The sequence below is a fragment of the Centruroides vittatus genome, unplaced genomic scaffold (genome assembly GCF_030686945.1).
Source record: "Centruroides vittatus isolate TY-2023 unplaced genomic scaffold, ASM3068694v2 contig_1284, whole genome shotgun sequence".
In the NCBI taxonomy this organism is placed as follows: Eukaryota; Metazoa; Arthropoda; class Arachnida; order Scorpiones; family Buthidae; genus Centruroides; species Centruroides vittatus.
Genome location: NW_027120818.1, coordinates 1 through 67852, shown reverse-complemented (window position 1 = coordinate 67852; position 67852 = coordinate 1). Strand labels below are relative to the sequence as shown.

Here is a 67852-nt window from a genome sequence, read left to right as displayed (position 1 = left end):
AAGTTGAAAGTTGTTGAATGGCGTGTTTATTCAATTTGTATATCTAAACAGATAAACGATACCTTTCTATGGTAGATCGCTTATATGTTGCGATATGCCAAAGAAAAATACTGTACCTCTAGTACAATATAATATAATAGAATAATGCAATATTTTCATATTTATCGAAATCACAGATTTGTTTTTACAACAGATTAAAAATTGGTTTTACGATTTTTCTATTGAATGAACAATGGCTATACTCTTGTTATAAATTATCTACGCCTTTTGATAAGTAAGTACGAAGTACAAGTTTTTTTTTATTCAGAAATTGATTGTACTAATCTGAATGTTAACGGTCAAATTGTACTAAGAGGAGACAATCACGACATCAATTCTGCTTCTCCAAATGTTCTCTAATATCAGAAATTCTTGTAATAAGTGATATTAACCAAGTAAGTTTTATTTATGGTTTTCTGCTGATTATAAATATATGTATAATTTTTTATAAGATAAATTTAATTATAAAATTTTTATATATTTTTAGACACACTAACGTTGATCATTTGCAAATTAATAAAATTATTTTGTAATTAACTAAAGGCCTATTCCAATAACTTTTAGGCTATTGTTTGTGGTTCGGATATAATGTATATTTTAAGTTATTTTCCTAAAAAATAACTTGAGAATAAACGTAGATGTTAATCTTAGTTATAACTTAATAGTCTCATCTAATCCAAGTAAAGCACAGGCAATGACAGATAACATTATTCTTTATTGAAAAGAATGCAATTTCTTTTGAAATACATTTAAACTATCCTGATGAAAGATTCGGGATATTTTACAAGAACCAAGTTTATAAATATCCTGTATATTTACGTTTATATTCAATCTATATATTAAAAAAATATTATAAAATTAATCTTATATTTATTATTTCTATATTAAACTTTGATTTATTTAATTAATACTGTTATTTTATTATTATAGTAATTATTTTTAAAAAATTTAATATATACTATTTCCAAAGTTCTGATTTCAGTTTTTGGTTTCGATTTTGGTTTTGATTGATAAAATCTTATCTACTGTGATAAATTTTAGTGTTTATTTGCTGCGAGTTTAAATGTTCAACGTGAGATAATTTTTAAATATTTACTCTTACAATCGATTTTCGTTTCAACATTTCCGATTGGGCTTTTTCAAATATTTTTGCCAAACAGCATAATATACATAAAAAAGTAAGTAATTTATTCATTTTACGTATTACTTTACCGTAAACATATTTACTTTGTTATAAAAGAAAGATAATAAATTTGTTATGCGTCGCGCCTGTTCTGTTTTTGTCACATGTAGTGTTGTGATTCCATGACGCCCATATTGCCAAGAACACACATGCGTAAAATTCTGTGGTAGAAAACTGAATTAGAAATCAGCTTTCAGTTTAGTTTGTTTTACGCTTTTATGTTAGAACATACATACGTAAAAATTCTGGTTAAAAAGGAAACGTTACTGCCTCTCACAATGCTACATTTTATTAACTTTTTTTTCTCATATATCTATCCCTTCGTACCTTTCATTTTTTTTTCGTTGCCTCTGCCATAATATAGAAAGTTTAAATTAATACAGTCGTATTCTGAATTCAAATAATGAACGTGTGATCTAAATAATAGGTTTATATATCGATTCCACTAGACCTATTTTTTATTTGAAATTTTATACCTATAGCCATCCATAAACGTTGTTTAAATACAATGTTCTTATACATGACACTTATGTGGTTTAACGGGTTCAACAAACGCTTCTATTTTATTTATTTTTTGTTTCTTCGAGACCGTTACAATTATAGGGTTAACCCTCATTGCTGCCATTGTTAGAATAAAAAGCCACGTGTATACTTTGACGTCACAGAAAAGACTTCTCTATATTGGAAGAGTTTTGGCGTAAAAATTTTACGGCGTAAAAAGTAGAAACATGCTCTACTGTTTTTTCAGTTCTATTTCAGCCAAAATTTCAGAAAAATTTTTATATTTTCTGCTTTATGATAGATTTTACGCCGAATTTTTCGCATGTGTGATTCTGGCCTATGTCCTATCTTGTCAAGCTGTTGTCATTTTTGCAGTGTCTCACCAGTGCCTTATAAGCAACTTAATGTATATTCAGCTGGGCTGTGACCCACACTGTGTATGTAAATTTTTATTTTGGTCGGTAACAGACTCTGGTGGCTAGCTCAGATGACTCACTTCCGACTTTCTTATCTACATTTTCTCCCCTTTCCCCTACTTTCTCTATCTTATCTCCCCATCCTCTTAATCATTTACTTCAAATGCTAAGCTCAAGGTACGGCCTCCTAATTCTTTACTTGTATTGTTTTGTTATAAACACAGACTGCTTAAAATGTTTTTCTGACAGACAATAACTCGAAAATGACCAATTTCTTTTTTCTGAAACTTTTGTAAAAAGTAATCTTACAGTTTTGTCTTTCTCCGATAATTAAATTACTCAAATGCTTTCTTAAAATTTTCTTTTAAATAATGAACGTTTATTAAACCTTTATGTGTGAAGTGTTGTAGGAAACAGAAAACTTCTGCAGTTGCTATCTATGATAAAAGAAATAGTTCGTGAAGTTTAACATGTTTTCTTCACTGATCTTTTATGGGATGCATAATTTTCAGTTAGTCCGGTGGATCGATTGAAATTCACCCAGTGTTTTTACAGGGTATGTCCAGTATAGATATTTTAAACGATTATCAATAGTAGAAGTTTGAACTTTCACGTAACGAAAGGATTGGATTCGGTTGATGGTAGAACGTAATCGGCGATCTTCCAAGAAAGATACAATCCCGTAATGGCTATTAGCGCAATATGATTTTTATATACACAATGAATCTAAGCTTCTAACAACAAAACAACTTTATTGTAATTTATAAAAATGCTCATGAGCTTGACATGGACGACTCGCACATTTCGTGGTAGAATGCCAAAAAAGCGTCATTTCGCTAGAGATGATTCGCCGCCCTCCCATAGCCAAATTAGACACAACATAGCCTCCCATAGCCACGACATCTATGAGAGGATTCAGCAACGATTTGCTTAACTTTCTCGATAACATTTGGAAGCATCATCTGTTATCATATTTTATTTTAAAACTTTTTATATTTTGAACTATTATGAAATAGCAAAAAGGAATGGGCTTATTAAAGCGTTGTAAATGCTTGTAACAAGTGAAATTGTCATTAAGTCCACTCTATTGAAAATACACACGTTATTCGGATTATTTTAAAATAAGTACTTTATAATATTCACCGAGTTCGATATAAAATTCATAAATTCTTCTATAAGATACATTTATGGATAAATTTACTGCTAAATAAATAACAGTTACATTACAAAAACGAATATTTTATTACCTTACGGTGTACAGTACAATATTTATGTATAGTAAATTGAATTTGATTAACGTTGTCAAATATTTATTTTTTTAGAAAAATGTCTGTGAGAAAAGATAGAAATGATTTTCGGTATGACTTGACTGCTAGAAAATCGGGTGAAAGAACACGTCAATTTTATAATGAGTTACTGCCATCTGTACCCAGAACGTGTAGAAATAACACTTCGCCAAATTACAGCCAAACTATGCCTACCTTATCCACTACAAATATATCAATCTGCTCTCTTCATCAGAAACCAAGCTCTCCAATAACAGATAAAATAAGTACTACACTACCTTCTGGAATAACAACAAATAAAACTAACCGTCATACTTTACCAACTGTTGCCATTCTTCCTACCTACCCACATAGATCTAGTTTATCAAAAGTTGACAAACGAAGTGCAGCTAAAAAAATTAATGTCACTGAGAAACAACTAATAAAAATGTTATGCAAGAATTTCTACACCTACGATTTACTGGACGATGAAGAGTTTCAGGAATTTTTACGACTATTGCAACCTAAATATACACTCCCATCTCGAGAAATCTTAACAAACGATTTGATTCCGAGACTTTACAATGAGACGAAGGGAACGATTATGAACGAACTCAGCAATACTACAGCAGTTTGCTTAACGTTAGAACGATGTTCCGCTGCTATTTATGCTATAACGGTACATTACATAAGCCCTAGTCTGCGATTACGTTCTAATACATTGGAGTGTTTCGAAATCGAGAAAGAACATACTTCAAATGATATCGCAAATAAGCTTATGCATATTGTGAATGATTGGCAAATCAGTTCAAAAATTATACGTGTTGTTAATGATTGTGATAATAGCATTGAAAACGCTATTCATCAATGTAAGTGGAAGAGTATACCATGCTATGCACATTTACTTAAATTAGTGGTCCAGAGCGGTATGAAAGATATCGAGAACATCGTGGAAAAATTCAGGAATATTGTAAAATCCCTAAAACAAGACGGTGATGTCGGAGCAAAATTTATGTTTAATCAAAAAGATATAAATTTCAATGGATTAGTTTTAGACGAAGATGTTTCTATTAGATGGAATTCGACTTTAGACATGTTAAACGGAATTCTTAACAATCAAGAGCTGATCATTTCTACTCTAAAGACTTCGTCAACAATGAATTTTAATATCCATTATCTTCACTGGAATGTAATTGATCACGCAAGAAACTTATTATCAAGTTTCGAGGAAGCAAGAAAAGATATTATTGACGATAATACTATTAATATATCTAAAGTTTCCATTTTGTCACAAATATTAATAAATCGTGTAAAAAGATATTTAGAAATACCTCATTTACCTGAAGAAATTGCAAACATGGGGAAAAGACTATTAGAGAATTTACATAAAAGATTTGGAGCAGTAGAAAAAGAGAAATTAATTGCCCAAGCAATAATCTTAGATCCACGATTTAAGAAACTAGGATTCGTAAACGAGAAGGATTTTAAAAATGCGTGTGAATCTTTAACTGATGTATATGAAGATAGAATTGAAAATACTAGCATCGCAGTATCAAATGTTTTCGAAGGATGTAAAAGCAATTCATCTGGATTGCTTTGGAGCGAATTTGATGAATCTACCAGTAAAGTACGTATTTACTTTTAATTTTCTTTAGACATGAATAAATTTAATCCATAAAAATTTATTTTTTACAGTCCAGAATTAAGTATGAACGATATACTACAATCAATACAGAATTGCAACGTTATTTAGCAGAACCTCTACTTTCAAGGGAATTAGATCCTCTGAAGTGGTGGAAAGAAAAGAAATCAGTTTATCCGAATTTATATGAAGTTATGCTGAAGAGGTTGTGCATAAGAGCGTCATGCGCTTCTCATAGTGGATTATTTTTAAATGCTGGGATCATGTGTAATGAAAAAGCGTGCAAGTTAAATTCTTCAGAATTATCAAAGATTCTATTCCTAAATAGTAATCTATTGTAGATGTTTTACTTTTCATAATGTTATTTTTTTGGTACGAAATTGTTGGCAGAAATTATTGTAAAGTTATTCTGACTTATAATTTCCAGAAAAGAAAAACTCAACATATAACTGATAAGGGAAGTTGGGAGATATAACTGATTGGGAGAAGTTCACACCCAATTCGAAATTTTATGAAAATAATTATAAAAGTCTAAAATGAACTTAAATTGTTTTCCCACATTCTTCTTTTCCTGTAATTTAAGTTAATCGCTTTTGTAAAATAAATAGGCTTTTGTTTAGTAAAATTATCTTTGTAATCAAATATTACAATTACCTGAAGCTACTTATAACAATATTACGAATATATCAATAGAAAACTCACTATTGTTAATGATTTATTGTTATTAAATTATTTTTGATAATTTAAGGGGATGTAATATTATGTAATATATATCAAATTAACAGTCTATATTAAAGATTTCAATGAATAGTTTCGGTTTTACTAATTATGGATAAAGAATTAGTAATAACACATTGAAATATCATAGAAACACTTTATTAACGAGAATTGGCGTAATTCTTTTCATTATGTAAACTACAGTGTGTGAAATGATAAGACTGCATAAAAAGACTGAACATAAAAATGGATATGCCAGAAACAGTAATTTCGTGAAATTTCGTATGTATATTTATTGCTTTATAAAATAAAAATATACAGGTAACCTTCGCATAACACGGGAGATACGTTGCAAAAAATTGCCGTGTTATGCGAATCCGTGTTATAGGAAACAAAGAACTAGTGCGAAAAGGGGAACTAGGTTCCAATAATTAATAAACACGCTGTTAAATCCTTCTTTAAATCGGATTTATTATTCACAAGTCGAAAGGTCCAATGCCAGGCATCGGGGCATACAAAATTACAAATAAAAATAACAATATACTGAATATTATACTGTAAAAATATAAAATAATTTATATTGATAATTTAAATTAATTTAAATACTTGCTAAAGGCGCCCCTAGTGGCCATTTTTGACATACATTAATAGAATCCGGTTTTTCAGCTTTACATAGTAGATTTTTTTCATGGGTAAAATACTTATTTATTATTTGAGTAAATATTTTACCATAGGACTATTCATCCTATGTGATGATCTCAACTTGAGCATCATCAACTGGTAACGGTTGTTATTACATTTCATGTTGTAGGAGTGTTTTACTTAATTCCCGAACTATGTTAGAGTGAACCCGTGCTATAGAAGTGCCGTGTTATACGGGGGGTTACCTGTATAAGCAATAGTACAAAATTTACTGGGTTTCACTGATTTACTGATTTACTGATGTGATAAATTTAACTGTGTTGAATTTTGACTTGGGTACTGCCTTAAAATCGAAAAGTTGTGTTTTTTCGTAACAGTTACTCGATAAGGTTGAACATTCCTAGCAAGAACAATTATTTCAATTAAACAATCTCAAAAACGGAATTCAAACAACATTATATATTGTAAGCTTTGAGCCGAAACTGTGAAAATTTAACTGGCAGCTGTTGGCACATTTTACCTTATTTACAGAAATACACGTGACTTTCTGTAAGAAAAACCGAAAATTTAATTAGTATCTGTAGCATTTTTAACCCATTTTGCTCATATTGGCATTGAAACATATTCGTTTTCAGCAAAAAAAAAAAAGAAAAAAAAAAAAGAGGGAGTTGGAAAAATTCGCATTTGCACACTTTTGTGTACTCTTGAATTACGTGTATTAAATCATATTAATTTAATTTCCTTTAAAAATATTGTAATTTAACATAAGAAAGTAAAGAATCTAAAAAATTTAATGAAAAACATTGTTAAAAGATATTTTTATTTAATCACAAAAAACGTTCACATTAGAATTTCAATAAGAGAAATCTCATCACCGTTACCACGAAGTCTTTCACATTAAAAATTTAAATACAGCTTTACTTAATTTCCAAAACAAAATTCACATTTATTCAAAGATACGTTATGCATAACATAATAAAATATAATGGAATATTGAAAAATACCTTTATAATAAAAATTGTTTCACTGTAACAAGTCACGAGTATCCAATTATTCACGAAAACTCAACAATTGATATGATATTGTACAGGGTGGGAAAGAACATCACTTAACACTTCTGCTAAAGAATATAGATTCTATCCAAAGAAGTGTGCATTGAGCACATCATGTAACATGCGTAAATGTTCGAGATAAAATCTTTTAGTAATCAATTTTTTGTGTAATTCGACCCTGAATTTTGCATCACATGACTTTCTTTGCCATTTACGGTTGTGGAGTTGAATTTAATACAACCGCCATCAAAATTTAAAATAAGTGAGCAAAAGAATTGTAACTGAACTATCGTTAAGAATTACAGTGAATGATTATTATGTTTCAATCCATAGTTATAGAAACTAAGCCAGAAGTTAAATCTTTTTGATGTGGATCGATAACGATACGCGCTACTAGAGAATTAAACTGATCTTCGGATATTATATATTTAATATCAGCACCAACTTTTCTTTCACTGTGTAAGACAACGGCTTTTTCATGTCTAAGAGAGAATTCTTCCTTCATTTCTTCTGTTACATCTTCCTCTACCCTTCTGAAGGTGTCAATATTTCTGTCGCTTATAATGGAATATTCTGCATTACGATTGTGAATGATGCCATAAAAATAAAAGCCGAGTTTATCCCAACTGTAACTATTTATTAAATTTCTTAAAAATTGCACAGGTTGCTGTATATTTATATATGTATCGGAACGACAAGAGGCTGTGTCGTTAGAAAATCTCTTATCAAGTAGTAGACGTACTACGAGACGATGCGAATAATTCAGGTTGTTATGAAATTTAATCAATTCTTTCTTAATATCTTCGTAGTATTCAAAATTGTCAGGAATGCCAAAGTAAATTTGATTGCCTTTAAAGATATTGGATAACTTGAGAAATTCGTTTAAGCAATCGTAATAAAGAACTAATCTGGCTTTTTCAAGAAATATTTCTTTATTCCTTACGTTTTTAAGTTCATTGTAAGAACAGTACCAGGTTACGGGATGGAAGAGGTTTGTTTGTAGAAAGTCTACGAGGCTGCCTGCAAACGGTTCATCTCCAAACAAACCAAAAATAAAAAACAAAATACCACCTACTTTAGGAATTGCGACAGTATTTATGGAATGAAAAATGTATAAAGCCATTACAAATTCTACGAACAATCTGTGAATAAATTCAAAATATGGCTCATTATTTTCTTTTGATCTTTTTGCAAATACGTCGAGACCAACGATAAATTGGTATTCCTCTTCATCATGAAAGATAATTCTCAAATCTTCGTTTGTCATTCTTTGTGTTTCCAAGCTGGTGGCCAAATTTGGTTGCTAGAATTCTTTCTTGTAGTAAAGTTCTCCTAATTTAATAACAAAATCTTCTCCTTCAAAAAACTTTCCAGTATTCAGATTTCGAACGTTGCCTTTATTTTCCTTGTATCGTTTTATCAAAAGACGAAATATTAAGACAAACAAATCGGCTCTGGATTTTATATAGCGGTCGTATCTACTTGCGGGAAGGCAGCATAACATATGCAACATCAATGGGCATTTTGCTAATTCGAAGTAAAAGCTATCGTTATTTATCAGACTAAGTAGATACTCTCTTTTATCTTTGTTTCTTCTAACAATAACATTAATGTATTTTTCTTTCTGTTCGGGAGAGAATCCTTCGATGCAATATCCATATTCAAATTCCTTCCTTATTTCATCAGTAACGTGCGGACGGCTAGTAACAACAATTGTCATTTTCTCAGAAAGTTCGAAAGAGTCGTTTGTTATGAATTCTTTAACACATTTTTTATGGCGAAATTCGTCAAATCCATCCAAAATGACCAAAAAATTCCATTTGGCTTTTCTTAGTTTCGTCTGAAAATTGTCGTCTTCATTCTTGTCGATGCATTCCAGTACGGCATCAATAACGTTTCTCTCTCCTAATTTACGTAATTCAATTACAGCTAAAGCATCGAAATATCTTAAGTAACTTCGACGATCCTCATCGCTCCCCCAGTCGTATGCGATTTTTTTACAAATGGTCGTTTTCCCGTATCCCGGATCTCCTGTAATCAATACTGTTCGGTGCTTTTTCGATCTCTTGGCGAAAACTTCTTCGATTTGTATAAGTTCGCCCGTTTTTCGTTCTATCATATCTGTTTTTTGGAGTTTAACGTCCACAAAACATTCTTTTATTGGAAAGTCGTTATGTCCCTCGTTCCAGAGAAAGGAACTCATATATGCGTAATTGGTCTTGTATCTGTTCATTAGCTTTTCTTTGCATATCTCTAACTTGACTGAAATGAAATTAATACAAAAAATAATTTAGAGTTTAACAGTAGAAACAAATGCAGAGAGAGAGAAATAGAGAGAATGTGACTTTTCATATTTTAAATAAATACTTTAGTAATATACAAGTTATTCGATAAGTTTGATCCCACAAGATTTAAATACATGTTTGATCTTTTATGGGTGAAGCGTGGCACTAATTAAAGATCGAAATCATTTTACTTTGATGGAAGGCTACATCTAGACTACATGTGATTATTGGAAAGTTAGCGTATGACTTATTTACAGTAGCTTTTCAGCAAATTCACAGTGACTGGGGGCACCTCAACAATATAATTTGATTACCTTTTTAATCAGAGCCGTACCTCAACTGTAATAGAATAAACACAATCCTGACTCTTAGTTTTTTTGCTTCTACATCCTTACTTGATTCATTTCAATTTTTTGGGTTTTTTGTCTACATTGGACTTTGTCTTCAGCAGGTTCACATTAATATTCTATAACAAATTTTTAAAATTCTATAACTTATTTGGAAATTAACAAAATTATATTCGACAATGAATTTTAAAAGGAATTAAATTACTTACACTTACTTTATTGTCTATTATTAATATATGAATATAGACATAAACCATCTATGAAGAGAATTTCACCAATCATGGAATAGCATCGTTTATAGAGGAAGTAACATGTGAAAAAGTATTTAAAGGGAAAGTCAAAGGAATAAAGTTTATCGTTAAAGATAATAAAGATATGTTGAATATGTGATAAAGACATTTAAACAGTTTTTTAAGAAAACCTTTAAATTTTACACATGTTTTTGTCCTTTATATTCGTGCAAGTTTCTTTAAAGGATAACATTAGGTTAACTGTACGTCTGTGTTGGTATATTAACAATAGACAATAAAGTACCTGTAAGTATTTTAATTCGATGGCTATAATTTTGTTATTTTTAAAATAAATATTTTTAAAAATTTGTGATAGACTATTACTGTGAGCCTGAAGAAGAGCCTTCAGGTAAGAAACACGAAAAAGAGTGTACAGGTAAAAATAAATGAATTTAGTTTTGATTATTCGGAATAAGTTCTCTATTTGCTAAACGTAAATTTTACTAATGTAATAAGTCTTTTTAGTAAACAAAGTCCAACGTCGACAAAGATATAAAAAGGAAATCATCATAACTCTTTCGCAGCTAGACTTATGTACGAAATCTAGCTTCCAGTAACGAAAAAAATTTATGCTTTGATAACTAAGGTTCTGAAATTTTCAGTACATAGGTTGATACGAATTTATGTAGTTTTCTTACTAAACCACTTTCTCGATTATGCAATGTATAAGTCGTTGAATCTGAACGTTTTAAACTAACGTTAATCTATCATTCGATTTGAATTAATTTATCATTCGAATGAACTCATACATAATTTCCTTCTTGAAATTCCGAGTGCGGTAAAAAGTTTGTGTGCAGCTTTTGCCAAATAGTTTTTATGTACTGTAAACGTTAGTAAAATCTGGAAAAAGATGAATTGTTTAAGTTCTTATTTTCATTCAAGTAAGAAAAGAAAGAGTTTACGAAGTTGCTTTTTCTCTGTTCATGTTTAAACTTCAATGTTTCCAAGTGTTTCGAAAAACATATAAATTTAATAAGCAATTCTTAACATACTCGAAAGATGTCACATGGTCCTCTTATGTTTTACTCACAATAACATGTATTTTTCGTTCAGTATTGTATAATATAATCAATATAATACGCAATTATTACCTTTTTCAGTGTTATCAACAACTACAGTTTCACGCGTATCTCCCATTCTTATATCCGTACATTCCTTCATTGTGATATTGAAGGTAGACATGATGATGATAACTTCTAAATCAGGTTTTAATCTGAAATGATACGTAAAATAATAAATTTTGTATAAATTTGTTCATATTGTAATCGAATCTTCGCAATAGAAGTTAACAGAAAAATTTAATCATTGCCCTTAACTAGAATAGAAAATAAAACTACGTAATCAAAAGACCTATTTCTTTTTGATGCTGAAGATTTCTCTTATAGATTTATATAAGAAAATTTATATTTTATACAAGTATCAAATATATTTATTTTGCTTTTCACCAATATTAAAAAATAGTATCCGCTCATGTGAAATTTTCGTAAATCGCATGTATACAGTACATGTGTGAAAAATTAACAAATTCTATTTGCACAAATCATTGTAAATGTACTGATTGTTGTGCAGAGAATTAACATATTTATTAACTTGTGCATGTTACGGCTGTTTTAATTACTCTTATCACAGTTTAATTCGGTATTGTATCATCTTCACAATGATCAAACACAGTGAGTGAAAGAACGGTATTATTGTCAACAAATTCAGATCGCATGGAATTATGAAATTATAAATAATTCAGATAATTTAGAATCAGTTTGGTCCCTTAGACGCCAGATAAAGTAACATTTACTCTATATATTAATTTGATAATACAGTCAAACCTGTTTTATGCGGTGGATAAGGACCGCATTAAAAAAAACGCATAAAAAAATCGCACGAAACTTCACGAGTGGCTATAAAAAATAGTTTTCGCAACACAATTAAAATTTTTTTATGCGGTCAATAGGGACCGCATAAAAGAAGTCTCACATAGAAAATAACTCAAAACCGTACGAAATAGAATTTATTGACAACAGATGTCAGCACTTGACTGCATCGTCTCGTCTATCGTCTGTTTTACATATTTTTGTCAACGTGTATATAAGTCAACGTGAAACATGACGAATTGCACGAGACTAGTCGCCAACTATACCGCACAAATAAAAAATCGCACAGAAAAAGACCGCATAAAGACAGGTTTGACTGTATATATATATATATATATATTAATTATATTGAAAATAATCAATTTATTTCTTCAGGGTGGGGCATAAGTAACGCCCTTTTTAATTTATATTAGTTTCTACTGCAAATTTACTTCCAACAGGACAGGCGTCACCCTATTACGGGTTAAAAGTCCAGAAATGGTTAAATCAAAATTTTGAGGAGAAATGGATAGGACGACGAGGAACTATTGAGTGGCAATCACGATCACCAGACGTAAACAACCGGACTTTTTTGGTGGGGTGCATTGAAGGATCAGGTTTTCAGCCTCAAAGTAAAATAATTCCGGAATTAAAACAAGTAATTACACAGAAATTTTCTGTAATTACCATGGAAATTTGTCAAAAAGTTTGTAGAAGTGTTGATAAAAGAGTTCAGCGTTGTATTGAGTATGAAGGGAAACATTTTAAGCATGTCCATAAATATTAAATCGTTGTATTTTTGTTTCTGTATTTATGTAGTTTTTGTTCAATAAAATTTAAAATTGTTTAAAATTTCAAAAGGGTGTTACTTATGTCCCATCCTGTGTATTATTTTACAAATATATTAATTCACATACACAGAGATACCAGAAGGTTGGTGGGACATTTCCCGAATTACAGAGTTGCTTTCTTCAAGCCCTCAGTAAGGCAGTCAGATATTGCAACGCAAGTCATCGAGTTAGCGATAGTTTCTTCCATAGATATTGTAGTGCTGACCAAAATTTACTGGGTAGTTTGACTGGATCATAGATTTCTTTTCCTTTCACAACTGCTGAAGGGTTCATATTGAAGGATTGTAGGGGCCAAATGAAGGTAGTAACATATGCAGTGTTTATAGGTATCTCCTTACGATAGATCATCAACTTTTACTAATAGAGTATCTAGCAATTACGAGTAGAAACAGGTGATCGGTGAGAATATTCTTGTATTACAGACTCACCATCTGGCGCATTAAAAGAATGAGAGAACCAGTAGTCCACGTTATCACAGCTCATACCATCATAGAGCACCTTCAGCTAAAGCAGTACCTTGCAGACACGAAGGCTCCATGGCTTTGTGAAACCTACGTTACATTCTAAAGATCTCAAAAATCGAAAATCTTGATTCATCGAACTATGCTACTTCATGACAATTCTGATATTTTCTGCACATGTAGATATTTTTAACGTTCTGGACATTTTTGTTAGTAATTAAGACGTACATCGACGTCCCTTCGCATCAGCGGGTTTTAAACTGCTTTGGACAAAACCTCAGAAGCATATCACCATATGTGTTTTCGTGTCAATCCGAACCAGAAAATCTTATGAAGCGATGCCTAGTTTTCTTTTTCTAGGAAATACCTTGTTACCAACTATGACAGCTGACGTGAAGTCCGTTGATGAATTGCAAGTGTTGCTCCCAATCGCTGTTTTAAAGTGAAGTAACATTACACCGTGACATCACACATTACACATCACGTACGTGGGACACCGTATAAATGAGAAAACCAAAATTATGCACGATCTCTGATACTATTCAGTACACACATAATGGACTGATGACTGTAATAATATTCTCTGCTTGGTCACAAATATATATCAGTTACGAACACAGTAAGCGAATACTATTTGGACTGCTATTCCCATGACTGCTATTCACTGTGTACGTATGTGTTGTGTTTATAAATACATGCATATATATATATATATAAACGTAATATATCATATAATAAAATATTCAAACAATAACATCCCAGATGTAAAAAGTTACGCCAAGTAAAAGTTTATGACAATTTAGACAACGATCAAATTTTTTTTGCAGTTTTTCTTTGGTAAAGACAAGCTTTATTTGGCGTAAATTTCAGCTTTTGTAATATTGAAAAATACTTTTAATAAAATTCATTCGTTACTATGCAATTTTCTTTTTATATGTATAAAATTAAGCCGTAAAACTGAATAAGCTCTATGAGAAAACTCTCGTAAGCTTTGAACTAGCGTCCCGGAAGTTTGGCCGGCACCTCACTAATAATGAAAAAGGCTTCAGTTTAAAATATGAGCTTCTTACACCCAGTAGTTTTTTCTCTACGAGCGTCTGCATTGCCAGATGAAAAAGAAAGAAAATACAATCTTTTTGGCAATTTTTGCGCTTTTCGATTGCTTATATTTCGGCAACCTGATTATAGAAAATCCTAAAATTTTGCACACTATTTAGGAAAATAATTTTATACGATATATTAAAAGTTACTTCGGATGATCGGGAGACAGAGAAATCGACCCCTGAATACCGGCAACTCTGTTTTCTCTATGTATAGTCAGTCGGTGACTTTATTGGAAGGGAGTCACTTCCGTGATCCTGATAACTTAATGTGTCTTATAATAATTATAAATAAAGGTTTGAATATTTTTTAAAACAGTTTAGTTCATCTTTATGTGTAAATAATAAGTTTAAATAGATTATTATTATTTAAACTTATAACGTCTTCTAGTAGTTTATCAATTAACAGGACTTATTATACAGGGTTTACGGATGCAGAAATAAAGTCGTACAGATCAGAAATTAAGTCTTCATCCATAAATTCAGTATATTAAGTCCTGTTAATTGATAAAGTACTAGTAGACGACATAAGTTTAAATTAAGATAAAGGAAACGAAGGCATAATAATTAAAAATTATCATTATTATTATTATTATTGAATTTTATAAATTGAATGAACGAAAATAAAAAATAAACATAACAGCAGTGGAATCCCTGATACATATATAATTGTTGACAATCCATTGACAACTATGCAGTTTATATTATTCTCCTGTGGCGAAGAGTAATAGCGGATGGTACCTGGTCCAAAGAAACCAGGTACCATCCTCTATTTTCTTTGCCAAATTTTTCTTGCTACGTTGCGGAAAAAATTTGGCAAAGAAAAACATAAAAAATTAAAATATAATGTATTTACAAAAATTCATTAAAAATTTGAATACGACAAAGTAATAATTTTATCCAAGAAAAACTTAATCAAATATTAAATTACTGCAGTTTAGTTCACATGCTTAGGATCTGCTCATGACGATATACGTTGTAGAGTATGATTAAAAAAAACCAGGTAAGTATACTATAAAGTTAACTACGAATCAGTTGTGAACATTAGGAAGCTGTCCTAAGGTGCCTTAAATCCCCATCTTTAGTTCTAATCAATTAAAAAGAAAAGATGCTATATATCAATATATACGGTAAATCAATACCAAAAAATATATAACTCCAATTATCCACATTTATGTTCCTATATCTAAAACTATACGTAATAGTTGTGATCTCACAGGAACAGTAAAATCTTTGAAAACAACGCCGACGTAAATACATACCATTGGCGTATGATTCAATCATGATGCAACAACGCATGCAGCACAGTTTTCTAATAGTTTTCGAATTATTTTTCCTATCCTAGATTCATCCATTCTTTCCTAATTCTTTAAAACTTTTTAAACATGGTTCGTAAAGTAAATAAAATGTAAAAAGTAAAACAGTTTTGCTTTACAAAGATAACTTCAACGATATTGTACAAGTGCTTCTAACATGTAACACTAATATGGAAAAATAGATAAAAAAAATTTAAAAAAACATAATTTAATTCATATTAAATATATAAAGTTAGAAGGTGTTTGTAAAATATTTAGTCTCTTTTAATATGGATATAATAATTAAACTACGATTACTGTCTGATGATGATTACGTAGAAAAAATTAGTAACAAAGCAACAATTAATAAACAGTTAGCTGCTATATTACCAAAATCTCTGTCCCATCAGACGATGTAGTGATCTTTTTGTAATAATAACAAGATAAAATACTTAAAAATGAAAGTAATATCTAACTTGACAATCAACAAAGACTTCAATAGGCTAAATCTGTCATGAGCTAAACAAAGGAGTGGAAAAAAGTTGCAATTTCTGATAAAAAAAGCAATTTAGATAAGTTAATCAGATAGTTATAGATATTATTTGCATAATATAAAAGAGAAGCCAAAGTTGAAACGTCAGTTAGGTGGTGGCAGTGTAATGGTTTGGGATGCTTTTGAATTCAATGGGAAAACTGATATTGTCATTGTCGATAAAAATATGAATTCTTCAATATATCAGGATATGTTCACACATAATTTAATTGCTTTAATTCGTGCAAGTAATTGAGTATTTTCACGAAATAATTAATAAAAACATTATAAAAAGTATTAGCTTTTCTTTCTAGAAGTTTAGATCTAGTCAAACAGAAAATATATAAAAAATAATAACAAAAATAATATATGGTCAAAACAAGCGTTGTGATCAAGTAAACCAGTTATAGTTACTAATTAAGGATGCTTGAGAGAAACAAGTGCAAAAGTCTATTCAAATTACGCCTGATATAGTGTTTAATGTTATTCAAATGAAAGAAGGTCCAACTAAATATTCAATGATATTAATTTTGCCGAAATTATGTGAGCTTATAATTGTGAAGATCGGAATCTTTATATTGTAAACTATAACGTCTTTATATAATTTTATAATTTTTTAATATCATCTTTATACAATCTTAATTAAAATATTTAACTACATTTTATACAAAAACGGAACGAAGTAGACCAAAAAAAGTTAGTCAATGGGAAATCAACTGATAAAACTTTTTGATAAGATCGGTTTAAACTCGATTCCCACGAGTTGAGTACCTCGTTAAGATAAGTAAAATTTCTGTCCCACGACTATGTCACCTATCACTTTATTGGTCCACGAAGATTATCTCTTCTGACAAAATCAAGGAAAGGCCTGCAAAACACCTCTCCATATAAAAAGGGTGTACGATCAGTAAGACAAAAGAAGTTGTCACTTGACTGTGTGTGTGTCCTTGCTTGGACTTACCCATGGTCGTCAAGCTCCTCCTCCACTGTTCATTCTCCTCGAACTAGCGTACAATTGAATTGAAATCTAAGACAATTGGATTAATCTACATTTAGCCTGAAATCTAGAATCGAAGATATTATATCATCTATCAGACGTTCGTCGATACGATCAGCATATATCCTAAGGTATTTATCCTACCTGCGAATATCTGTAAGCTCTCTCTCTAATCTGCGTAGAATTTACGCTCGCGATCGTGAGTCATGTATCTTATCAATCTCTCTGTAAAGTAACCGTTTTGTATCTAATTAGATAAATGGGAAAATAAACGGGTATATTTATATATATAAAAATCTCCGAGTGCGTTCCTTCTGTCATCCTCTCCACTTGCTTCATATTGGGTCTAATCCATACGTAACCGCTCGCGCAATTTATCAATCTAAGGATACAGTGGTGTCATCCTGACGTGGTATCAAAGAGATACCGGCCCTACAATCACATAATTATGTTACATTTAAAAACCCATTTAATTTCAAAAACAGTTTAAAATTCTTTTAACTATATCATCAGACATTAACGACAATGATTTTTAACATTTTATGTTGTGTTCATTATTATGTATCTAAAATTTCGAAAGTTTATTACCAATTGATGTTGAGTAATTAAAACTAAAATGTTGTCTTAGTAATTCTGTTACAAGATGAAGAACGAAAGTTGTACTAAGTGAAAACTTTCAGTTTTCATATCAATTTTTCCATTAATTTTACAAGTTTTAAATATTTTACATAACATATTTATAAATAAATCAATTAATTACATTGTCTTTGTAAGTGATGCTCTAATAGAAACCATAACATAGGTACACTCTGGAATCTGCTACCCAATTACAAAATTGTGAGATAATGATACAATTTGCTGAAATTAAGATTAAAATGGAGATGCGCCGGTGTACGAATATTACTGGCTTAAAAATACTCGATGAAATAATAAATACTCGGTATATGAAATTTTACATTACTGTACATTACTACTCGGATATATCACTGAGGCCCTAAAATTAAATTATTTAATAAAGAGCAACAAAGCGATTGTCCTAAAAACAACTGTTGTATAGCACATTGCATACTATTTAGACTTCTCACCTGTAATTGCATAAGTTTTTATATTATAATCGTATAATAGAGTGGAACCAGCAATAACGGCTAACTTTAAACGGCCCACAATTTTTCACGAACCTTACGTTCTAAAATACGTACACACTAACCAGCAAACAGCGACATTTTTAATGTTGCCAGCATTGGCCGTTGTTCGCGCATTTGACTGTATCTTGTATAAATATCAGATTAAGAACTTAGGAAAAATTTTAGAAGGTATTCAACATCATTGACTATTCTATGATAAAAAAAACACAACACTAGAAGTTTTAATATAAAAAAGTATAATCGATTTTTATAACAACTGCGTGTAAAATTCCTCCTAATATACAGTAAAATCTGTCTAAAACGGAAACCTGCCGAACCGGAAAAGTGTCTTTGGCAGGAAGATGTCCAATTTCACTGTTCATATCTATTTATATATTTCTAATATAAAATTACAATATTTAAAGCTGTAACAATATACTTAAAAGATATAATATATATATATATATACAGTGAAATGAAAGGTTAACAATGAAATCTTTGATTATAGTTACTTTCAATTTTAAAGCACAGAGTTTATTCGAAACAATTGACTAATACAAATTGTATCGAAAAAACCATGTACTTATAAATTGATTACATTTTATTATATATATATATATTTTATTTTAGAATCTTATTCATATATATATTAAAATGTAATCAAATTGAAAGTACATGGTTCTTTCGATACAATTTGTATTAATCAATTGTTTCGAAGAAACTCTGTGCTTTAAAATTAAAAGTAACTATAATCAAAGATTTCATTGTTGACCTTTCATTTTACTCTACCATTTACTGTATAAATAATATGCAAGTTTCGTACATCTGTATATATTTCAAATCATTACTTAAATATTACACTAACAGACTGGTTTACAAGACAGATAAGTTGACTAGACGTAATTACTAGAAAATCTGAAATTTATTAAATAGTAACTTTAATAACTTGCATCATATTACAAAAACCATAAATAACTGAAGTTATAAAAAACACTGAGATATAAAATTTTAAAAATATTTTAAGATTTATTAAAAGTACAAGTACAAGAATCAACTAAAATGGTTTAACATTACCATTCCTTCACTAACGTAACACTAAATTCTATTTTTTTTTTTAATCGTGTCACTCGTACTCGTATAAATATTATTACATAAATAGAATTTCGTATTACAATTAAATAAATAGAATGATAATGTACCAACCTTTTAATTTCTATGACTTTTCTTAAGTGAATAAACTTCCTTTTGATTTAACCAACGTAACATCCAGACACGATATCACGTGCTTAAATTAATCATACATCCGTTACGTAGAACTGCTTCGTATCACTTTTTCATAACGTCATCTTTTCGACACTTGCGCAGGTAATGAACATTGCGCAACATCGTGAAATAAATAGTTTGTTTCAATTTCTCTGATAACCATTGCATTGTTAAAGAGACTAATTAACTAATTTTCATTTAAATAAAAAAAATAATCTTAAAACAATTAAATGTAACTAAACAGTTCAATTTTATTATATATGAATTATATACTAAAAATAAGAAATCACTAGAAATGTAATATAAACAATATTGGTTATTAATAAAAGAAAATATTACACAAAATGTAAAGTATATTTTATTGGTTTGTAAAAAAATATTCTTAAAAAATTTACAGTAAAATTACTTAAATTACAGTACATAGTTCCTTTTAAACAAGGAAAAAACATCACTTGTTTAGAAGGAACTCTGTACTTTAAAATTGAAATTAACTATAAACAAATATTTGATTGTTAATCACTCATATCACTCTACGATTTGCTGTATAAAAAATATGTATGTTTCGTATGTCTGTATGTATATTATATACTTCAAATAATTTATTAATTATGTAGTACATTAATCTTCCCTCTGTAACAGAACATTAAATTCGATTTCTTTTTCTAATCGTGTCACTCGTATTCGTGTAATTATAATTACATAAATAGAATTTCGTGTTACAATTAAATGAATAGAATGATAATGTATCAACCTTTCAATTTCGAAGATTTTTCTTAAGTCAGTAAACGTCCTTTAACAAACGTAACGTCCAGACAAGCTATCACGTGCTTAAATTTATCATACATCTGTTACGTAGAACTCTTTCGTAGGACTTTTTCATGTTATCTTTTCGACCGTTGCACGTGTAATGAACATTGCACAATATCCTGAAATAAATATGAACACTTTTTTCGAACTTTGTTCAAATTTTTCCGATAACCAGTACTTTGTTAAAACAATTAATCAACTAATTATCATTTAAATCAACTACCAATTTTAAATGCAATTAAATGTAAACAAACACTTCAATTTCTTTATCTAATAGTGATTAGTTAATTAATGTACAATTTCCTAAAAATGAAACCGAAACTGAAAGTAGATAAGATATTTTCCGGAACATTTTACAGACTTTTTCTATTCTAAAAAATTTAATACTCAAATTCAGGTGTTAAACGGTACAATTGGTAATTTAAAATCCTCATCTGTTACCAAATGAACACGGAACACAAGAAATTTAAATTTCTTTTGTTCCGTGCTATACTTATAAAATTTTTGGACAGGACCGACCAGAAGCTAACTTATTTCAGAACGTAAGGAACAATTTAAATAAACGAGATTGATTAGACCGGATAACACATGGGCCTGTATCTCCAGGAAAGACTTTCTATGGGTGTTTGGCACGCGAGGAAACCATGTCACGAGGCTATCACGTTAGTCGAAATGTACTTTTTAGTAACTTAATTTTGGTTTTAAACTGTCGAAAAAAAATCTGTAAACTTCTTCTAAAAATATCTTATCTACATTTAGTTCCGTTTTATTTTTAAAAATTGCTAAATTAATTAATCATTATTAAATAATGAAATTCAAGTGCTTAGTTACATTAAATCGCTGGTGCGAACTGGCGACCGTCTGTGTTTAATTTTTTCTATTCTACTTGGTCACTAGTCGCAGCAGTAATAAGAAACATGTATTAATTAGAACGGCCTTTTATTCGACTTTAATTACGTGCGTGGGGAACAGGTGTCAACATTAAGTAGTTCTTTAGCTATAAATTGCAGTAACGCGTCCTTTGAATCTAAACTTAAAAAACCTTACGTATTAAACTTAGTGTATATTAAATGTGTTATATGTGGAACGTAACTAATTATTCGGAAGCCTGTCGACTTACTCACAGCTCCCCACTCAATTTAAAGACCTCATAAATCCATCCTCGACATAGAGAACGGGCTTTCCCAACCCGCGCCAATTAGGTGGTCATCAGGGATTGCCACTGAGCCCCAGGCTGCTCACACTATTCTCGTAATCATTAACGACACATATAATTTTTAAAGTGATTTGCCAATCGATCATAATATCCATAAAAGTCTCTGTTGTATTATTTGAAATACGTTATCTGCTGATTTCGAAGGATTGCAATGTATTAGTACGTAACTGCAGACTTGAGCTTATGTAGTGTACTATTATAGCATAAATATTAACTGAGCATCGTTGTAATGTTAAGCAAACTATTGCAGTGTGGCTCAGTTCGTTCATAATCTTTTTTTTCGTCTCATTGTAAATTCTTGGAATCAAATCGTTTGTTAAGATTTCTCCAGATGGGAGTGTATATTTAGTATGCAATAGTCATAAAAATTCTTAAAATTTTCGATCGTCTAGTAAATCGTAAAAGTAGAACTGCTTGCATAACATTTTTATTAGTTGTTTCTCAATGCATTAATTTTTTTTACTAGCTGCACTTCGTTTGTGAACTTTTGAGAAAGTAGATTATTAGGGTAAACAGGAAAAATGTCAACTCTTGATAACGTAGGATGGTTAGATTTATTTGATGTTATTCCAGAAGGGAGTGTACTACTTATTATTGTATCTGTTGTTAGAGAGCTTGGTTTCTGATGTGAAGAGCAGATTGATTTAATTAGAGTGGATAAGGTAGGCATGGTTTAGATGTAATTTTACAATGTGTTATTTTTACACGGACAGGGTACAGATGGCAGTAACACATTATAAAATTAACGTGTTCTTGCACCCTATATTCCAGTAGTCAAATCATACCAAAACTCATATCTATCTTTTCTCTCAGACATTTTCCTAAAAAAATAAAAATTTGACAATATTAATCAAATTCAATTTACTATACAAAAATGTGTATTGTACACCGTAAGGTAATAAGATATGTTTTGGCAATGTAATTGTTATTTATTTAGCAGTAAATTCATCCGTAAATATATCTTATATATAAAAGAAATTCATCAATTATATATCGAACTCAATTTATATTATTTTGTACTCACTGTAAAATAACACGAATAATGTGTGTATTTCCAGTAGGGTCAGACTCAATTAATTACGAATTATTTATAAAAACTTATAATATATTAAATAATTGGAAAAATGAAATTATAATGTTATATGTACTTTTTAAATATTTTTGAAAACAAATCGCGCAGAAACACGATTCCCGCCGTTTTCTTCATTTAAAACGAGCAACGGTCGACGCCATAGAAACTCGGATCGAAAACGAGCAGTAGATTTGATTGCATGATCGCTGATTGGCTGCCAATCATCGGACCACTGCCGGACCTCCGAGAGAGAAAAGAAGCACTAATTGGTCAACTAATCACGCTGTTCAATCCATATAAAAGGTTAAAGTTTAGGCTGGAAACATTCAGTTTAAGCTTGGCTTAGAACTTCATGTCGAAAGTTGAATTGATTAACGAAACTCCGATCAGAATGTTGTTTAATTAACGTTAAGCTTGAAGCAAGGTTACTTTCATCTCGCTGCTTCTTCAAAGAACGCCGGAATATGCTACACCTAGTTACTATTCAAGGATTGTGTCGTAAAATGTCTCCTCGATGGATCTGTTCAAGATTAATGGACTATTTGCACTCTTACTTATCAATATTTTGTGTGTGTGGAAACCTATATTGTAAATATCTTGAACGTTGTAAATTTATAACTCTCGTGAAACATCGTAAGTTAATTAAATTTAAACAGAATTTGAAATTGACTATGTTTCAGGACTTTGACTGTTATCTAAATAAAAGTATGTTTTCAACGGCATTCAAAAAATGTATATTATATATTCCAGATTTTTTTTTCATCTTAGCATTCTTGCACTAGCACAATCAAGTGTGACGTCTGGGTTCAGATGAAAAACCGTCAAGTCTGCATTGATGGCATATTGCGCGGTATCAGCCGCATATTCTTCCGCATATAATCTTCTGCACGTTTGTCAGCTGTTAATGCTATTAGGGAAAGAAATGTTAAAAACTCTATCCGAGGCCAATCATCAGACATGGCAAAAGCAGTGTGTGTTTTTCTCACATTTTTGCCTCAATCGGATCGATGCCAAATTTTAGAGAAATCGTGCTATTGGCGATGTAATCGAAGAAAGCGACACGAAGCGTACTTAAAACCATGCGCATCTCTATTCTATGGAGATTTAGCTTCGGCCACTTTCGCAGATGGCCAACATTCGGTTCCATACAGTGCGACAGGTTATACCACAGTTCAATAGATTATCGAGTTTAGGCGCATCGGCATAATTTTGTCATAGAGAACATTGGTGATTTCCCAACACTACAGCCATGTTACATTTACTGTTGCACAGACCTTGTTGTAGATGCCACTGTCATTATGTAGGATTAAGCAGAGGTAGCGAAAAGCGCAGTATGCGTTTTATTTAGGTTATCACTGTTAAACTGGATCTTTCTCTTGAAATCATTTTTAAATATTTGGTCTTTTCGGTGTTAAGTCGCAGGGTGAAGCAGCTCAGACATATGCTCTGGGCCTGAACCTGACATTGTAGCTCCTCTCGGGTAGTAACTGGAAGCATGACGTCAGCATAAAGCAGCGTTAAAAGCATGTTGCCCTGCAAGTCCATGATGACAAAATTAACAGCAGCAAAGACAGTGAGGATCCCTGATGAGTACCAATGCTCACCAGGGAGTTGTCGAACGTTTAGCCGAGTATCTCACTCAGCTGCTGATATTCATGTACAGCATTGTGACGCAGCTGACAAGATCCTTAGCCACACTGTGATCTTGGAGTGTGTACTAAATCAGCTAGTTCAATACTCGGCCTTTTCCAAGTCGAGGAACATGGCGTATACAGGTTTATTTTTCTACCAGGTTTTTTCATTAACCTGCAGGCTGCAAAGATCGTGTCAGTAGTACTACAGCCTCTCACAAAACTATACTGGCCAACACTGATCTGGATAATGTCATGCAGATGTAGGTCGAAGTTCTGCTCAAAGATTTTCATGTGAGAGAGCAGGCTTATTCGTTGAAGAATTCTACTGGGTCAAACAATCAGATGGAATGAACTTTGCATCGATGGCACTATCAGTGAAATCATGTTTCTCTGACAGCATGTAGTTGATGTGACTGCGGCTGTCTCTACAAGTATAGGTGATCAAAGACTCATGCACTTCTTGATATAAATGTTGCAGACAACAAAATTGTTAGCTTCTGCTCAGTCGTGAATTTGACAGTCAGCATTGTATCGTATGTCATAGCAATCATACCCATTCTTGGCCTACCGAACGTGGCTGTTCAATTTACCACAGACCTTAATAACGACATGTGTAAAAAGCTACTTTTTAATAAAAGGCATGTACATGTATTTGTTATTTTATCATTTTAGTAAGTTATATTAATTACATATCTAATTAAATTATATTCAGGTAATACATATTTTATAAAAATATATTTTTATTGCTTGATAAAACTTTTATTATGATTATTCTGTGGTTTTCCAATTTCGTTACGAAAAATAATTTGTTACCTTTAATCCAAATGTTAAAATACAAATTATTAAAATTAGAGGATTCGTCTCTTCACCAAGCAATACCCAATTATACCAATATAACATAAACCTTTCTTCTGAGAGCCAATGCATTAAACATTCTTTTATAAATACACTTTTCATTTGATATCTTTCTATTGATTAATTTATGTGGAATAATTAACCATGTCCTTTACTTACAAAAACTTGCATACTTAATATATTCAGAATGCATCACAAAACTTTTTAATACGGGTTAAGTGATAAACATTCAAAATGTTACTTGTTAACTAATTACCATTATGAAACATAATTTTAGCTCGAGACTATAGTTGCAATCCTGGTTGATGTGGAAATCTGCAAGCAAATTCTGTATTAAAGAGTCTTATCTAAAAGGTCCCTATTAATTCTTGCACCCATGAAAAACATGTAACATCTGCTATAACTTCATAACCTTAATATTTGTTATCATTACTTTTTGCCCGAGGAACGCCGGGCTAATCTACTAGTTTTAACCCCTTTCTGTCCTCGCAAATTTTAAAAAAATCATAATTAATAATTAAATTATAATTAAAAATAATCAAAACAAAAAAACGAAAGAAATGTGTTAATTTTGAAGAAAAAGCTTCGAAGTACAATTTCCATTTTTCGCCTTACCGCCAAACTTGACACCAATGAGTCATTGTTTACACAGCTAGATGACCTTGAAAACAGCTGGTGTCGTCTTTCGCGGGACATTCTCATGAAACTATCGGCAAAAGAAAGATAAAAAGTAGGGTGAATACTAAATGGCGGAATATTTCAAATTTTTTTTTTTAAATTACGATTTAAATTGAAATTTTCGACCCCCCGCGACTTAATTAAACGTAATTACAAAAAAATCTATTAATTAAGAAAATTAAAAAACTATTGGATGCTGTTTTTTACATCAGAAAATAGCTTTAAATAACTTTACCGAAGTAAAATCGGCGCGCTAGAACTTTAGAAAAATGAATAAAGTTCCATTAAAAAATCCCATAAAAAAACAATTAAGCGTTAATCGCGCATCATTAAGGGTTAATTAAAATCGCAATAAAATGTTTTCGCCGGGTAAAAATTTTAAAAAAAATTTGGGGACTGAAAAAACATCCGAAAATTCAAAAAAAAATTTTTTACCCCCGGTTTTTTTTCCGAGGGTCTAAAAGACCCTTTTCTGTGTAACGCTATGTAAACCGCTCGAACTGAGCTTTACATGTATGTAAGAGAAATCCCTAAAACTCCTACTATTTTAATCTACTTCAGGTGAAATTTTTTGTTGCTCTTTATGACACAACAGATAATATAAACACTTTTATTTCAAAAATATTAGCAACAATTCTTTAATTTTTTCAAACCTTTACTCTTTTCAATTTTCAATTTTCTCCACTTTCTCAGGAAAAGTATTCCATAACGTTTAAATAGAAAATTTCTAGTATATATATATGCAGACTGTCCCAAAAGTGTCAACACACTGACATAAATCAAGCCCACCAACAGATTAATAAATAAAACCATTGAACATTGGTGATTTGAAGATTTTGGACAATGGGCAGGTCAGCACACATTGTTCTGGGTTTTCTTCATGTTTCTAACACCAAAAAAAATATCCAATTTCCACACAGTAATTCTTGTGATAAGTTTTCACATTGGCAGATCACCAATGTGTTCCTTTTTTTTCTACATCAAATCTTTGCATTAAGATTTTATGTAAGTGGATTGATGAAAAAAGTGAAAGAAACACATCCGTGATCATACAATCTTAATGCAAAGATTCTAATATCTCTCGGGGTGCCTGGTGGGGTCTGAGAGGCCTGACTCATTTTCAAAACTTCATAAGTATTTTAATATTTGCGTTAGCGACTTAAGGTTATTAGTAGCTTCAGCTCTCTTCATGCACTTGCGATCACCACAAAATTTTTAGTTTATCGCGCGATATCCTGCGAACAAGGCGTGTTTTAATAAGTGCCGGGCCTCACATACTCCACCAGGCACTACGTGTTGCAAAAGTGTAAGTAATATTTTTTGTGTAAAATTCGTAATTTTTGTGTTTGCTAGATTTATAGCATGTTTACGTTGTCAGTAGATAAACGTTTAAGCAGCTACTGAGCGTCTGTAAAAAATGATCCAGATTTATTTGCATGGGACATGCGAAATTCCTATGGGAAAAATGCCTGATTTTTCAATTTCAAATTTTAACTGAAGAAGCTTAATTTTTATGCTTTAACAGATAATTATATTAAGTGCCATTAAAAATGAACCCAAAATATTTAAATTACTATGAAATTACATCATGATTTGTACAGAAACAAAGTTAATATTTTTGTCACAACAAAAAACTTAATGTTTTTTATTATGTAGTCGTGTGAATAAATATTTCACATAAATCAATGATTGTTTTATTCTAAATATGTCTTAATAAACGTATTATATATACATATTTTCATAATATTAAAATTATCTCTACAAACCATATAATGTAGTGTTTTAATTTGGGGTCTCTGAGACCCCACCAGGCGCTCGGCAAAACTTTCTTCACCAGGCACCCCGAGGAATATGGAAAAATTTTAATATCTCAGGAATAAGAATATACTTCATTTTTTATGCATGAAAACTTAAAACGCTCTGTGTGAGTTGAATATACTGTATATTACAATACGGTATACTTAGAAAAGTATATTTTACAGAACTTATATATACAAAGCTTTTATGTTCAAATTTTATTTTATAATGCTCTATAAATAAGACATAATTTAATATTTCTTTAGTAATTTTATCTAACGTTTATAACTATAACAGCCAGATAGATTGTCACCAAATGATATTCTTGAACTACCGGATTTCATAATTGATTGAAAAACTATCATTTAAAACATTTGATTTATTATAAACATCTTTTAACAATATAAAATTACATATTTATTATTTAGTTGAAAATTTAAAAAGCAACTATACAAAATATATCAAACATATATTAACAAAATTTTAAAAATTTTAATATAAAAACAACAGATAACTTTTTTAAAATATAAATGAGTAATAAATAAATAACAAATAAACTTTTTTTAATAAAAACGAATAAAATATAAATAGCAAAAAACTTTTTTCAATATAAAACTAATAAATAACAAATAGGCTTTTTTAATAAAACAAATAAAATAAAAATAGCAAAAAGAGTATTTTTAATATAGAAAAACGAATAAATAACAAATAGACTTACTTAAATATAAACAAATAAAATATAAATAAGAGAGAAACTTTTTTAAAATATAATAAAAAGGAATAAATAGCAAAAAACTTTTATGAATATAAAAAATAAATAAATAACAAATAGACCTTTTTTAATATGAATGAAAAAAATATGAATAGCAAAAAGACTATTTTGAATATAAAAAAAGGAAGAAATAACAAATAGACTTTTTTAATATAAACAAATAAAATATAAATGATAGAAAAACTTCTTATGAATATAAAAGAACGAATAAAAAACAAATAGACTTTTTTAAATGAATGAATAAAATATAAATAGCAAAAAACTCTTTTGAATATAATAATACAAATAAATAGCAAAAAACTTTTATGAATATAAAAAACTAATAAATAACAAATAGGCCTTTTTTAATAAAAGAAATAAAATATAAATAGCAAAAAACTTTTATGAATATAAAAAACTAATAAATAACATATAGGCCTTTTTTTAATAAAACAAATAAAATATAAAAAAACTATTCTGAATATAAAAAACGAATAAATAACAAATAGACTGTTTTAATATAAACAAATAAAATATAAATAAGAGAAAAACTTTTTTTTTTAATATCAATAAATAAACAAATATATAACAAGTAAACTTTATATTAATACCAATGAATAACAAATAAGTTACAAATAAACTGTTTTTTGAATATGAATAATTAACTAATTACCATCATTTTAGATATTATTAAATAATAAATACACAAGAACTGAACTTCTTTTTGAACAAGATGTAATAATAAACAAAAGCTGAACTTGTTTTGAATAAGAATCAATAATAAATAAAGAAAAACTGAACTGTTTTTGAAATAAAAATTATAAAAAAATAAAGAGAAAATACTTGTTTAAAAAATCTAAATGAAGTATATATAAATAGGAAATATATAATAACACAAGTATGTATGTACGAATAGATATAAACTCTGAAATTCTTCTGTATTCTGTTAAAATAAAAAAACATTGATTAAAATTTTCACTAAAATGTTCAATTATTTAAATAATTTTCAAACCAATAACTTTATTTCTATTCTAAGGTAAAAATTTTTTTGAATTATTGATTGAATTATATTACGATAGAGAACTTGTGTATCTACTATGAAAGTAATCAAGCTTATGCTTCTAAATTTCTGATTTCAGATTGTTTTCATGCAATTACATATTCGGCATTCTGCAATTTAAATTCTTATGAGCCCCTCTTCGTTTTTGGTTTTGGAAGAGCCCCATAACGGTTCCATGTTTATGATGTTGAAAATGTAGAAAGGCATTGACTCTGAGCAATTAAACGATATTGTGACTTGTGATTTATAATGTATCGAATTATATTACTGTCAGTTCATATTCATATCACGTAATATTACTGAATAATATTTCTATACATCCATTTATTGTAGTGCTTTTACAGTTTCGCAAGACTACAACTCTACAGGATTTTGTATTAAAGGGGAACATCAAAACACATCCATAAATTATATCAGTTTACCGACTACTTCATTGGAATTGTGTTACTTAAACACTGCTTGAGAATTTTACTATCTACATCTGGATAAAACCACCGAAGACTAATCATTATGGCAAACAACAAAGTATATTTTCAAGTAATTAACCAGAAAAATGCCTTTTTTGTTGTTTGCCATAATGATAAGTTATAAAACCACCGAAAACTAGTAGTTGGTTGTGTATTCGAATCGAATGTATACACAAATTAATTTATATATAGAAATTTAATATTTTGGGGTGGTATCTGCGACATTATCGAAGTTAAAAGTATGTTAACATTACTGTTTTGTTTCTTAGCAATTTGTTGAACGGCCTGTGTGTGCCTAGCGAACAAACATATTCATTTATATATACATGTAAATTAAAGATACTTACCAAAAGAAAAATTTGAAAAATTTTCTTAATTTAGAGAATTTTTTTTGCTTTGTGCATAGTCCGTTGATTGATTGACATGCACATTGGATGTCGTATCCTCTATTATCCTATTGTATCAGAATGAAAAATATAAGTAAAATGAAAACTATTGATAACATATAGTTATCATTATTAATTAAAAAATAAAACGGTAAAATAGAACTAAAGGTTTTAATGGAAGAAGATATCAATTTTTGTCCGTGAGTGAAAGTGTAATGTATAAACTGTACGACACAATCGATGTTCTTCATACATTGTCTTTCATACAATGATATTCGGTACATGAAAAAGTTAAGTTACATTAACTTTATGTATTTCAATGAAAACACGTAACAAGGTCTAATACTATTTTAATGCTCAACTGCTGTTTTGATTTAGACACGTAACACCTTTATCCATGTTAACGGTGTTAAAAGTAGTGTAAAACCTTACTATCATACAATGGCGTTTAACACATTTTACAAGTTGGACATTATTCGTTAATATAATATGCTGTTTACAAGAAAAAAGCTTGTACAGCTTGTTTAAACACAAAAGACGTAATACAACTACAGAACGTACTAATTCACTTAACTTGCAGAACCGAATGAAAATGCTAGTTTGCAGTTCTAAAAGATTCTATCTCAGACAAATCTAGTTTTACAATTTGCAAACTCATGTAATTGCCTGTGATCAGGAAAATGTTATATTCTTTACGTGGAGCAAGAAATACTAAAAAAACAAAGAATGGAAAGTCTATGAAAAGTGCTATGTATCCTACAATCAAAGATACAGATCTTTTCATGATAGAGATGCATGCGACTGACAGAACAAGAATTTTTAGATTACTTGTCTTCTACAGTATCTGTTAGCAAATGATTATTTCAAAACTACAGATCATAGATTCACTGAAGGTAGGTCACAGCTATCTATATTCCGATAAATAGAAAGTGTTTGATGAAAACATGAAAATCCATCAAATTTAATAAATACTAAATACTTAAATGAATCAAATGTAATATTGTGTCAAATAAATCTTTAGATCTTCTTCTTCAATTTTAACAGAAACAAGTTATAAATTGAAAAAGGATAATGATTGTCGAAATCGAATTTATCATCAATGAAGACTTGCGCATTATCATTTCAGTATAAAAGAAATAGTAAAATTTAATTATGATTAAATTTTTCATTTTATTATTTTTTTTTACTACATAAAATATTCACAATAAAATGTTATTCTTACTGTAAAAATATAAATAAAACTGTTTATTTAATGTTAGTGAATATATGAATATTAAATATCAATTTTAATAATAAATAATATCTTTTCATTTGCCTATAATGTATTAAAATTATTTTATTTCCATAATGTAAATACAATATGCAACGTGATATAAAGATACGTATTAAGTAAATATAAAAATCTTACCTATCGGAATCGTCTTTAATAACTTCAATTTCAAGAATCTCATCACAGGATGCAAGATTATTTTTGAATTTATCACGACAAAAGTAAACATCTTTTTCAACCACCTGTTTCGAATCGTTGTCACTGAAACAATCTTCTGCTAGATCACGAACAATGTCCAAATAACCTGCTTTTTGGAAACTTGGAAACTGAAGAAATAATCCCAATCATCATCATCTGTTTGTGATTTTATACTAAGAGCAGGAGGATCAAATTGTTCTTCACACAATAACTCTAAATTTCTAGAAACAATAACAGAAAATCACATAAAGTACGTATTAATTACGTATATACGTAAGATTTTATTATTTAATCCTACCTGTTCAGACAATTGTCGACAGCTTGCAGCTCCACTTTCTGAGCGCGCGATACATGATGATTTTCGCACTCATCGCAACGAAAGTAAATGTGTTTTTTTATCAACCTGTTGCGACTCAGAATGGCTGTAGCCGAAATAATCTTCAGAAAGATCGATAACAATTTCCATATAATTTGTTTTTCCATAACCTTCTAAATTCCAACCGGAGAAATCATCTTAATCATCATATTCTGTTGAGAAATTCGTGCTGAGATAGGGAGGATCAAATCGTTCTTCAGACATAATTAACTCTAAATCTCCATCCACATGGATATTTGCATTTTTCTTAAACTTATCCATTCTCAAATATGCAAACAAAAACAACTTGTGAATTGTTTGGATCTTAGCATCAAGCGAATATTTTTCACAGATTTATTTTTATTATTATTTACTTTATCTATTGAAATAAAATATATTCGATTCCAAATCAGTTCAAAATAATGAAATTTATCTTAAAATTAGCTTTTTATTCTAATTCTTTGCTGTTAATTAAGTTTAAGAACGTTATGTTTATTTAACAACAAATTTCTAGATCGGTAATTCTATTTTTATAAGATTATTTGCACTGTATATTTTGTAGTTTGCCAAAATATTACTCACGTTTATATCCAACACAATTCTTCTTAGAAAATCAAAGCACAACCTTTTAAATACGTCTTTTTTTTCGAAAATATTTTCTCAACAAAGAAAGTGCAACAATGGAAAATTCATTCTTGCGCACATTCTTGTGTTTCTGCGTTATATTGAAGTTGATGTAGTTAAAATACACGAAATTTTTAAAATATCCAGTGCATATTTATTTATTTCTGTTTCAACGATCTTTATTACAAATGAGTACTATACATTAATTGGTAGGCATTGTAGAAAAGTTACATGTATAAACTGTACAGTACATAAATATGTTATATAATATATATGATAAATATGAATTCTTGCGATCTTACAATATCGCAAGAATTTCCCATATCCTGTCTACGCGAGTTATGGGAAATTCGTTTGTAGTTTTTTAACTAGTTTTTATATAAAATATAATATTCATTTGTATCTAACTTCACTGTCTTCTTAAACGGCTCCCACAAATTTTTCTCCATGTTGTAGCATTCATTATCATACCATTTTGTATGAATTTAACCTGGTACGGGATTAACGTCGTAAATTAAGTCTAAAGACATTGCTGCTTTTGCTTCACATTCTACTAGATTATCAGGTGTGAGAGTCCCTCCATACTCATTTGATAGGACATTATCTAGTCTAGCAGAGAGTGAAGATTTAAGTTTATCACTCCATATTGCACGTTTGCTTAAAAGTTGTCTATTAAAAAGTCCAGCTAATACCAATGGGATCATTATTAACAGAACTGGTGAATGATCTGAGCCTATCTCTGTTAAAACATTTAAATCGTTTGCAGCACTAAAATATATATATCTTGTTATACTATCATAAAATCAGTTACACTGCCTCCTATTGTTGAGTGATAGGTAAAATTATCTACTTCGTTTCCTGGCAATAAGCCGTTTAAACGGACAAGATTGTTATTTTCACATAATTTATATAAAATTTCCCTCTATCATTAAGTTTTTTATTCGTTATAAAGACAAAATCATTTGTACAAACATATTTCGTGTTTACTATTTCATAATTATTCTCTTTAAAAATAAATATTTAATTTACGTAAAAATAAACTTATAATAAATTTGAATTATGACTTTTTACAAAAATTATTAAATTTTCGAGTCTATCTTACAACTTTTTTTTACACCTCAGAGAATCACAGTATAATGGCTTGAATTAACTTCATTAGGACAGATGGTAGGTTATAAAAAACTAACACACGAAGCTAAAATTGATCGGAACACCGACCTTTTATTTGAGGATTCGGCGTCCTTTAACACTAAAAACAATGGTTACAAGTTCTGACCATAACTACCTTGTCTTTTAGCACAATATCAGGATTACCTCAAACTTATACTAGTTTGAGGTGATTCCGAATGCGAGCTACTGACTCTGCTCCGAATTGGACCAGCTCAACTAATTCCTCTCATTTCATCAGAAATTTTCAACTTTTAAGTAACTGTTTCAATGTGTGATTTTTTGTCCTGTCACGAAACTTAGACTCAGACCCTCAGATCAAACTGGACAAAATCTCAGTGGCGTAGCTAGGAGGGTTCAGTAGGTGCGGTCCACACCGGGCCGCTGGAAGACGATAGGCACATGGGGGTCCCAAAATCACAGGGAAAAAGACTCAAAAAATTTTTCACGGCAATCAGAACAAAGCAAAATTTGGCATTTCGCTGCTCGAGCTGATGGAACTCCTATTACACAGAAAAACGATCAACTCAACTCCAGTCAAGTAACTATATACACCACTATACAAAAATATTTTAGTCCGTTTACGTAGAAAAAGCAAAAAGATAATACCTAACGCCTAAAATACCTTCGTCGCTGTATCTTCGTAACTTACCTGATTTGTCAAGATGGACCAATCAAGCTTCTGAATTTCATTCATCGATACAAATTGATCGATTAGGCACAGGATATAGAAATCGGTCACCGAATCTTCTTAACGATCGGAGTTAGTGCTGCAACTTGCGAGAGACTTTTTTTAAGCTGAAGCTAAGTAAAAACTACTCGAGATCGACAATGAGCAACCTGAAATTGACAAACCTTGCCATTTTATCCATCGAACGTAAAGTTACTGATTCCATCGATTTCGATTCTGTTATTTCTGATTTTGCTAGTCAGAAAGCTCGTAAAGTAAGTTTTTAAAATTTAGATGTATTCTAATAATATTTGTTTTACATCGCACAAAACGGAATAAATAAATTTAAAAGCCCGAAATTACAGAAAAAATTACTTGTTTTTTGTTTGGACGTTCCCAATTACCATTACGAAAAAAAGACAACCCTACCGAAAAATTTGGTTTTGCAGCGGGCCCGAAGAACTCTAGCTACGCCGCTGGTTTTAATGAGTTACGCGAATTTATCTAGAACTTTTTCCTTTAAAATGCCAACTGATTCTATTTTATTATTCTTTCATTTTTTATTTTTTAGTTTGGTTTACTTTATCTATTTATTGTAATTTCGTTAATTTAATTTAATTTAATTTAATTGTTTTAGTATTATACTTTCCTTTTTTATCTGTACTTTTCGTCGTTGTTTGTTCACAACAACAAATCAGTTATAGTAATTCGTTTGTGACATATTACTGTTCAAACTGCTTGCCCAGATTAATTACATCGATAAACATCGTCTCGAGTTCTCGATGTCACCTATCTAGTAATATAGTAATATTAGTGTAAAGAAAAAAATGCTCTACTACTTAAACAATATTAATTTTGAATATTTGTAGTTAATATTAGATTGACAAATGTACAAATTAGATATTAGATATTCAAATGCTTCTGTAAATGTATTCGCTGAGGTATATTAAAATTCTATAATTCAAACATCATAAGCGTTACAATAATTTTAATGGAGTGATTTTTACAAATCATTTTATATATTAAGATGGATATTATTTTTTTAACAATAGTATTTTATATAAAATTTTTCATGTTACATTAATTATACATGGAAAATTTAAATTGTTCAGAATTTCCTTTAATGTTTTCTGGTTGGAAAAAAGTTACTTTACACTTTACAACGAAACAGTTAAAGAATGCTAAAGAGAATTGTATTTTTATTATTTTAGCATCAATCTTGGATAAGTATATGTCTGTTTTTTACTTATGATATCACGTCTGACAGTAAAACTTACATTCACACAGGAATGAAGTGGGCGAACTTTGTTATACATAATTTAATATTATTACAAAGTAATTAAAATCTTCTATTTGTATGTCACTCAACATATTTATTTTATATCGTTCCTATTAACATTTAATGATATATTATATTTATTATTTACTGAATGATTCGAATTTACTTGATGTAAACTAAACAATATTTTACCTGAATTATAGAACAACATAAAAATTATCGCCGATTTTATAATTAAAAATTAATGCCTCAAGAATGTAATAATGACTTTAAAACTTGCAACTACTTCTAATTAATGAAACAAAAGTATTGTTTATTACAATTATTGGATAGCGTAAAAAATAACGTTTACTGATGCACAAATTTAAATACAGTATTCTACTTACAAAATTCCACCTTATTACATTTGTTTTGTTTTTCTGTCTCTCACACTACTTGATGTGTGTCACGAATACAAACAAATAAACTTTTTTAATTATATTTCACAATCATCAACAATTGCATAGCATTATACAATTCGATTTGACTCAAAATTTACAATATAAATTTATATAAAGAATTTATTAAAAGTGTTATAAAAATAACGTTTGCAAAATTATTTATACGAATTTAAAATGATACAAAACATTTCTAATTAATAAAAATTATACAAGTGAATTTTCTGTTATTTTTATTTAATGAAGTGAAGAATGAAATGAGGAAATTGAAGAAATCGATTGCTGTTGGCTATTTTCTATTTGTTCGAAGCATCGCTGAAAAAATAAAATAAGAATAAGTAAATTAAAATTGTTTACAAATAAAATAATCGATATTCTACACAGAAAAGGTATTATGTCTTGATTTTTAATCACACGTTAACAAAATTTTATGTAATTTTTTCTATTATCTGTTTGCTTGAAATAAAATGTTGGCCAAAAATTTTAATATATTTTACATCAAATACGCTTAAATATTTTAATATATACACACACATATATATATTATGCAATTCAATATATATGCATTTGCCCGTATTGATTATTTATGTGTTTAAATAATTTTAAAAAATGCACTGAAAAAGTGCCTTGGCCTATTTTCAGTGTTTCGTCGATAATGTTTAATTAAACTGCTGATAATCATCATAAATTAAAAGCAGTGATTAATCATAACAATTTAAATACCTTCGCAATTACGCGATAATTATTTTCATAATTTATTTAATGTTTGATTTTCACAGCAACTCCCACACCAGGCGATGAAGGCAATAAACAACAAAAAACAACACCGAACTACTATTCATTTATGAATTTATATATGTATGTTAAATACTTACCATGTACGTAGGATAGGTTTTCGGATCGTCAAAACTCAAAGTATAGAGAGCAGGAGCGAAACATTTCAGAAATTTTGCGTATTCCTATTAATATAAATATATTATTAGTTAGGAAATTAATAATAATTATTATGACGTAAAAAAGTTTCAAATAATTACATAAGGTGACGTCTGTCTGATTTTACAAATGAAATCAGTAGTCTCGTCAACTGTCTGGAAAAATTTCTGCTGTTGTGCACAGTTTTTAAAGAATTCGATTTCCTAAATATTAATTAAACGAGAATAAATTATTTCTAGGAAGATTTCTTTTATCATAAAACTTTTTCGAAACTTGAAAAGCTTACCAATACTGCTTTATTTTCGATTAAGCAAAAGCGAAAGTCTTTTTTTGTCTCCTCACTCAAAGCTAATTTAATAAAAGGAAGAAACGGAAAATTAACTAAACACAATTTTCTCCCATACTATCTACATTTTTATGAACTTCAACAAAATATTGCATGAATAAATAGTGTTAAAACATAATAATACCTGCCCAACGTTAATCGTATGTTACTAACACTCACCACAATAACGTCCGACGTCCTGAGCCATCTGCTTAAACGGATTTGCGGGTCTCACAGTGGAATCTTCCCAGCAATTTATTGCAGAAAAAGCAATGGTATTTACGAATAACTTCAGAACGAGATGCATATTCATCATTTATCTATTTTCTTCTAACAGATTTCTAAGTTATGTGGGTATTTATACAGTCCTCTTATCGCGTAACAGAAGTGCGTGTTCTGATATCTTACCAGGAAAATTAAAACTCTACCACACCTAAAATAAAATAATACGGATTTAAATATGCAAAACATGATTTATTTATATACGAATTGGTTAATTAACATTACGCTGACTTTTATCAGAGTTTCGCACATTTAATGATCGATTTAATATGAATGAAATTCGTTTTCCTTACTTTTTTCCGCTAAACGCGGTTAAAATATTTATTCATATGTAAAGTAAGATGTTATCTGAATAGTTTAGTATTATAAAATTTGGAAAACATTTAGCTTAACACACATTCATAGGTATTAACAAACACCAGTCACCAGCAACTTGGAAGCTATTAATACGCTGCCCCTTAAATTTGTCATCGTAAACTTAAACTTGCACCATTAAACATAAACAAAACACATTCCAAAAATAAGATCTTTGAATTTAATTCTTAAAAATATTTTACGGTTGATGATCAAAAGTTCACGAATTATACAACAAAAGTTGTTTACATCCGAGTCACCACTTAGCTTTTTTCTATATAAATTAATGAATCACAGCGTAATAGATCAGTGGTGTTATATATTATGAATGCTTTGTAATAATAAAACAGTTATCATTTTTTAATTAATAAATTTACTTTTAGAAAAATCTGAATTGTATATAATACAATTGAAGTTAAAATCCACAATTCCCACGAATATGATAATTTTCGAATTACAGTCAAACCTGTTTTATGCGCTCTTTTTATGTGCGATTTTATTTGTGCGATTTTTTTAATGCGAATTTTTAATTTGTGCGGTATAGTTGGCGACTAGTCTCGTGCGATTCGTCATGTCTTACGTTGACTTATTATAGCTAAATAAACTTATTATAGCATAAATGCACTTATTATAGTAATATTATTGCATAAATATGCGAAAAATGAAATAATTTACTTTTTAAGTCAACAAAACACCACCTGGACAAAAATATGTAAAACAGACGATAGACCGGACGATGCAGTCAAGTGCTGACATCTGTTGTAAATAAATTCTATTTCGTACGGTTTTGAGTTATTTTCTATGTGAGACTTTTTTTATGCGGTCCCTGTTGACCGCATAAAAAAATTATTTTTTTAATTGTGTTGCGAAAACTATTATTTACAGCCATTCGTGAAGTTTCGTGAGATTTTTTTTAATGCGTTTTTTTTAATGCGTTTTTTTTAATGCGGTCCCTATCCCCCGCATAAAAACAGGTTTGACTGTATTTATATTGCAGCTTACAAAGATAAAGCCACAGGAAAACTGTTATTTTTTGGTACAGTTAGAAGACTATAAGTAAAAAATCTAATATGAAAAGAAAATGATAAGTAAATAAAAGGGAAGAGCATCTTCCATTATTCATTCATCTTATCGAAAATTTTTCAAATATGTCAAAATTTTCTCATGAGTGGTCCTCTTCGAGCTTATCTATTTTCTCACACGCTGTTCTTCTTCTTCTCATAACTTCTTTTAAAATCTATTATCGATACAAAAACTTTTCTGTAAAATCATTCTGTTATACTAAAAGTAATATAAATCAATTATAAGAGCAGAAAAATTTCGATTGATATTAAAACACAAAATCTATAATAAGCACACAAAGTTCGTAAGAACGAGTTCAAGGTATTCACGTCAGGTGACTGATCCCATTAATTTCCTGTGTTATCTGTTTTATTTATTACTCCTCGTTCGCGTGTGTTCAGAATAAAATAATTCCGAAAATCACTTAATTAAAGTTTTTCATGTATTACCCGGGAAAAGCAGCCGAAATTAAAGATTTGATAAATTAGATAGATTGATAAATTAAATAATACGCATTGGGTTATAGAATATTAAAACGTAGTCTTACGGTATTTAAATGCTAGAAGAAATACCGAAATCTCGATTTATTCTACTCAGATTATTTCTTGTATTTGTAAATTAGGTTGATTTGGTTATAATGATTATCAGACGATAAGCAGAAAAGGCAATAAACCTATTAGGAAAAACTATTGGTAGAGATAAAATTTAAATAAAACGAGCAATTATTTGTTGTGACATTGTCACAATAAAGGCTGCAATTTTTAACTTATTTAATTTAAAGTTTATGCTTTCTATTTGAAATAAGAACTGTAGTCTCTTCCCCTGTACATCGAACTTTTCTTTTAACAATAGAGTAATCTATCTAACACCGTTCTTAACATTAACCGAGGCTTGACAGCGACAGAGGAAACTAATAGGTGTAATAGATGAGTATTTATTAGTGAATTAAATTATTTAATAAATATACATAATCTTTACATATAATTATTTCCAGGAAAGTGTAAAACTGTCGTGTTGAATTTTATAATGAGTAATATTGTATTATCGTCATGAAGTAATATATAATAAGGTGAACTGCATTTCAGAACAATTTGCCTTAGCATTTACCGAAATTAAGATAAAATAAAAGAGTTTCCTAAAAACACAGATGTAACGTTTTGTTTTTTCCAACTATCTTCAGATTAGATATTAGTGTAGGCGGCCATTTATTTTCAATTTCATCACCACCACATTAAACCTATTGATGTTTCCTTCTGCAAAGAAAACAATTAAATCTCTCAACTATAATTAAACATTTTTGAAATGGCACGAAAGTTAGTAAAACACGTTACAAAAAGTATTCGCGTTTTGAGGGAAAAAGAGCGATTTCAAATTTTTAGTGCCTCACAAACTGAAACTAGAGTCACGTTGACGATCTTCAAACTGTAGTTCTTCTTTCAGCAGTTCGGGAGAAAAGCATCAAGAAGAAGAATGAGGAGGGATCTCTGGCACAAAAGAGCACTAACCAAGAAGGGACATTAAAGTAAATAGTTGAAAGAAAGGGCAACTACTGACTGGAATCAGCCTTTTTTCGTGAAATTCTAAGTAGCAAATACATTAGAGCAGGAGTGTCAAACTGGGAACCCGCGGGCCGAACGCGGCCCCAGATGCGATCTGTTTTTTCATGTTAACTTCTTAATCTGTAATATTAATTAAATTTTATGTCGTTTCCAATTACTTAATTGTAAAGTCCGTTCGATGACGTATTCCTTATTTCCGTGTCAAAACATTGTTTAATGAATACCCGAGATAATTATTTAATATTAAATTACAAAAAATTACACATTTGCGAGTGTTTTGTTATTCGCGTTTTTTGAATTTTTGGTAATGATCAATTTTTCATCCTTAATTTATTTTCCTGCTGAGACTGTTTTAAACTTATTGAGAACATTCGCAAACCCAATGATTATCAGTTAAAACATAAAGTTAATGAAATACAATATATATAAAACTTAAAGGTATTATTAGGATATACGTTATTGTTTACCGCATTTTATGAACTACGGCAGCAATTTGTGTTAAGATTTAAACTTAAACTGATGGGCGTAACGTAGGTAGACCCGTAGAAATTATTTGGCATATTATTAATCTTTTATAAGACTGATGTACACATTTAAGATAAAAATAACAATGGAATAGACCTCATTTTTTACAGCTGTTTCTGAAGAAATATAACACGATTTGAACGTTTACAAGGAATTTTTTGGAAATAGAGTATATTCGTCTACGCAATAAGAGTCGATGCTGAAAATGTTTAATCCATATAATTTGAGAATTTCTAGATGTTTGTAAAATATATACTACTCAATGTTATTCTTTTGTTTCTGAATTTATGTCGGAAGTACGATCACATTCTGTTTTCACATATTGTTAACAATTTCACACTTATAAATATATTAAATGTCTTTATTCTCTTTGCTTATTCCGTTTTAATGCATTTTAAATTTTTGTATTTTAATTAACTTCTAGAGCTGGGATGGCAAGCCTGTGGCACGTGTACCCAAAAATGGTACGTCAGGAGAAATTTGGTATGCAACAGATCTGATATTTTCTACTTGTTACTGTTATATTGTACTAGTTTATTATGGCTTTATATTCAATTCTGCATATCATCATACATTTCTAAACAAGCTTTTATATTTAATTTAATTAAATAAATTCTAATTCAGCTGGAGTTTTAAACTTATAACTTTTACAAGTTTCGAAAACAGTATTCATGAATCAGAATCACCTTACCATTTTTAGAATTTAAATAATTCTTGAGTCGTTACGAAAAACGATAAAAAGCATGTTTGAAAGTGATAATTTCGACAAACCCTCTATGTAATAATATTGTTGTAGAACAACTCAATACTTACAGATCTAGAATAGATTAAATGAAACAACGAGGTTTCATTCAAAAAACTAATCAGGAATTTTTCAAATTTATGCTAGTTTCTAACCCTCAGGCAAATATGATGTATTAAATATTTCACAAATTATAACTATTTTCTAATTCGGTATTGTTCCTGTTTTTTGCCTACAAAACATTTATAAATTTAAGAGCAATGTTTACTTAACAATGACCATTCCTGTTTATCTTAAGATAGAAATTTAGTGCAAAACATCTTGATATTTACTAATTAATTTCGATTCGATTGATAATTTTAATTTATTCATATTTAAGTTAATTAACTTATAGATTTTTTCAAACGAAATTAAACAATACAATAAATATGTAATCGATTTTATTATGAGTAGGGCCTACAAATTAAATTTGTACAATTTTCGGACAATAAATATTCGCGTGCGGATTCCAAAATTAATGAAATTATTGATGTCCAAGAGGAACAAGCTAATTCCGCTTTGAAAAAATATACTTGAAAAACACAATAAACTTGAATAACCGTCACTTCTGCGATTACAATTCTACTTTACTTTATAAAAATAGATAAGGCTACGTGTCAACCTAGCAAATCAAAAGTAGACAAAAATTACTTGGTATATAAATGCCCATTCGAGATTTTTGGTGGAATTTACGACGTTATCTAAGTTAGAAGAACGTTAATGTAAATGCCGAGTGCCGTAGCAGTTGATGAAACGGCTTAGGTGTGCGTAGAGAACAAACAAAGAAAAAAACTGACAAACATTCTCATTTATATATATAGACAAAAAGATAATCTGAAATGCAAAACGTCAAGTTACTTATTATTTCCAGAATTACATATTACGATGTCTCTATATACTATGGGCATTCTCATTAAAATGATAAGCGAATACTCGTTAATATAAACGTAGATTCAATCTTGACAATGAGCTTCAAAATTTATGTTTAAAATTACTGTGTTTATTCCACGATATCATTTCAGACAGAACAAAATATATTCAATAGTGCAATGACCCAAAAGGGTCGTGGGGTAACGCGATAGACCGGAAATCAGTATCATCCGAACTTCTCCTGCCCTCCAGGCGAAAAAGGCTAAAGGCGCGTGATAGTCACATGCTTAAGAGTAAATATTTAGCATGCCGTAAAATGACGCAGTGCTACACTTTTGACGTAAGAAATAAACGAAAAACAGAACTCTGTGTCAAGTGGTTATTGACAAATAAAGGAACCGCGTAGAAAGTTTTTGTTATTTCATTCGCTATTATTGTAATCTATGAGGCAGAAACATACTTTTAAAAAATAAGAATAGAGGGAAGGAATTCAGAATACGTCTTTTAATATATTTACGAACTGTTTGGCATGAAAATAAATTATTGATGCTCATCGAAAATTCATGGAAAGCGAACACTCAAATGAACGAAGATATATGTTACGTTTTTAAAGCTACAAAATAAAATAAAGTGAAATAAATGGTATATGAAATAACAACATCAATAAAAACTACATTGTACGATGTAATCCGTTTTGCTATTATAATTTAAAGCGAAAATCACCACAAAGATCAGCAACAAAGGCTAAGTACTTGGGAGTGCACTTTGTGAGTTGAGTTGACAATAGATTGTTAAATTTCACATATCAAGGAAACATTTATTTTCTATAATCTGAAAAGAATTGTGATTTCAGAATTGATAATTTTTTAAAAACTTGTTGTTCAGCAATTGTGTATGATTCGTAATGTTATGTTTGTCACATGGATTTTCTCGAACTGGAAATTGCCTGTTTAGCTTGAAAAACAATTCACTTATTAATTTTCGACTGCTTACGCATATTTCTATTTTGGGTAGGATTTTTTAAATGGAAATTAAAAATTTCACTTTCCACTTAATAAAATCAATTGTATATTCTCTCACTGTTGAATTTGTGGCGTGTTCTGTGAATGTCGTTCGATAAAAGCGATTATTTAATTCTTACCCTTCCTGTCCGCAATCGAACTGAGATCGATCGGTTTACATAGCGTTACACAGAAAAGGGGTTTTTAGACCCTCGGAGAAAAAAAATCGGAAAAATAATTTTTTTTTTAAGTTTCGAATGTTTTTTCAGTCCTCAAATTTTTTGAAAAATTTTTTCCCACGCGAAAAAATTTTATTGCGATTTTAATTAACCCGTAATGATGCGCGATTAATGCTTAATTGTTTTTTATGGGATTTTTTTATCAAACTTTATTCATCAATCTAAAGTTCTAGTGCACCGATTTTACTTCGGTAAAGTTATTTAAAGCTATTTTCTGATGTCAAAAACATCATCCAATAGTTTTTTAATTTTTTTAATTAATAGATTTTTTTATATGTAGGTGTAATTAAGTCGGGAAGGGGTCAGAAAATTCAATTAAAATCATAATTTTAAAAAAATATTTAGACATATACCGCCATCTAGTATTCACCCTACTTTTTACCCTTCTCCTCCCAAGAGTTTCATGAGAATGTCCCGCGAAAGACAACACCAGCTGTTCTCAAGGTCATCTAGCTGTGTAAACAATGACTCATTGGTGTCAAGTTTCGCGCTAAGGCGAGAAAAAGGAAATTGTACTTTGAAGTGTTTTCTTCAAAATTAACACATTTCTTTTGGTTTTTTTTTGTTTTGATTATTTTTAATTATAATTTAATTATTAATTATGATTTTTTTTTAAATTTGCGCGGACAGAAAGGGGTAATTAACTATACAAATACATAAATGAATAAAATTAAAACTTACTAATAAATATAAGATGCTAGACTAAATTAGATAAGTATATCTATTGTTAATAAATGTACCTACTATATTTTTTAAATTTTGCGTGGACCAAAAAGTGGATTATACCGAATTATCGTGAAACTCTGATAAATCTTTACTACATCAGACTGAATTGGTGTAGTAAGCAAAAAGCATGACCATCTGAAGAATTCTGTAAATCTATGCTTTTTCTTACATTAATCTATGACATGAAGCAAACTATTCAAAAATTTTAATATATAATAATTATTGCTACATGTTAACTGAATAAATCACACACTACATATGATATTGCACAAAGAATCTATATTTAAAGTTCATAAAATGTTAACCAGATTACATTGTTGAAAACGTTTTAAAAATTTATATTTTGTAGACTTTCTTTGAAGAAAAGTTCCTGTAAATCGTTTTCATAGGTAAATGTGTTTTGTATTCGTTCAGATAAATTATTAAAATTGTGTAGACTCTTACGTTCTATAATCTCCAGAAAATCGCAACAAAACATGATAAATCATGACAACTATAACAGAGCGAGCGTATTATCCATGCCTGATCGAATGTCGTCTACAATATTTGCTGACTCCCAGAAACAGCAAGAAAATCCAATAAATCCAATCACGTTGTAGAGGTTTAAAAAACTGTAAATAGCCGATAACCATAACAAACTAAATAACCTGTGAAAGAAATTTGTTGTTGGATGACATCTAATGTGGCATTCTCTCTGCGTAGCATTATAATAATAATTTTCTATATACGAATCTCCATAATTCTACGTGTTAACGTTAAGAAAGATGGTATAAGCCTAGTATGGTACTACAAAATCAATTGAAAAAGCAGGATACCGGGATTCATAGGATCCTTTGTTGACCTCTATGATGATTTGTGGTTTAAATTATAAAGCAAGTAAAATCACATTATACAATATATCAGTAATTGTTATTGGTATCTTACACAGCATTTATTTTAATGCAATGTGTATTTTATTTCTCACAGTGTATTATACACCTTCGAATGTTTTGGGAATTGTATTTTATATTTTCTTAATAATAATCAATTTTTTATCCTTTATTCATTTTCATGTTAACAAGAATTAAGTTCGCAAATGTATTCAGAAACTTCTCAACCTCAAAGATATTCAGTTCGAGAGATCTTCTCGAAATTATTTAAAGACTAAAGTTATTATTATTTGGATATGTTTATTTCTTTATTGCATTTTAAAATCTGTGAATTCGTCTTCAAGTTCGATACATTTTTTAACACTGGGATTTAAACTAAATAGGACAGTAGGGATCATTGTATTGTTTTTTAATAGCCTACTAGATTATGTATTTTTCGCCATGCCCGTACAATGGTTATGTCTATTCTTTATTGTTAAATGTGAAATATTGGAAAATGCTTTGAGTGTTTTGCTGAAAATTATTAAACAAGACCAAGTATCTTCTTCACGATTACAATCAAATTTAAATATGTATACGTATATTTTAAGTGTTGCTAATGCTTTGTCAAATATTTATTCTCCAATGTTATTTCTGTGGAGTATTTATATCGGAAGTAATCTGATATTCACTTTTCACCTAACTTTATCGGTTCCGCAGACAATGAAAGTAGATATCTTATGTATTTTTATTCTTTCTCCGTTAATATCCTTTATATATTTTTCAAGTTTATGTGTGTCGGCATCTCGACTGAAAACTATTGCAAATGAAATAAGAAAAGCTTTCTATGTGGTTTGTTTATCCAGCGATAATCATTTATCTCATAGTTCTATCTCTCGTTTATCTCTTTACGTAAAGTCTTTAGACGATTTTCCTGCACTTAACTGTCTCGACTTTCTTTTTCAACGATCACGAACGCCTTTAAAACATCATCTTCGCAATTGTCAATTGTTGGCATGTAACGTCTAAGGATTCTTAATGCCTCTAGCGTGAGAAAATGCAAAATTGGATTCCGGTGTGACGTTGATGTAGATTGTATATTTTCTTTTTGTTTATCTGTTATTATTTCATACATAAAAATACATAAAATGTTAAGGCATTTTTATTAATATGTATATATATTAATAATATTATTATACTATTAAATATATTAATTATATATTAATAAATAATTCGACTTCCCCTCCTGAAAAAAAAATTGAGTTCGCACTACATGTGCGGAGAGTGAATTCATTTTTACAGGAGAGAGTGACGACTTATCAATGTGTGGGACAGCAAAAGTATGTCGACTTATCCAGTAGTGACGAGTTAAACGATGTCGCGTAAACCGGAGTCTTTTAACATTAATGTCTACGTAAGTCGGCCGGGACCACAGAAAACTGACTACTTAACCGATGGTGTCAAGTTATCCGGGTGTCGACTTACGCGGACTCGACTGTATTTCTATTTTTCTAATATATTATATTCGTAAATATAAATATATTCGTATGATGAATTGAACTGATACAAGAACCGAGTGTGAATCAACATTTTCTCTTTCCATTAATTCCTAGCGATTCTCATAATACAGAATAATGCTGTCACGTGACAGAGGCATCTAAGGCGTCAGCCTTCAGTTATGGAGCATCCAGGATCCAATCGAAGTAATCGACTCAGAATTTTTTGGAAGATATTGTAACGTCCCGTAAGCGTGGCGTGGGCAAACTCCTTCACAACCCGAGTCTATCTGTCCTTTCTCTTTCATTCCGAGAGTCAACTCCCCTCTTCCCGCCTCGACCTTTACACTCTGCACTCGTCGGCGACGGCTCAGATGACCAACCGGTGTTTATCCGTCCACATTTCATCAGTCTCTCCCTCAACCGTCTTCTTCTAACGGTGATCGTTACCAGTCCAAAAGAAAAGGCGGTGATCGTTACCAGTCCAAAAGAAAATCGTGTCTACTCGATTCCACCCCCGATACTATGTATCCTATATATATAATTTAATAACTACAGATTTCACTTACCTCCGATTTTCAACTATCATTTCTTTCGGGATTTTTTTCGGGTTATATTAAATTCTGTAAAATATGAGGTGATGTAAAAATATATTGAGAGTAGTAAACAACTCATATGCTTTAAAACAGTGGTGCGCAAACTTTTTTCGACTGCGACCCCTTTTGTAGAAAGAAAATTTTTGGCGACCCCTAGAGATAAATGTTCACAAATACGATGTATATTTCGCGCATTTCTTTCGTTTCATCGAATAAAAACATCATCATATCTGACTCATATTAATTTTATTTATAATTTTAAGAAAATACTTTTTGTATAACATAAAAATCAGTAAATTGCCCTTTAATGAGATGTATTTGGCTGCAAGTTTCTAATTATCTCATCAATGTTTGGATGTATGTTGCTAATTGCAATTCGCATATCATCTTCAGGGTTTAAACGCGAGCGGTATTTAGTTTTTATTGAAACTAGTTTGCTAAATCCAGTTTCACATAAATACGTTGATGCAAATTGTATTAAAACTCTGATGGCATTCTTGTATAAAACGGGATATTGCTTCTCCACGGATAGCCAAAATTTTTGGCAAGGCTGAGTCTTAAATTGATTTCGAAGAGTATAATCACTAATTAAATCTATCAATTGCTCTTTCTCACTAATTTGAAGAGTTGAACTGCATATGTCGTAGGAAAATGGATCACGAATCCAACCAAGATCGTTTTCAGGAAAATCCTTGAATCTTCTCGAAAAATTTTCCTTTAACTTTTCAATGTGATTGGAAATGATGTTTTTAAATGTAAATATATCTATATTATTTTCCTTGATAAAATCGTTAAAGCAAGGGAACATGTCGGTGTTGTTTTTATTCAGTTCAGTTTGCCAGAGACTAAGCTTATTCTTAAAAGCTTGAATTTTACTGGCTGAAGTTATGATAGTTGAATTCTCACCCTGCAAGCTCAAATTTAAGTCGTTAAGTTTTTCGAAAATATCAACTAAATAGCTCAGCTTCCCTAGCCAAACTTCATTGATATAATAACTTGCCAATCTATGTTTCTTTTCGATTAAAAACATGTACACTTCATTTCTCAAATCAAATATCCGTCGTAGTATTTTCCCACGTGAAAGCCATCTGACTTCGGTGTGTAACAGTAACTCTCATACGTTGAGCCCATCTCATTGCAAAGTATTGAAAAGAGACGGCTGTTGAGGCTGTTGCATTTAATGTAGTTAATTGAACTAACAGCGTCTTGTAATATGTTGTGCAACTCTTCATCCATATCTTTTGCAACAAGAGCTTGCCGATGAATCATACAGTGATTAAATACCATATGAGGCGCCACTTTCTGAATTAAGCCTCTGAGCCCTTTATTCGAACCTGTTAATGCTGCAGCACCATCAGTACAAACCGCAACACAGTTTGCCCAGGTAAGGGACTTTGCTTCAAAATATTCATTTATTACTTCGAATATTTTTTCTCCAGTTGTTTTTCCTTCCAAACTTTTGCAACATAAAAACGTTTCTGTTATATCTTCATTAAAAATAAACCTAACGTAAATAATTAGTTGTGACATTTTAGTAATATCGGTAGTCTCGTCCAGTTGTAAAGCAAATACAGATGAATTTTGTATGCGTTTTATGACTTCTGACTCGATATTTCGTGACATTTCGGAAATCCGCCGAGACACGGTATCTCTTGATAATGGTATTGTTTTTAGTTCATCTCCATATTTATCGCCATGCATAATTGATGTCATCTTGGTTGCTGCAGGAAGGATAAGGGATTCTCCAATTGTATGGGGTTTCATTGTTTTTCCTATTAGATAAGAAACTTCTAAAGAAGCTCGTAATGCTTTCTGAGGTATTGTTGTAAATTTCTTTAAATGTGCACTTTGAATTTTCAGATTTTCAGCTCGTCTTTGAAAAAAATCGGCATGTTTATTTTGAAGTTCTTTATGTTTAGTTTCCAGGTGCCTTTTTAATTTAGCTGGTTTCATGCTCTCATTTGCTAATTTTTCGTTGCAAATGACACATATCGGGCGTTCTTCATCACCAACAACACAAAATGTAAAACCATACTTAATAAAATCCTCATTGTGGAATTACTTATTTCTTTAGAGTATTCCCCGTGCAGGAACAAATGAAAAGAAACTCCAATGAAAGGAACTTAAAGTTTATTTCAGTCCTTCCAATCACAAACAAAAGAAAAAAACACACACAAAAAAAACAATCTCACGACTCTGCCGTCTACACGTCTACTCTCTCTTCTTTCTTCCGAAGAACTCCCTTTTTTCTCCCGTTGCGCATGCTCGATCTCCTCCCCCCTCTCTGTTTTTCTTCCGAAAACGCGGCCCATCCTTTCTTTTCCCTGCGGCCCACCCAAGGATCACGCAACAGAACACGTGATCCCTGGACCACACATCTCCCCTTCTCCCATTAACTTTTATGACAGAAAGCTTTTACGCTATGAGTGCCTCTCCCTTCTTTGCACTGTGAACCGCCCAAGGGGTTGGTTACGAGTCAGTTAAGTAACAGAACACGTGGTCTTCAGACCACACCTCATTGTATTTTCTTATTTTTTTAGATAGGGCATTTAGTTCAGTATTTTGCGACTCCTCATCAGTATTTGTTCGTTTGTTAGCTGAAGATGTACCTGGTGTACGTATTACCCATTTATCCATTATGAAGATAGGGGTTAAATTTTTTTAACTAAAACAAATAATATATTTTTTTTATCATTTTTTTCGAGAAATTCAATAAAATTAACAGAGATCTTTCTCTAATGATAGTACATACCTGATAACAAAGAGTAGTAAAGCCGGATAAAAATATACAAAATCATAATTACACAACGTCACATGAAAAAACTCGAGGAGAAACTAAAACAATTGCAGGCCAACTGCTACATGCTACAACTTTACATGGAAACGCGTAGTAAAACATTCAGCGATAATTTTTGGTCGTTTGGTTGGCCTTTGAGGATTGTGGCTTTGTTCCTTTGTTTGGCTTGGTATGCTTAATGCTTCACTTATCTTATCTCTTCTTTTATGGCTTGGTTGGCCTTGGCTCGGTACGCATGTCTACAAGATGACTACCACAGCCCTTGATTACCACTTCATCTCGTACGGTGCGCATGCTCAGTGCGCACCGTCCGACACAGTACGTACAACATCAATACGTCGGACAAATAGGCGCTTTTTAGTAAAACTGGCGAATTACCGCGAAGAGGCGCCATCTACCGAAGTGAAAAACTTGCGTCTTCACACTTTACATACATTACGCATTACGGTCAAAGAAAGAGTGAACAGCATGAAATTGCAATTAAACAGTGAGTGACGGCGCTTCACTCTATATGTACAGTACAGTGTACGGTATGCAGCATGCAGGCATAATGCATTTCATAAAAATTTGGCGACCCCCAAAAAACTTCTGGCGACCCCCACAGGGGTCGCGACCCCTAGTTTGCGCACCATGGCTCTGTAAAGTACTCACCAGTGACAATCCTCAACTCGATGATAACTAACACAAACAGGTCACCGGATTACTTATCCGATTGTATTTAAAGCTGTAATACTTGGCAATTTGCTTATTTTCGTAACGTGTAGCAATAGTGTCGTGATATGATAATCACGTATGTAGACGAGTGCCTTAACCGAAGTATTTTCTTAATGTTATTCTAAACATCGTCGTACTGGTAAAGAATGTTGAGTAACGTGACGAAACGCCTCTCTATTCTTACATAAACGACAAATGATTTAAAACCGGTATGTGTACGTCACTTTCGTTACGTTGTGCAACGTTCTTTACGTTACCGGTTAAGCTGTAAAGAAAAACCGATACGATAAAGTTACGTTAATTACTGGATAATAATAAAATATATAGAATTTATGTTGCTTATTATAATATGAATATCTTGTATAAATAATTATAATTTCACTAGCAAAAGTGACGAAAGTTTTTTAATACAGAAAGTCCGCGGTTTACGACGGGGTTACGTCACTGGATGAAGCGTCGTAACTGAAATATAAATTATAGTGTATTTGTATCAGTTACGTTCTATCTTCCTAGTTTACATTTTCATTTTTTAGCAGTTTTCTTTTATGTAAATGAACATTTTAATTAAAAATAATTATGCATCGCACTTGTTTAAAAAGCAATAAAAATGAAAGACACACTAGTAGCCAAGTAAATAAAACAATTAAACACTAGGTCATTGTTTGGTTTTTTACCAATGGGCTGGCTACGTGAAATTTTCCAGCTTTATTGTCGTCTCTTACACATAAAGAGTGGCAACTTGCTATAGAAAGTCTTTCCCGAAGATATCCTCCTTAACAATTCGCCAAAGCAACACGAGGGCATTGACGTCGCTTGATAGTAACTGGACAATAGTTCAACGTGTGTCTTACTACTATCAAACTCCGTAAGATGAAGTGTAACATCTGGCGGTATCAGTCTACGGTAGTGTTTCTCAAACTCTTTTGTCTGGTGGCACACTGAAATTACTAAACAAAATTCACGGCACCCCTATTATTATTATTATTATTATTATTATTTTATTATATTTATTTATTTATTTATTTTTATTTTTTATTTTTTGCTTTTTTACGGTTAGTAAAGATATGAAGGATGAAAAGTCTTTGAAAAAAATAAAAGTTTTTTAAAGTAAGTAAGTTTATTTCCAAACAACACAAAAACATTCAAAACAAAAGTTATTATTATAAAGGTATCTGGTGATAAAATGAGCTCTCCATTTTTCATGATTTACTCGTGCTAAGTGATTCCTTAGCTTTGCTACCAGTAACCACTTCTTGATCATTAGAATCTTCACGTTTTCTTTTTTTAATGAAAAAATTATTCATGATATTGAACAACATAATTAATTTCAATATTTTATTATAAAATTTAATTACACGTTAATAATTTATTTTTTCTTGTTGTAAAGAAGAAAAATATTTTTATATGATGCTTTTTCGTTATTGTCTGAACATATAACAATAATAAAAACAATTACTGCATTCAACGCATTTATATTGCACTTCTACTCGCTGCAGGAACAGAAGAACAGACAACTAGTAACTAGTTCGTTTTTTTTCTAGTATTTACGTGTCGCCAATTACCGAGTCACTGAGACAAGTGGCGACGTAACAAGATTAGTAGAAAAAACCGATATTCATTTTTTATAATTGTTTTAATTATTTATTTAATTTAATACTTTAATTCCATTATTTTAAGTAATTTTAATTTAATTATTTAAAAATTTCGCGGCACCCGTTTTGAGAACCAATGGTTTAGAGGGTGGCCGGTAGGGATACGTTCCCCGTCCTATTGTAGGCCTGATAATAGTACACTTTCTAAAAGGGTGTATTATAGCCCACAGGATGAAAAGTTTTAAAAAAGCTATAAAACATGAAAGATAGATTTCAATTCTATAGAAATCATTAAAAATTAACTTTTCTAGACCTTTGGGGCTATCTGAAGGACAAGGTTCGTGTCACACAACCCGCAAACTGTCGAGGAACCGAAAGAAAATATTAAGAAGTAGGAACGAGATGGCCACAATAAGTCCTGAAATTGTAATAGAAATAATGGAAAATACCACGAGAAGAGCATATGTTTGCGAACAGGAAGTAGTTCGTTTGGCCGGTATGGTTCCAATCTTAGTGTAATAAAAAATTCCAAGAATAATGCTTTCATTTGCCGTCTAGATAGTTCATTTATTTTATTTCTTTCAACAATTATCCTACACAGAAAACCATCAGCTTATTTTGCGTCGCCCGGTATAACTGTATGTGTGTGTTTGAAGCTCTTAACACTACTGACATTCGCATCACTTTTACGATTATAATTTGTGATTTTTTACTCGATAAGGAGGTATTTTTCTTTTTCCCCTTATCTGGACGCCCTGCCTTTGATACTACTTTCTGTAAATATTTATAAGAGCATGGTCGAAGAGATATTGACCGTCTGTGCGTCACCATCACAAAAAAATGTCGAAAACCACGAACGTCAATACACGTAATTTTTAAAAAATTCGTTGATATTTAAAATTTGAAACTTTTCTGTAACTGGACATCAGCTTCTAGCCCGATGACGACTGAATTTTTGAAAAAAAATGAGAAAAAACACACGCCTTGAAGCTCGGATTTTTTGTAAAATAATTTAAAATTGCCATATTTTTCGTAATTTTTGCGTTAGACACGCGATCTCTTTTTATTTTGTTTACAAACACTTCAGTCTCTCTGATTATCGTATTTTTTTATATAATTGACAAGAAAAAGTTTTTTAAAAAGTCAAAAGTTCGACGTATTTTCATTTAAAAAAAATTAATTTAAAAAATTGTATTGTTTAACATACTGATTACAAACTTGAAGTGTTTTTACGTCTATCAAAACAAACCGCGTTATTCTAGCTGCAGTAGAAGGCCAGATGTTTACGTTCAAAGTTGTGATTTATGACAGGGGAGTGTCAAGTTACACGCGCTGTCATGGCGGCGGCTCCCCGCTGTGACAAGCGATACTTATTTTTTATTATTTCCAAATATGTAAGATTTAATAAATGTTCACAATAAAATTACTTGGATTGGCTTTTGTTCAGGTTGTCTGACTGTACACCAACAAATCAGTTCATCTCTAGTCAAATATTCCCGGGAAACCACCTTCCTATATTAAGTCTATGGGAGACTTTCTTGCCGTTAATTGGCTTTAAATTTCTTGTTTATACGCCTTTTACTCTCTAATTAGTCATTTCTATCATGATTGAATCTATATTAACCAATGAGCGTTCTCTCAGAACCGTCTATTCAGGATTTTCCCGCGAAGAACCAATGTCTTTCAAAGTCACGTGAGCAGAGTCAGACCTAAACAAACGTTGAGAAATAGCTATTTTCTTCATATTATTGCTGTAATTTTACTAGTTTTCATGTTATTTGACTTTATTTAGACCAGAAGATTACATATCAGAAACTTCCAGTCGAAAAATTTACTCATGACTTCCGGATGTTGCCTATTCTCTGGAAAAAATTAATTCATCGCTAATTATATTTGAATATTGTAATATTCGTTTAAAAAATATTTATAGTGTGTTTAACATCATGCGGAACTGTCCGGCAAAACAGGAAGAATTTGCCAAACGATAGAAAAAAATTAGTCCGAGGAGAAGTGTCCGTTTTCCATACGGATAGTATGTTATATGAACGATGGGTGGATAGGAGAGAGGTGAGAATGCTAACAAACTTTCTCCCACATAAAATGGAAACTGAGGCATCAACTTCAACGTCTACAAGTACCACAAAACCACTTACAGTACTAAAATACAATGGAAATATGGGAGCAGTTGATAACCTTGACGTGGTCCTGAGTTATAACCAAACACCCAGGAAAACCGTCAAATGGTATAAAAAGTTATTTTTTCATTTTTTAGACATATGCACTTATAATTCTTACATCTTATATACAGATAAACATCCAAACAAATATAGACATTTTTCAGAATTCAGACTCGAACTTATACAGCAAATTGTCGATAAATACACTCCTTCATATGATTACTGTCATACAAAAAGTGGACGTCCGAGTAAATATGAAAATCCAAAGAGACTAAAACTAGAAAAACATTTCCTCTCTCTTATACCACCCACGGAAAAAGCAAAAAACCATACAGAAGATGCCACGTTTGTGGAAATTCAAGTGCCTCAATGGGCAAAAGGATGTCTAATCATTGTGTTCTCATAGATTGGGGAAGTGTTCTCAAAATTGACTTAATGTATATATCATCTACTGATACATAAATGGACAGTGTGGTGGAGAGTTTTCAATTGTTAATATCATATTTATTCTCTGCAAGTCTGTTTTTGTAATGAGAAGCTGATGAATTTGATATATTCCAACTTACAATTGAGTCTGTGGTGTACTATTGGTATCCTGTATATTCCCAGTAGTTGCAACTGATTGACAGCGTCTTTGTTACGGTTCTATAATAGATTGTACAGTACTTAGGTTGTGCATGTAGGAAAGTATAACATTCTTACATTGTACTATTTCTTTGTACAGGTTATTCATGATGTGGTATATATTCATATCTTTCAAACATGCATGATATATATCACGTATGTTTGAAAGATTGTTGTGAGAAATTTGTGTAAAAACAATTTCAGGAGAACCAGTAAAAAATAAGTTGGCAGGTTTGTGGGATTTAAAATATATCTTGTATTACAAATTGTTGTAATATAAGATATATTTTAGAAATTTCTTTAATCGCTATGTTTATAAAAGTATTAGAAGCAGCAGTCCACAGAAGTAGACAATAATAAATGATTGTTTCAATACCTGGCAAAACAAATGGTGCATAGGGAAAGCTTTGATAAAATGCATTTACAGTTTCTCCATAGTATTCATCTACCTATTGTCAAATCTTTTTATTATTTTATCAATATAATGTTTATAGGTAATATAATATCGAGTCATTAACTGTATTGACATAAGTAACATTAAGAATTTAACTCCAGACAACGAAATATGCTAATAAACACTGTACATATCTTAATTATTTTTACCTCTATGTCCTTAATATTTTACTCTTTTGTTTCTACATTGTCTACTGGATCATGTTTATAAATAGTACTTATTATAACAAAAAATATTTTGTTTTGAGTTTTGAATAACACTTCCTCTCTTTGCTAATCAGAAATTACAGCAGTATATAGTAATCATCTCTGTAACCTGCATTTCGGGAACAGGACCCTTTATCAGCTTACAAACACATGGCACAAACGTAATAATTCTAACCTCAATAGTTAACCAATACAAAGTGTTATCTAATATATACAGTGCACTGTATTTACAGTATTTAGTGTAACCCATATACTACAGAACTATAACAATCAAGCATAAATTTTAATACAATGACAATGAGATATGTGTTATTATTTGGGACCAGTAAATGCCTTATATTCTCCCACATTTCTTACTGGTTATTGGTTATATAATATGGTTAGTAACATTATGGTTTTAAAATCAGGATGGGATCTTATCAAGGCAAAATACATTGTTACATTCTTGTTTAGATTAATGATTAAATTAACATTACAGAAGCTATCCAAAAGATTATCCGCATTACGCCGTAGGATATTTGGGTTATTATTTATAATTTTAAAATGGTTGTTATAAGCTCTTGTTAAACACGTAGGATATATGTATGATTATTTTTTAATGTACTATAACAGGGGTGGCCAAAACGTGGCGCATTGGACGATTACAAGTGGCGCTTCAGTAGGTTCTGAGCAGCATTGCCAGAACTTTTGGGCTACTTTTTAAAAAATTTTTGGTTACAAACACTAAAAATATCTGGCATCATTAGTTTTGAGTGAGCCCTTGGATAATCTTCACCAAACAAGACTCTGGCAGCTATAGCACCATTATGAAGCGATCACCCTCTCGTACAGGAGATCATTGCTGACTATTGTAAATTGGTGCTTCAATAAACTAACATAAATTAATTACTTTAACTGCGTGATTAAGTTATTCCTTTTTCTCTCCTAAGCGAAGCAGATTTATTCTTATCTCTATTTATCAATTTCTAACAATGAACGTAAGACGGTATAAAAAGTGTTCGAGTTATATGGCGCATCTGAACTCGTCTGCCAAAAGATTGGCGCATGGTATGCGAAAGGTTGGCCACCCCTGTATTAAAATATAAGGAACAGGTGCCAATGACATTGTTATAATAGAATTGAGAATTAAAAATGGACCACATTATCATCTTACTTCATCCAGTAAAAGTGGGATAATTTAATATGAAAGGAGTTTGCATAGTTTTTAGACCTGCAAAAAACCCTTAAATCACTATTCATCGATCAAAATTTAATGTTTTCTCCACAGTCATATTATTATAAATGAGTGTAACTAATTTGTAATTGTAATACTTTGTGTTTATAATTTGTTAATCAATAAAAGTTAAGTGCTTACATTCCAAAACACATTTGAAATTCTTTTAATTCATGAGCATTAACCCAATTAGTACTTTACTTTTGTAAAACATTATATAAATTATTTTAAAAAAACTAACAAATTGATTCTTAATTTAATTATGTTTGTTATGTAAAAATATGTAGTTAAAGAATGTTTTTAATATCTTTTTAACTGTTTAATGTTACCTTAGGTAGCCAAGATGGCGGCTCGTCTCTAATTCCAGCAAAGAAACAGTGGGGACGCACCTAACCCAACCTATTCTAATGATTTGGTTGCTAATAATTATGGGAATTTATTAGAATAGGTTGGGTTAGGTTAAAATGTGCGTCCCACTGTTTCCTTGCTGGAATTAGAGACGAGCCACCATCTTGGCTACCTAAGGTAACATTAAGCGTTTAATGCAGTGACATTGAATGCCATTAGATATGTACTGGAATTTCATGAAAGACCCAAATTGATATTGGCATTGGACTGAATATTTAGCATTATTTGTTATTCGGCCAAAAGATAAAGTAAAGCGATCATTGAGTATAGCAGTGATATATGAAAGTACCAACCTGTACCTAGCACCAATCAGCTTTATTTCTTTAGCTTCTGTGCTCCTATTCTAAAACTTTTTCCGGCGAAACTTGTGGCGCGATGGGCAATAGCATCAGATCACAGGGAGATTTACTCTAAATATAAGACTACCCTAAACATTACCCTGAAAGATTGAAATTACCGTACAAACGGCAGCACTGGTTATGAGACAAGACGTGAACGTGAGTAGTGCGCATCCTTTTACATATGGCGTCGAAATGACGGTGGGGTTTGTGTATACGTTGCACTCACTTCAGCAAATTTCCGTCGCCTACAAAAATGTGTGCTGTGACTCCGGTTCGACGTCACTTTCGTCACGTGACTATCTCAAACACATATCACACGTGATATCTGGGAAAGAATCGCGCTGTACTTCGGAGGAACCACCTGATAGCGTTTTTGCATTATGGACGTATGTACAGTACAGTAATCAATTACATTTCTTTATATACATGTACAGTACAAAGATTTGGAAATTATCTTTACCATTATTTTTGGTTTGACATATTGTATTCAGAAATAAATAACTATATTTGGTGTTAGTAATAATAGTAATTTTTCTAATGCTGAGTAGCATACATGGCAGCTATTATCTTCCATAGATTTTAGTCACGGGAGAAAACTTCAGTTTTCTCCCACATTATATTGAGCATATTCAGATCTTACAGAAAAATTCCACGCAAGGTATTCTTAGCTAAGGCGTCTTCGTGGTTTCTTGACACCAGGAGAAACCCATTTCATCGCTGTCTTAGGAATCTTATTGTTCTCTATACGAAAAATGTGATCGGCCTGTAGGACTCCTCTACGTGCGTAATGTTATGAAGTTCGCACATCGCACTCTTTCGGAGAACCTCTTTATTGGTGATATGGTTTAAATATTGGAGTTTTAAGGTTCGTTGTGAACATCTCTATTGAAAGACATCGAGCCAGCTATTGATGTTTTCCCATGTCTTCGTGCATAAACAGCTATCGGAGTTACGATGGAGGTGAACAGGTAAAATTTGGTTCTCAATGAAATGGATGGTTTTATTTGGTAATTTTGTTTGGTTTGATAAGACATGACTATGCAACACGTGGATAATATGCCAAAAGATGACGACTTTCTATGTAAACTGACTCCTACGTAGGAATTAGAAACATTAAGAGAATCCGCGAAAATTTCCATGTGACTAGCTCGTTAGTGAGCTACGAATCCGTGACTAAATACCAGCGTTCTGTAATTTTATCCATACACCATGTGTGTGTCTCTGAAATATTTTTTATACTTTTAATAGATGGCGTTAATAAATACTACTACATTGTTACGAAAACAGTTCCACAAATAATTTAATTTTTAAATCCTTTATTGTGATTACAATTTTGTTGTTCATTATTTAAGAATCTCTGAATTTTATGTCTTTAAACATAAGGTATTACAATATACAGTGGGTGATCGAATAACGAACGCAATTCGTTCCAAGACTTTGTTCGCTATCCGAATTGTTCGTTAACCGATTATCGATTTACCATAGGCTTTTATGGGAATTTGATTAATTCGTTTTGGAGACCTAAAAAATTAATATATATATATATATATACTTTCTTACTACGTTTATTTATATGTAATAATTAAAATACATATATGCTTATACACAGTCTGGCAATTTTATCAGTGGTGTTTTTTCCATTTATGGGGGTTAAAGAATCTGTCTAATGTCGATTACTATTCCCTCTTAAAGATTTTTAAGAAGTAAATAATAGCATTATAATTGTAGAGGTCCCCAAGCCTATTATCCTCAACCTGGTTTGGATGCCATTCTAAGACTGCGTTCTGACATCCTCTCACTTTGATAGGTGATAGTAAAACAAAAACCCATGCAAAACTTAACCTGCGACACTCTCGTGAATACTATAAAAGAATTGTTTTTGTCAGAAAAATAAAAGGCTGGAATTACAAGGGTGAGTTTCAGAGTTTGGAGGAATATTATCCGATCAGCATATACCGGGTTGTGCGTCGATGCGCGTTCCGAAAAGTTTCGAAGTGTTGCCTGAAGACGAGGGAAAACTAGTCGGTGTTCATTATTTTACGTCGCTCCTTCTTGTGTTTGCTCTGTGAGGTGTTCGTTGTCCGAACATAAAAATCTTTCGCGAAAGTGTTTCTTATCTGAACTGTTCCTTCCTGAACTGATCACCTACTGTATTAGTAATTGTTAGTGAGAATATATAATGAATAGCAAATAATGTGACATTAAAAATTTTATATAGGCATGTGTATGAATTTAGGGATTTATGAATTGTATAGTAAGAAACCTGCTTTGCATCTCCATGTTCGTAATGATTTTTCTACAAAACTGTTGTAATTTTATAGCAGGAGATGGCGCCACAAGTGTATTATTTTGATTGCTAACATGGTTTGTACAGAACAGTACGTGACATCGATAAGGAATTTTTAAATTTTGTTAGCATATAATGTTTCCAGAACCTGGACTTAAAATTAAACAACTTAATCTAAATAATAAAACAAAATACATCTAATAGCGTAACTTCGTCGGCAGCGATAACTGTCAATTATAATACACTTGAAAACATCTCTTCCTATGTGTTCTAAGTATCGAAAAATCGATTTCCCGCGATTTTCTGATCTGCTGTTTCGATTGTGTCACTTCACTGTGACAACTAACGGCCAGTGCACACAGTTGTCGCCAGTCCCTCCACAAAACCTTACAGGTAGGATTATCACCGCTTTTAATTCGGAATATACACGTATAATCATCAGCAATATGGCTAATATTAATGCCTCCTAAAACGGAATAATATAATTAGTGCCTCTAGAATGGGAATATCCTCTTCTTCAGGTTATCGATCCTCCATACTTCAGTTTCTCAACTCCTAGTCTGTAACAGATCGAAAATCTCTTCCTGTCTTCGAACTGTCTCCGATGACCAGAACTTTCGTATATTTGTGTACTTTTCTACAAGGACTGCCATTACGTTTATCAGCGACTCTCTTTTATTCTAGATAATTATGACAACGCCCGATTTCATGTAAACTCTTTGCAAGACGAATGCGAACCACTCACCTCAGTCTAACAAGAAAATAACTCGCTATTGCGGCTTCTGTGTTGATAGAGATACAGTGGAAACCACTTATTTATAAACTCTAGCACTTCTTGGATTTTTCTGTTCTTGTTTTATTAATTTATAAATTATGATTTAAATTTCATTATACGGAGACAAGTTTTATTGATGTTCTGAATTTATTTACAGAGATACTACACATAAATAAAGTTTTCACTTTTTGATCAAAAATTGAGTTTTATTTAGAATTAATGAAAAGAAAACACTGCTTATATCAAATACTGCTTAATATATTTTTTTCGTACATAATCGGTTATCCGAACAAATCACTAATCCGAACAACTCCAGTCCCCAATTGATTCGGAATAACGACTCTCTACTGTATTTCATTAAGTTTAGTAGTCTGTAATTTAGCCCACTGCTCGATAAATATTATGATTTCAAAGTTAATACAAAGATTTTCTGATATTTATTGTTGTTATTAATTTTCAATATAGCGTACATGTATGTACAGTTGTATTATGTATATGGCTGTAACGTGCCGAAAGTCTGGCGCCTGTAACAAGTAGAATGTAGTGTACGATAAAACTTGTTACCCTTTTGTAACGTTTTTTTTTTGTCTGTACCTCCTCGATCAATAAACACATTAAAGTTTTATCCATCTCTTCTTTTTATTCTTGCTGGATCAGTTTATCCAACTTCAACTTAACTAACAAATTCGGAACGGTTTTATCGTTTATATATGTATATTTGTAATGGCTTTATTAACACACTAACAGGTCGCTCGTATTTCGTGGCTATTTTCTTGATAGTTAATATAGAAAAATGTTTGAATGTACTTTACTGCTAATGTATCTTTATGTTCCACACTGTAGTAACTACTGTCTATTAACAGCCGTCTTCACTATAACGCCATGTTGTAGCAGGAGAGACAAGAAACAGCTGTTCGAAATTTACACATAATAATATTCTGATGTGCGCGACTATGTATTACTCTGTACTATATGCGCAGATCGTTGCATAATAGCACGAGGCCATTATATATCACTAATTAAGCTGAAATGACTAACAAAGAACATAAAAAATTCTCGATCAATAAAAAACAAGTGAGAACTATATAATACTAGTTTATGTGTAAATAGTATACATTATTTGTACTGTACTAGCAAATGTGGAGAATGATTGTACGCAGAGAAATAAAGCTTGCAACTACGTAAAGGGGTATACAACGCACCTTGAAAAGTTTGTCTGTCACTGACACACAGGGTGATTATAATTCAAAAAAACGTCTTATACTCCTTTGTCTAAAATATATTAAACAATCTGAAACAAAATTTGTGCACATACATTCTTCAGTATAGAGTTTCGATTTCACGTATATAAGTTTTAATTGTACATTTGGTGGCAATTTGTATATTAGTTTCGTACGTAGTAAATAGGCCAGGGTATAGATTCGTAGAAACCCTGACAGTAATGTCTCCTTTTTTTTGTGTTTGACCAGGCTTGTTATGGACTTTGTCTCTTGAAGCATTAACAACATTTGCATATGATTTCAGTTGCGATTGATAATGTATTTTATCATTTTGCAAAATGTTATAAAATTTTGACAACAGATGTTATAAAATTTATTGACAACAGATGTCAGCACTTGACGGCTGTGTTTTGTTTATTGTCTGTTTCACAGATTTTTGTCCAGGTGGTGTTTTATTGACTTAAATAATTTTAATTAATGCTGTTTTTTCTTTATTTACTTTTTTGTGATAATTTTTTATTTTATTTTCAGCATATTCATGCAATAATATTACTATAATTAGTTCATTCATTCTATCATTAGTCAACGTGTTATAAATATTCAAGTTGTGACCTTCACTTCTGATATTTTATATATTTTTATTTTAATCTAAAATATCAGCAAATGTTACATCTACTACTACTGGTAATCATATTTTTATTACAAAAATTTATACTGGTATTATTATTCTTCGAATTAACGAAAATCACGTCAAAAACGAAAATGTCGACTATGCAATGACGTCTCAAATGTTTTTTTTTTTTTTTTTTCACGCGTAAACTAATTGAAAACACACTGACATTCTATCTTCCACTTGAGGCGTTGCACATCAATAAATTATGTGGAAGGCAATGGATTTCATAGTTACATTTTTATGCATTCGCCAGTAAACACATCGTCTTACTTAAGTCGTGTTAAAAATCAAAAATGAATTCTCAGTGTTTTTCAAATTACTTTTTTGAGTGATAAAAGACTACTGAAGACATTGTTGCATAGTCTCTGTTCGTGTTTTTATTGATCTTTAATATGTTAGACTTTTAAAATTAAAACGTTACATACTTTGTATATGTATCGCAAAGAGTTTAGAGAAGAATAAAATTTTCCGATGGAGATGAAATTATCGTATATCTGAAAAATAATAATCGTTTATTGTAAATACAACAGAAGATATTTTAAATTAACAAAAAATATTTTATTTCTACACATATAGAAGTGGTACTTACAATTGAAGTGAAAATCGAAAATGCCCACGCAAATGATAACGCTAGAGACAATAATACTGCACCGAAGCATAAACAAAGTACAGTAGAGCATCGATTTTCCGACTTAATTGGAGACTGGAGTTGGTCGGATAACTGAAAAGTCGGATAACCGAAAAGTATTAAAAAATACATTATTAATATAGTGTATTAGGCCTAGTTTAAATACTAGCCTCCCTTCATGGTCGAGCCAGTGCTGCCAGCTAAAATTTAACAAAAATAATATTAAAGTAGCAAGACATAACTAAATATTGTAGGGCCACATCACTAGCGGACATTTGAATTTGCCGACTAGAACCGGTCGGTTAAGCGGGGGTCGGATAATCGATGCTCTACTGTACTCGAAAAACTTTATCGATATGTACAAAAAGACCAACATATGCATAAAAACAGCTATCGAGCGTAAAATGTCCGTAAATAAGAGGAAGAAGCATCTTCCATTTTTTATTTATTTCATCGAAAATTTCCCAAATTTGTAAGAGTTTCATCACCATGTCTCGAACAAGAGATTTCGTTGCAACATTTCTCAGTTGTAACTGTTGAGAGATTTTTATCAAACCTTTGCTGATAATAATGGATAAATATGCCAACAAAAGAGTTAAAGAAAATATAAGAGACAATGAATAATAAGCCATGTTTTCATGCTAACCGTGCTAACTAAAGCTATCCTGTAATCGTATTTTCTGTGAATATTAAAATATAAATAACTATTAACAGTAAACATTAAGGATGATCCTAGAAGTATGGTAGTACAAAATAAACAATAATGCATAAGATAAGGTTGTAGTGTATCGATAAACTTTTGTTCTTCCTTAAATCCTGTCATTAAGTGATAAATGTTCAGTTTTCTTCACTTCAAAATGCTGAATTGTAAAGCTGTATACAATGCATTTATAGAAAAAATAATTTGCATGCACGATGAATTATTAAAGATTTCCATAAAAATATGCTTACAAACGATTTCGGAAAAAATTAACATTTCTGTTGACCCTAAAGCTGCTATCCACAAGTAAATTTCAAGTACATTTATGTAAAATTTGTAAAATCTCCGACTTCGAGCATTTGTGTTCTTTCTGCATTTACATGTTTCAAAAATATCCAAACCAAAGACTTTGGAAACAGAAAGAAATGGTTGAAGTTTTCTAACAATACAAGTATCGTGTAATGGCTGCATTATTGTTTACGTGAGTGTAAGGGTCGAGTTACACACAACAGTGACGTGCCGGCACAGTGTAGTAAGCATCGATAAATATCACACACAGCCAGTCAGAGTTTCATCTACGACACATTATCTGTATTCTGTCAATAATACAAGTGTCGTAGATGAAACTCTGATTGGCTACGTGATAGGCCGCGTTTCTTTATGCAGCGAGAGTGTACCGAAATGACGTCACGAGCAATGTTGGCCAATTAGAAAGTAGTTCCAGTGTGTTCGCTGTAAAGCGCTTCTCGAGCGCTGCATAAAGAAACGCGGCAATATTTATCGATATTACTGAACCAAACGGTCACTGTGCCGGCACATCACTGTTGTGTGTAACTTGACCCTAAATGATTCTTTCATGTGTAGTCCCTAAAGTGATGTATGAATAATTGCTACAGATTTTAAACCTTTTGCCCTTCTATAGAAAAGGAAGTTTCAACCTAACTTCTTACACTGACTACTGTCGAGAATACAGAAACTGTCGAACGTAATAAATACAATTGTTCGCCTTCAGCAACAATTCCCTACCAGGAGTTGCACGAATGACAAAAAAGTTAATTTTCAATTGGTGAATCAATAGTGCGTTATCTTATTAGCAGCAATGCCAATTTCTTAAGGCAATTAACGATAAGAAAATATTTCCTTACAAAAAGTTTTCGGAGAAAATTGCTTGAAGTCAACAATTAAAGGGACAATAAATGGGGCCTGTAATATGAATTTGCCTGGTTTATGCGTTTTGTTTATGCCTCGTGGTTTAATGCGCTACTAAATACAGTCAAACCTGTTTTTATGCGGGGGATAGGGACCGCATTAAAAAAACGCATTAAAAAAAATCTCACGAAACTTCACGAATGGCTGTAAATAATAGTTTTCGCGACACAATTAAAAAATATTTTTTTTATGCGGTCAACAGGGACCGCATAAAAAAAGTCTCACATAGAAAATAACTCAAAACCGCACGAAATAGAATTTATTGACAACAGATGTCAGCACTTGACTGCATCGTCTGGTCTATCGTCTGTTTTACATATTTTTGTCCAGGTGGTGTTTTGTTGACTTAAAAAGTAAATTATTTCATTTTTCGCATATTCATGCAATAATATTACTATAATAAGTGCATTTATGCTATAATAAGTTTATTTAGCTATAATAAGTCAACGTAAGACATGACGAATCGCACGAGACTAGTCGCCAACTATACCGCACAAATTAAAAATTCGCATTAAAAAAATCGCACAAATAAAAATCGCACATAAAAAGAGCGCATAAAAACAGGTTTGACTGTATAATACTAAGCGCTTTACATTAAAAATTAAGATAATTTTTAGTTATTTGTTTCTACTAGTTAAATATGGAACGTCAGATGCAGAATTGTCAGAAAGGTTTATGTGGTGTCCTACTTGAACTTATCGTTTATCTTTAATTATTTAGTTACAAGTGGTAATTAATTCACTACGTTCTAAATGTTTCGATCAATTTATTGATAATACAGCTGAATTATCTTATTCGGTAAAGCGCAGTATCCGAAGGACACGGAACTACAATAGAATTTGCAAAAGGCATCTTTATTTAGTTATAATAAGAAGATTACATAACAAAGTCTTGGAGATGATAAATAAATATTTATTATAACTAACTTCTTAATTTAGATAATTTCATTCTTAATTGTATAACAATATTCAAAGTTATTCAATTATATTAATTTCATTTTACTTTTTCAGCTGTTATACATACATAACAAGGAAAAGTATCAGAATCGTGTCAAAATTTACTCTCCGAGATAATTGCAAATTAGAACATCGTGAAATACGTTTAAATTAAACAATAGAAAAAAGGCAAAAAATTCCGTGATTATGTACGCGTATGTGTGTGTTGGCGTGTATTTCGCTAAATATCTCAAAATAGGTATGGAAATAATGAAACGAAAGTTTTCATTGTATCTTGTATATCAAGGGTTTTAATGCTGTTAAATTTCGCTTGTGAATGGTCAAAAAAATAAAAAGAAACTGACTGAAGAAAAATAATAATGTTATATCATGCGACGGGTCGGATATAATAAAAATTTTACTTGTTGGCACTTACAGTGTTTTTTAAAACTTGTCTGTACGTTAAAAATTAAGTATTTTGATTTTGCGGAACCAAAGTGTAAAACTTAATACACTTGAATGGTTACACAACTGAATTTGTTCTATAGAAAATCCACATTATGTAAAATTGTGCAATTTAACCACACAAATGTAATAATATACTGTATGTATCCTTAATTATCCAGTATTAACTTACAAGCAAATATTGTAATAATACAATACAACTCTGAAAATTATGTAAGAATATTAATGCATGATACCACAGTAACAAGACGTATTGGCTTTCACG

The 67852-nt window shown here is 30.8% G+C and overlaps 3 protein-coding genes across 3 annotated transcripts; 1 reads left to right on the top strand and 2 right to left on the bottom strand.

Annotated features, from left to right (window-relative positions):
• The first annotated feature begins 4039 nt into the window (after positions 1-4039).
• On the top strand, positions 4040-5387 carry LOC136989210 (E3 SUMO-protein ligase ZBED1-like). Its single transcript, XM_067287303.1, has 2 exons — positions 4040-5031; positions 5100-5387. The coding sequence occupies exons 1-2, from the start codon at positions 4183-4185 to the stop codon at positions 5385-5387; spliced, it is 1137 nt and encodes a 378-aa protein (XP_067143404.1). The 5' UTR covers positions 4040-4182.
• A 2457-nt stretch (positions 5388-7844) lies between these two features.
• Positions 7845-11565, bottom strand: LOC136989201 (NLR family CARD domain-containing protein 4-like). Its single transcript, XM_067287290.1, has 2 exons — positions 11471-11565; positions 7845-9719 (listed from the first exon to the last, which is right to left on the bottom strand). The coding sequence occupies exons 1-2, from the start codon at positions 11559-11561 to the stop codon at positions 8761-8763; spliced, it is 1050 nt and encodes a 349-aa protein (XP_067143391.1). The 5' UTR covers positions 11562-11565; the 3' UTR covers positions 7845-8760.
• An 11067-nt stretch (positions 11566-22632) lies between these two features.
• Positions 22633-50122, bottom strand: LOC136989192 (zinc finger MYM-type protein 6-like). The gene is made up of 6 exons (XM_067287281.1): positions 49370-50122; positions 37448-37531; positions 32339-32478; positions 32147-32261; positions 31981-32084; positions 22633-22693 (listed from the first exon to the last, which is right to left on the bottom strand). The coding sequence occupies exons 1-6, from the start codon at positions 50120-50122 to the stop codon at positions 22633-22635; spliced, it is 1257 nt and encodes a 418-aa protein (XP_067143382.1).
• Between the last annotated feature and the right edge of the window lie 17730 nt (positions 50123-67852).

Coding starts and splice junctions, on each gene's coding strand:
- LOC136989210 (XM_067287303.1), top strand. CDS start 4,183: ATGCATATTGTGAATGATTGGCAAATCAGTTCAAAAATTATACGTGTT. Junction 5,032..5,099: donor TTGATGAATCTACCAGTAAA/GTACGTATTTAC, acceptor TATTTTTTACAG/TCCAGAATTAAGTATGAACG.
- LOC136989201 (XM_067287290.1), bottom strand. CDS start 11,561: ATGTCTACCTTCAATATCACAATGAAGGAATGTACGGATATAAGAATG. Junction 9,720..11,470: donor TGTTGATAACACTGAAAAAG/GTAATAATTGCG, acceptor ATTTCATTTCAG/TCAAGTTAGAGATATGCAAA.
- LOC136989192 (XM_067287281.1), bottom strand. CDS start 50,122: ATGAAACCAGCTAAATTAAAAAGGCACCTGGAAACTAAACATAAAGAA. Junction 32,262..32,338: donor GTCGACAATTGTCTGAACAG/GTAGGATTAAAT, acceptor TATTGTTTCTAG/AAATTTAGAGTTATTGTGTG. Junction 22,694..31,980: donor ATTAAAGACGATTCCGATAG/GTAAGATTTTTA, acceptor TTATTTTTTTAG/GAAAATGTCTGAGAGAAAAG.